The sequence below is a fragment of the Psittacula echo genome, assembly GCF_963264785.1.
Source record: "Psittacula echo genome assembly, chromosome: 8".
NCBI classification, from domain to species: Eukaryota; Metazoa; Chordata; class Aves; order Psittaciformes; family Psittacidae; genus Psittacula; species Psittacula echo.
The window spans coordinates 13,475,928-13,548,016 of record NC_137744.1 but is presented as its reverse complement, the minus strand read 5'-3'; the positions used below and the strand labels follow the sequence as shown (position 1 = coordinate 13,548,016).

The 72,089-nt window shown below is 43.1% G+C and overlaps 1 protein-coding gene across 1 annotated transcript; it reads right to left on the bottom strand.

The window, feature by feature from the left end:
• Positions 1–36,630: 36,630 nt before the first annotated feature.
• GPR50 (G protein-coupled receptor 50) lies at positions 36,631–67,845 on the bottom strand (the record flags this gene model as incomplete). Its single annotated transcript, XM_080624909.1, has 2 exons — positions 36,631–37,496; positions 67,671–67,845. The coding sequence occupies 2 exons, from the start codon at positions 67,843–67,845 to the stop codon at positions 36,631–36,633; spliced, it is 1,041 nt and encodes a 346-aa protein (XP_080481035.1).
• Between the last annotated feature and the right edge of the window lie 4,244 nt (positions 67,846–72,089).

The following is a 72,089-nucleotide window of genomic DNA, read 5'->3' as shown; positions in this document are numbered from 1 at the left end:
TAATATAGCTCACCTCCACAGCAGCATGCTGGCATTGCCCAGGCGACAGGGAACTTGCTGAAAGAAGCAGCCATAGCCAGATCCCAGAAATTCAGACTTTTCAGGGCTTTTAGGACTTGCGTGGGGGAGCCAGGTAACCCAGGTGACCGTTAGCATCTGATGCCGTTCCTCAGGGCTTGCTGTGGAGGCAACAGTGTCATCAGTTATCTCGTTATTCTTACTCCTGCAGCCCCTTTTCATCCCCAGGGTTTCTGCAGGGAACAGCTCTCCCACACCTGCTTAACCACATCCTCAGCCAACTTTCATCTGTTCTGTGACTGACAGAGGGGAGCAAACATTACCTTTCAGCAGACTTTGGTTCACACTGCAGAAATTAAATTGGACCTAAGCTTCTCCCAGATCCATCAGCCTTTGGAGCAGAGAGTGCAGGAGCAGAAACAGATCTGTATCCGTCCATTACTTTCAGGATGTCTTTCTAATGAGCAGTCTATCACAGAGTCAATAGGAGAGTACTCCATCCTAAAGGGAAGATCTGAAAGGCAGAGAAAAGCAGCTTTGAAGTCAAGGTTTGCTTGGAAAAAGAGTCATTTTTTATTTAAAAAAAAAAAAAAAGAAAAAAAAAACAAACCACCAACAGAAAACCCCACCACATTTCAGCCATCAGATTCAAACCCAGAAAGATAAAATAATTCTCATGTTACAGTCAGGAAGCACGTACAAGAGCTGAAAGGCAATGAGTGCTCACCACTGTGAGCAACAAATCACTAGAATCCAATCTTGATCTGTACTCAGGCTTTAAATATATTTTAATTAAAGAAAATGTAGAAACAGTGAGTATTTAGTGTTTCTGCAATGCCAATATGGAACATCATTTATGGATGTGCAGGGACATTCAAGAAAATATATCTGGAGATTAAATTTACTGCTGATATATATCAGCCACTGGCCTGAAACCCACTGTTTGGAGGTGCTGTTTTCTTACCCTTCATACACAGAGGTCCCAGGGCCAGTGGCTGGTGTCCCTGCCTCACACATGCACAAGGTGCAGTCTGCTCCATCTCTATCAAATACCTGCAGGGAAGTGAAGGAGGAACACAGCTAAGTGAAGGAAACCTCCTTCTCACAGGAGGAACCACAGAGTTGTTGAAGCCTAGATGTTCTCATGCCTGTAGAGGTGAGTGACATCCCTGCCCATGTGCAATAGATCTTTCTTAATCCACTGTAAATGGCAGAGAGCACTTGCAGATTTCCACACCCCTTGGACAGCAATGAATTTTGGATTTGTCCAAATCCTTTTCACCACTTCTTTGCAGTGAAAATAAGCTATTGCTGGAGGTTGGTTGCTTGGTTTTCGATTCTGTCTGATCTGTGTAATTCCCAAGAAGCCTAAAAAGCAGTGGGAGTGCAAAGCAAAACATAACCTGCTTGGAAAGAGCAATACTCAGCTGGTAGCAAAGGAGATGGGCTGCACAACATCGGCCTGGAGCTGCACTTCTCTTTTCCAGCCAGGGATGCTCCCCAGGGCAGGCTGCTTCATGCTGCTGCACTGTCCCTGCCGCATCTCATGGCTGTTGTGCTCTGATGCCATGGTGTTGTGTGCCCCACACAACCCATCTCCCGCTGCCTTTGTTCTTGCAACAGCAGAAACAAAATACTTCAAATATATTGCCGTCAGGACAGGCTGTAGCCTGTTTTAAAGGGTATTGGAGGTAGAGCTGAGGCTGGGGTTACCACAGGGAGGCAGAGGAGAAACCATGTTGTGCTTGATGCTTTCCCATTGCATCTTGCTGCAGAAAGAAACCCATATTTGCCATTCTGTGTATATGTGTATCCCTCTCTGTGGAACTGCCAGGAGGATTAAACCTACATATTAAAAGTGGTAACCTTTAGCAAGGGGCAAGTCAAATCTGCACAGGACTCAAGTGTGATTTGTTTACTCTCTCCATAAGGAAGTATGGCTAGTGCCATGGCACCTGATAAAGTAGATGTGGGCTCTGAGGTAGCTGCTTTGGGGAGGAATTGCTATCTGTATTCTTCCCTTTGTGCCCATGAATATTGGTGGAGGAGAGACATGGTCCCATCAGGTCCCTTCAGGAAAAGTCAGACTGGACTGAGGTACCTATCGCTTAGCTCAAATACTCTGTGATAAAATAAAAGAGCAGCATGTTCATAGTTGACTGTGGAGTCTGATCAGTGAGGGCATTGCTGAAAATCGGACTGGAAAAGGAAACTTTTATGGAAATCTAATATATAGATGGGAATGCATTATGATTTTTATCTCCAAACACAGGGAGCTTCTGACTAAACCAAGATGGGTGTAAACCCGGTCATTCTAGGAAGTATCCATGACTTTTTAATCAACCCAGCATCTGTGCCAAACAGAAGGGGAAAAAGCAAAGCTAAAAAAACGTGTCACACTGTTACTGCTGGTGGGTGACACAGATGCTAGATTTATTTAAAGCCTGGGACTAATAGCTACACTGAATGATATGCAGCTGATTTGGGTGATGTATGAACACAACTCAAGTTGGAAGATTTCACAAGACAGTTTTCAAGGCGGAAATTGTTAAGAAGTGCCCTTTACACATCACCAGCTAAGTGGTGTGTATTTGCTGCTCAGAGCTTCGGTGCCAGTTGGGTGCCTGCCAAGCTTGTAATGCTGCTTTAAAAGGGATCACTTGCCATGAGGAGCTTTTGCATTTTCTGTTATCCAAACAGACTCACTTGAATGTTAATTTATTCCGGGCTGCCAACGACCCAACTCTTCAAAGAGCCAAAACAAGCCCAGCCCCATGCCTGCCGGAGGGGTGTTCCCAATGCCTGCTCCCACAGAGATGCTGGCTTGCTGCAGTCAGGGAACAATCTGTCATTGGGATATTGAGCACCCAGCCACAAAGGTATTTCCTTCTTTCAAAATGCAGTGCTGGGGCCTTGGCAAAAAAAAAAAAAAAAAAAGACAGTGGCTTTTCTAGGTGGATAGGGCATGGGTAGGTATTTGGAAAGGAAAAAAGCCTCTTGAGTTTTTTGACCTGGGCTACAGCAAAGCACCCTGGTCCTTGACAAGAGCTTGCCGGAGACAGCAGATTGGCATTGTCAGCTTGGGCAGGTCAATGTGGGTGATCTCTTGTGGGGTCAAAGCTAAAGCCATCAGGAACTTCCCTGTGCCGTCAGCTCGCTGTTCCCACAGTGCCTGGGCACAGGGTCCTTCAGAAGCAGGGTGGGGATCCCTCTGAGTAGGAGTGACCCTGTTGTACCAGGACCTTATGATGGGGCCTTCTGACCTTCCTGCCACCCCTCTGACTTTTGCCTTGTCCTTCTGAATGTGGCAAAATAGCAGCTGATGGCCTTGCCTGGCTTCAAACAGGATTGTAACATCTTCTGATGGCAATATATAGGTTATTCTGTGTGCATGTGGGCAGAAGGGAAGCCACCTCTCTGTGTGGCTGCTGTTCATGGCAATGCAAACTGCAAAGCTCCCGAACCCCAGGAAAAGCAAGGGATGCTCAGGGGCTGGAGATGAGAAGGGAGAGAAATGCTGAGTGAGTCTAAAGCAGATGGGAGAGGGCAGCGACACAGAAGGTGTAGTGGGAAGCATAGGAGTCCCTGCTTGGTGGGGTTAGTGCACAGGTGGTGGGATGCAGGACTTCTGGTGTGTCCTGTTGCTAGCCTCACACTAAGGCTGACACCCTTTCTCTGGGTAAGAGCTGGTGAGGGGTTACCAGGCTGTGGCCATGTTGCCAACCTGACACTTGGTACAAGGCATCAGAGTGATGGGGATTCATGGGAAAGACCCTCCCATGTCCACTCGTAGGTGCATAACCCATTGGAAGGTCAAAAGGCACTGACTAATCTCATAGTTGATTTTACAGGGTGTTGGGATCTGCATTGAAACATCACTGCTTTGACTAGAAGGCACCCAAACAGGTTCAAATTTAAGATCTTCATCCTTCTGCTTAATTTCTGTATCAAGCATTTTGGATACTTGAAGAAAAATGCAATTTTTTGGCATCTGTCTTTAGCCAAGGAAAAAAGGAGAGATTGTTCGAAGTCTGATTAAATATTTAAAGCATAGTTTCTATTTAGAAACTGGCACTTTATCACGTTAAACAACCCATTAAGCTCATCATCACGCTCATCTTTTCAGGCACAATGCCTTTTGCATCTCTAAAATGAGTATTTGTGTCATCACTCAGCATGCTCTGAGGTGAAATTAATCTTCCATTGTATTGTTTCATTCTACTGCTGACTGAAATAATATAAACACTGCAAAAGACACTGAAAATTTGTGTTCTTTTCATGACACACGGCTTATGGTGGAAATTTGAAAACAAGTCACAAAATTGAGATCCCTGATAATCTTCTAAAACTCAGATATTCTGCTCAAATATTCTGCCATTAATGTGCTTTGTGTAATTGCTTTTCTTTACCTCTAGCAGGTACAGCAGTCAATGTGGCTTTGAGAACTGCTGTGCTCTTAAGGCCCTTTTAGTGTTAGGTGATAAAATACTTCAAGATGTGGGGTCTGCAAAACAGTGGTAATCAGTTCTGGGGGATGGAGCCCACAGAAAGTCCTGCAAACACCAGAGAAAGAATTAAGTCATAGACTTCTGTAAGAACCAGAGGTGTCTGAGCACTTCTCAACACTTGTCAGCAGATAGGGGATTGCTGGCAGACACAATGCCTGTTGCAGTGGTAGCATCCCAGGGGTAGGAACCAAGGTAAATAGGTAGTAAATATAAATATAACTGTTATTAGTGTGAAAAATGTCACCACAGCAAATCTTACACTGTTGTAGGATGATCTTAAGTATTAAAACAATAGAGGCAAGGTGAAGTGTTACCACTGCACTCGTATAGATGGAAAAACCAAATGAGCACCATGTGAGAAAGTAAGTCAGCAGGTACTTATTTACTCTATCAAAAGACTGCAATGCTTGCTAGCAGGATCAGATGAGAAGGGACTGTCTAGAGCAGCCAGGTATGACCCCAGGTGATGACTGGGGGTATAAATAAATAAAATCAATAAATAAGCAGAGTTCTGGCACTTGTTCCCAACACCAAATATGCTGTGAATTGGGTAATAATGCAGGAGATCTGTGTGCCTGTGAAGCAAGTCCAGGTACTAAGAGCACTGTTTGCAGAGATGTTTTCGCAGCCGTGATCCAGCTGTGCACAGAGGGATTTTGCGAAGCCTCCCCCACACTCTTACCTCCTGGCTACCTGTGGTTGTCTTCCAAGTAGACTTACTGCCTAAATGAAAAAATATTGGACAGTAAATATAACTTGCTGTAATGAAGTAATTGACTCCTGCTGTGTTTTACTACAGACCTTGGATAAAAATAGATGTACATATGGAAAGCCTTGACTGCCTTCTAAATTGAGATAACAACTAATTTTATTGGATGATATATTTTGCAGATTAATATAGCACTTCTTGTAATTATTCAACAATTTCAGACCGGTCATTTTTTCCTTTGTTTTCACTGGTACCAAAGTATGGCACATCTATAGAACAATAACCTTGGCACTTGCTCTGTCAGGGTTGGAAAACACCCAGAGACTTTCCTTTCTATTTGACTCTTAAACCCAGATCTACATCATTCTAACACAGCAGATACAACTTTCTTCTCCTTTTGCGGAGGAAGGGACAACATATCAGATCTTTCTTATCCAACAGGGTGATTCAAGGACCAATTGCACTGCACCTGGATATGGTGAAAGGCTTCATTGCTTCAGCAGCCCTGAGTTGCAGTCTTGCTTCCTAGCATGATGTCTGCTTCCAAGGGAAAAAAAAAATGCAATCAGGGTACATAACTGATCATTTCTTAATCTACCCCAGTGGTGTCCTGTGTGAAGGTATGCTGCTATTTTAAACCCTTGTCACTGCAACGATGAGGATGTGTTATAATCACCTGCTTTTTTTCTCATGTGTCTGTCACCAGATGGCTGTTGTTGGTGATTTATAGGATTATATTTCAGACCTCATTAACCAACATATAAGTGTCTATGTGCTAATTTCATCCTGTCAAGTATTATTTGTAATAAACCTCCCAGTTAGTTTCACCCAGTGGGGTTTATTGACTAAAACAGCAATGAAGCACTGCCCACAGGCTGATCTGATGAGTCTGTCGTTAGCAAACAGGCTGGGTGGATACTTCCCCTGTCAGCCACTGTGTGCTCCTATAACCATACTTGCTCAGCATCTGTCAGATGAGAGAGCCCCATTCAGGAATCCCTGCTACCATCAAGGACACAGTTCCATTTACAACCCTTCGTTTCCCTGATAATCTGCAGCATCTTTAAAAATGTACTCAAACACAGCCTCATATGTAGGTATTTTCTCCTTATCTGAAGAGCTCACACCAGCATTCTCACCTTAGGCAACAAAATGTTATTTAATTCAAGAGCCTGTTAGCAAAGCAAGGCGAATAGCAGTGTCTGAGGGCACAGCCGGCCTCACTGCTCCTGGCTTCGGATGCGGGGATCCAAATTTCCTTTCATCAATGCCCAAGCTATCTGATGTTCTTGTGTCACCAAAGCCCAGGTCCAGTGTGTGGTTTCTAGACAAAATCGGGGAAAAAGGCAAGGTTTTAGCAAGGTTGTAAATTCCACATCCATCTCCAGGGAGTCCAGAATCAGTGAGTAGAAAGCCCAGCGTGCAACAAGACCCCTGGACAGGCCCAGCGCTGCTTGCTGGCTGGCCAATGAGGCTGAATGCAGAGAGGATCCCAGCTAGTTTAGAATGGGCCTTTGTTTTTTCTCTACTCCAAAATAGCTACAGTCCATATGGCATCTACTGACATCTGGAAAACCAGAAAACAATATAACTTTATTGCAATGGGAGCTGGGGTCAAACACAGAAACTGGTGCTGGAGAAGGATGTGCAATGCAGGGCTGAAGATACACGATATGCCTGTGAGAGAGCCTGTGCCTGTAAAGCCATAGGGGAAAGCTTCTGGAGAGGTCTTTCTCCTCTCCAGGCTGCTACTGGTGATGCTCCTGGCAGCAGTAGCTCCATCACATCTCATGGTCCCACTTACCCTGAGTGCAGAGCAAGGTGTGGGAAGCTGAGCACTAAGGATTTATTACAGGACTCAATGCTGTCATACAAGCTGTAATCAGCATCATCAGTATGATGCTCATTACCAAAGGCAGGCTGTCAGTGCAACATAAATAACAATAAATCCTTCTGGAATAGCTATCCTGTGGTTAGGCTGATTCCTAGTGTTTAAAAAACCTGAATAATATGTATTTGTTAAAGGCTACAACTGCTGTGGATTGGTACCACTGGTACCCTTCTAGATGAACAGATGGTGCTTCTCCTATGTTTTGTTACTGTTGTCACAGATGGATTGAGCTCCTGGTTAAAGAAAGCCCTGTTTGGAAAGAGTTACCTGCTGGGGCTTGGAATAAGGAAAGCAGCCTCAGTGTCAGGTCCCTACATCTCTATCCAAGAACCACATTACTGACATGGAACTGTTATTGACTGGAAGCATTGCCAGTAGACAGAGCAAAGCTAGGAAGAGAGAAGGGTGTCACAAGCCTTCTGTGCAAATCTAGCCTTCTCTGATGACATCTGAAGCCACTACAGCCTGGGCAGAATTACAGAGGGAGGGAGCAGCAGCTTCTATGTTGCCTCCTCATCATGGGGCAGATCACATGGCTCCAATGGCCACTCCAGCAAAGACAGCCTCACGCTGCTCTTGCTGCTCCTCAACTCACACCCAGTGGGGTTCAGCATTCTCCCATGAGACCTGGCTGCAGCACCTTGGTTTGCCCTGATGTTAACACTTAGTGCACATCCACCCTGAAGAAGAGTATGCTCCTGGGCCCTTGTCTTGCAAACCCAGGTAAGCTAAGCTTTTGTACTGCATGTGGCTTTTATCAGAACAGCCTATTACTAGTGTAGCCAAAGCTGCTGTGAAGTGTCAAGCAGGAAGATTTTTTGATTGCTTTTAGGGCCCTTTCTGTCTTGCTCCTCAGGCTACTCTTAAAGCTTTGTCTTGGCACATAATTAGAGCCCTTGGGTGGTTTGGCAACCAGATGAGTAACTAGTCCTAATAACCCTGCCTCCCATTACCATCCTATCTTAAGCAGCTTTGCTGGCTGGGAGCATCTCCTGACCCTCACTGAGGCAGTCATGTTCCCAAGTGTTCCAGCAGCACGATCTGACTCCAATTGCTCTTAAAATCCAATTTACAGGATTTTTTTTCTCTTCTGGCAAGTGAAACGTGGCAGGAAAAGAGCAGGATGGCCTGCTATCCTAAAATGGTCTTACTCCTTTGTGCTTGCCATTGATTCTGCCACTCAATTTCTCAGCAATACTAAGCCTAAATAATTTATAAGCAGGGATCTTTCCTGCTTTGAAAAGCTTCTTAATAGAACTGACTCTTGAAGGAACATCTTAAATACATTTTTTATCATAGAAAAAGTTTCTGGAGATGATCATCAATATTAGCACTTTTCTAAAGGTCACAAGCCTAAAATTATTCATGATTTTTATATATAAAACCCCAAACAATGAGAATGAAACTAAAAAGAATTGAAGCAAATGGACTTCATTTCCACAGGTGCCTGTTAACGAGCAGGGTACTGGTATTCAGTTTATGAATGGACTCTTTAATTTGGGAAATTGAATTTCTCTTCTTTTTCAGCTCTCCTGCCTTAAAGCTTAATTTACCCCTGCAGCATCCTTAGCTTTCAGTTGAACAAGCAGTAAAGCAGTCACCCCTGGCTGACAATTTCTTTAGGCTATTTTGCATGGTGGCAGAAGGGGATGCAGGCTCCTTGAGGGAATGCTTTGGTGTCCCAAAACCGCTGGGTGCCCTGCTCTGATCTGGACATGCGGGTGCTCAGTGATGCTCAGCTGGCTGAGTTACAGCCTGCCAGCTCCGTATCACCTCACCACCTTACAAGTATTTTCTTCATACAGCCCAGTAAAAGCAAGGTGCTTTTAAAGGGTTTTGATGGGGTCAGGAAGGTGTGATGTGACGCAATGCCCATTGCTTCTCACAGCAGGCAGTGGCCAGAGGGACAAGTGTCCTTCCGCAGACTGTCTCAAGCATAGACAGCACCCACTCTTGCCTATTTGTGCTTCCCAAGCTTCCCTGTCTCTTAAACATCACAATTTGAAGAATAACAGTCAGATGATTCTCAGCACCATCTGTCTAAACATTGCTTTTGCTAGGAAATCAATTAAACTATATTTTTTCTTTGCAGAGAATGATAGCTGCAGTCTGATGAGAAACGCACTTGATAATTTAATAGGCATTTTGTCTTTTTTCTAACAAGCTGTGTTGATTTCTGACTAGTCTGCTATTCACTGAGGGAGGAAAATGAATGAACTGAAGTAAAACATTAGAAGATCCATTAATGTGAAGGATCTCTGCAAACTAAAAATAAAGCTTGTGAGCGGTTTGGATTATTAACATTTGAATTATAACGAAATTTAGGAAATGCCAAGACTGTGCTGGGAAAAATGACAGCTTTTTAAATTATAAAGAATTGTTTTGAAATAATGGAAATAACCAAATTTTGACTTTTAAAGTAAGAGAATCGTTTCCTTGCCATATTTCTGCGTAGTGGAATAGTTTCAAGGTCAAAATCAAAATGTTCAATAGTTTTTCCAGGGGTCCAGTTTGAATGAGTCAGTCTCAGGCTGTGAGAGACTTTTTGACATGTTCAGTCCACAGAAGTGTTTTACTGTCTTCTCTCCCAGAATATGCAAAGTCTTCAAAGTCTCAAATGCAATTTGACTGGAAAGCCTTTTTCTCACTCAACCCTGGTGCTTTAACTGACTGTCTTTGGCAGAATCGTGGGGCTGGTTATAACAGCCGCATGGTGCTTTAGCTGAGGGCAGTGACTTCTCAGCCTGGTAATAACCTTGAAGATGGTTTTGGCTGAATGTTTTCCATCACTGGCCCCCATATAGCTTGGATTTTATGGAAAACCAGGAGCCAATTCTGAAAACGAGTTAGTTTGGTAGTTAGAAAACAAATGGGATTTTATTTTTATTTATCTTAGAACAGCACTTGCACATCTGTGCACTGGCACAGTGAGGTTTGTTGGCAGATGGTGAGTTTGAGGCTGCAAACTGCCCCCGGGAGAGTCTTGTGCTGTTGGAGAGCCATGGTGTTTGGCTGAGCTGGCAGCCCTGGCACCAGTGACTGCATGTTTTCATAACAGAACTAAATATTGCAAGTAACAAGTTACCCATATAGAATCATGTCATAGAATCATAGAATAGTTAGAGTTGGAAAAGACCTTAATATATAGGGGCATATTTTTGTATATACTGTAAATCCACATACGTAGCCAGGCAGTCTGTCCCAGCATGGCTGCAGGGCTGGAGCTACCTCAGTTTGGTGCCTGATACTTGCCAGAACTGAAAAGAAATCCTGCAAAATACAAGTAGCCTGTCATTCCTCTGTCACAGTACCCTCTTATCCTGTAATGCATGCAGGTTTGTAGGTTTGTGACTGATAGAGTGTTTTTATAAGCAATTTAAAACCACTGGTTATACCATAGCTGCAGTGTGTTAGCAGAAGAGATGCACATCCCTGCTATGTTGTAGTGAGCACTTAAACAAATCCCACAGATAATCTGTGAAAATGAGCTTCCACCTCAGCAGGAGGTACCATAAACTGGTATACTCCTTTGGGAGCTGCACTGGTTTTGGTCCAGGATGACCCTGACACAACAGAAGTCCCTCATGGGCACAATCATAGGCAGCAGCACGGCACCAGTCTAAAGCCCTTCTTGGGGAGCCCTGTCATCCAGATATAAGGGACATTGAGCACAGCCTCCATGGTGGTCTGCTCCCTGTTTTGTGAGCATGTTTTTCTCATGGTTCCTTGAATCTTCTTTATTACAGTTTAAGCCTAATCTGCACTAGAAATCTGTTAAAGATCCTAAAGCAAGAAATGCTTCACAAGATGCTGCATAGTGAACCTATCCCCCTTGGACTGAGTACATGCAGAGAAAAGCAAGATACAAATCACTCACAACTGTTCTGTAGAAATGGGCTTACTTTTGCCTTTTTTTTCCCTCCCATGAAGATGGGGGAATCTGACATTTTATGGACTGGACTAATGACTTGCCTGTAGATTACTCTCCAGCCTGGAAACTCACCTCTCTACAGCTGAAAAGGTGTTTGGAAAGATCAGTCTCAGCTCACAGGGAATGTGAGGCTGACAGCTGAGTTCAAGGTGTCCTAGGAGGTGTGAAGGAAGCCTGCTGGTCCCTGGACTGCTCTTGGATCTCTTCTGTCATGCTGCTGAATATCCTCATTGCTTTGCTTTCTCCTTGCCAGGAGAAGCTGCCCAGGGAGAGGGCTGGGAAGGCCCAATATCTGCAGGTTTTAGGATGCTTTCAGTTAACCTGGGGGCAGTCTGAGGTTTATGTAGCAGTTAATAACACTGTAAATGCTCCTTACAGATTTACAGGTTTCTATATTCTTGAAGCTATGGTTGTTTCTACTGAGTTGAAAGCTCTGAATATAACATCCTGACTGTATTCTGATGCTTTTAAGAGTGAGTGTATGTAAATGCTAGAGTGAAGAACAGAGATTAAAACTGCTGCTTCATTACTACAATATTCTGAAAACAATAATTTTCCTTTGATAAAGAAGCATGTTCCCAACATAAACTTACTTCATTATCGAAATAATGCTCTAAGTTAATGAAAAATGTACAAGTTCTCCAGAACAATTCCCTGCAGAACAACAGAGCCTCTCCCACGCTTAACATTGATATACCACGTCTGGGATAGCTCATTTGAAACCACCTACGGTACCAAACAATGCCAGAGCTTGAGACAGGAGCAGAAAGGTCATGGAAGGGAAGACTTTGGAGCACTCTTCAAGGTGAACCAAGACAACTCAGGTGGTGTGAGACGGAGAAGACTTCAGCACTGTCTTAAGAGGCACATATCAAGGCACAAAACACGTTCTTTTAGGAAAACATGTCAACCCCTCCTCGGCCATACTGTACAGGAAACTCAAGGACATGAGATGTTTCAGCACAGAGATCTCTGTTCTTTACTTTCCAAATTGGGAAGGACCTTGAAAGATCTGTTTAAATTTAATTTACAGGCAAAAAACCAAAGTTTGTTAAAACAGCACATCAATAAACTAGCATCACATTTGGTGGCCTTGTCAAGGATTAGCACTTTTAATCCATTTCAGGCATGAATTGGGAATTAGAAAACAGTGCTGAAATATTGAAAAAATAGTTCAATGTGGGCCCTTAATTTGCCTAAAGTTAAATGTTAGTAGGAACTTCTATGCAGAGCGGAGAAAGACCTGAGGAGATGGAATAAAAATATCTTAATGCATTATGTACCTACAGCTTTCACTCTAAAGCTCTAGATACACTCTTGTGTATCAAGAGTATATCTCTTTTATATCAAGAGTAATTAATTTTCTATCATTTGAATGAGCAGGACTGACTTCTGTGGACAGTAGTACACAACAGGGCTTCAGCAGCAGATTGAACCTTTAAATGAAAGCATCTTAGCTTAATCCACCAACAGATTTCCCAGCTTGACTACAAGGACCTTGCTTTTATAACTTGATCCTTTACCCCCACAGGCTACAAAGCCCAGCTTTCCAGAAGATGATGGATATGGTCTTTCTCTCTAGCATGGGATCCAAGTTAAATTGGAAGGTGTATAGTAAACAGATAGCCTGTTATAATGTGAAAAAAATTGTTTGCCTCCATGCACCTTGTTTTGTGGAATTGTGCAGTTAAACTTGGACTGTAAGCAGTAGTGAATCATGCACGTTAATGCTGTTAATGCAGAATGAGTCTGCATTACTTATGACATACACTATGATGAAGAAGTGAAATCCTATAGATACATTTTTATGTAGATAGGTATCAACTCAAAGCAAAAGAGACAGGCTCATGGTTAAGGGATTAGCCTTTGGTTTTCAGCTGCAAGGGTCACATCTCTTTTCGGTAGCTGAACATGCTCACAGATGAGTCCTGCATGCTCCATGCAACCTGTTTCTCCCGCAGTAAAATGGGGTTATAGAAATACAATACCCAGTCCAGGGGTTGTTGCAAGGGCAAGCACTTCCCAAAATGGGAAAAAATCAGCTATGATGATTGAAGAAAGTGATGAAAAAAATCTTAATTTCATATGTAAATTATTTTTTATAGAAACATTGTCATGGGGCAATGTTCAGATTAATTTTCTGCTAACTTCAGCAGACTTCATCCTCATCAGCTTGATCGCTCTGTTTACATTTCACAGATTAGGAATCTACACAAAAGCCTTTGTGAAAATTCCTAAGACATAGTTTTCTCCCATCCGTGTCAAAGGAGACACTTCTTCTGTCCCTCTAAAATCTGCATACAAATTCAAGTTAAATTTCAATAAAGTGCTGCAACACTGTGAAATAGGAACTGCGCTATATGTGCATGTAACAAAGGTACTAGAAAACTCTAAACATCCACGAGCTGCAGTGAGCCAGCCCTGCGTGCCCAGCAGAAGCAGTTTCCTCTTGGTCCTCCTTGCATAGCTGATTCCTGCCTTCCCACCCCCAAGCATTAAGGAGGCCATGCTGAGATGTGTAGCAAACGTGACGTTGTCACTCCTCAAGTAAATAAAAACAACCCCAAACCCAAATGTTTTCATCCTGATGGGTCAAGACCAAAAGGTCCGCCTGAGATTTTCCGCTAACCCTATCCCTTTGTCACTGATGACTGCTCTCTCAAACCAATCTCCTCATCTTTCCGACTACCAACTGGGAGGGCAACTGGAGCAGTGCTTGAAAAATAAAATATTGCCTATGAGACCCCATGAGTCTCAAGTCACGCCACATAGAAGATACTCAGACACCCTTTATGCACTCTCATCCTCTCTATAGACATGGTACCAGTGCAGGTAGGATCTTCCAGCCAAGGTGCTGTGCTTCTAGAAGGTGGGAACAGAGGATGCAAGATACATCAAAGGGCTTTTAAACTGATTATCAGCACTTCAGGGAGAAAATTAACATACCTCCAGTTGTCTGGAGAGCATCCATAAGCCTGCTCCCTAGCACAAGCCTATATATCACCAATTTAATGGGTGTTAATGGACTGGTGCCTTCAAAGCTTTTCAGTCAGCACAGATGTTTGCCCTTTGACAAATCACTTTGATAATTTACACTACTAGCTATTTTTAATTCAGAAAATGTCATCTGAACTGTTAAAAATGTGCTGTACAACAGAGCATTTGATTGATTAGTTCCCTTAAACTTCTGCAAAAAACCATGCAGAAGTTTAGTCCTAGCATGTGAAAATGAAATGCAATTCTCATGGCCCTTGCCATCACACAGGAAGATGCAGAGATGCTCCAAACCCAAGAACGTATTGCAGAGCCAAAGTGGAAAGCAAAGACCATACTCATCAATAGTTTCCAGCAGCAGAAAACAGTCTTTTTTTTTTCCTAAACAGAATGACAGCAAGAGAAATCCCATCCTGTCACCTAGTCACTATATATTACATCAATAATTCAGTTTTCCCAAAATGTTTCAATAGCTCAGTACATCTTCTACTTTACAAAAAACTGCTGTAATTTACCTGGAGCAAAACAAGTAGGTTGACAAAAACCAAAGGTAAACCCTAAACCAAATGGCTGCCTCACATGCTCCATCAGTACTCCATCATGGTGGTCAGGAGATGAACTCCTGCCATGGGATGACAGAACTGCTCCCAAACGCCATGAAATGGTTAGGAAATTGCTTTTAAAAATGAAAAAAATAAGTATTTTTCTTTTGTCCTTAAATAAAATTTTTCTGATAATTTCAAATATTTTTTCTGCTGAAACTAAAGCTATATAGAAATATTTTCAATCAGCCACCCCATATCAGTTTTTCTAACATAGCTTTGGCTAAGACAAAGGAAATCACAAACATAATAGGAATTATGGAAATAAACTGATTAAGATTATGTTTCTCTCCATTTTCACTTTATTTTGGAATGGGCTGCAACAAATAGATGTCTCTTCCCTGTCTAGTGGTGAAGTAGTTGTCAGAGACAGAGTGTCCACTCCGAGTCTATATGTTGAGTGTACAAGCAAGATTCCCTTCACACCTCTTCCTAGATAACTGGTTTGAGCTCCTTTGCTTTCTTTGACAGACATCTTCAGGACCTTGATCTTTCATTCTTTTTCTTGAATTGCTACCTAATGGCAGATATCTTTCCTCAGCTGTTTCCCATGTGGAAGTCACAGTCCTGCAGGAACCCTCACCATGGAGAGGTGCTGGGAAAGAGCCTGCTTAATAACACTCACAATCCCGTTTTATGGTGTTCACAATCTTATTTTATGGAGCTAAGAAATAGTTGAAACTTTAAATGCAGCAATGAAAATGAGAATGTCAACAGTTCTGTCTCTTGGATGATTTCCAGACCAGATCTGTTTATTAAATAAGAAATCTTGACATGGCCACCCCAAGCTTCTTGCTAACCTTTGCATTTCATTTTGCTTAAACTGTTTATATGCACAGGAGGGCTAAATCCTAACCAAAGCCTCAGGGATTTCTGGTAATTTTAATAAAAAGGTCAAATTGGAAATGGAATGATCGTGTATTGAGGCAGGTGGAAAACTCACAAGAACAGTGTTCCTGCATGGGCAGCAGCACAGAGCAATGCCTTCAAACAAGTTTTAGACATTTTGTTCTTGTTGCTCAGTTTGGTCATGTTATAACACCAGGGAATTTGTGAAGCAGATACTCTGGTACTGGAGGGGGATGTTTGGGTTTATGGGTTGGATAAAATAAATACAGGTGAAACGGCATGGACCAGCAGATCTCTGTAAGAGCCTCCCATGAGGCTGGATGCCCACTTCCCAGATTCTGAATGGAAAGATGGCTTTCAGGAAAGAGCATAATCCCTTCCCACTTTGACTTGTGCTTCTCAGACACAGCCCTTCCCCTCTCTAGCCAGAAGAACCCAGAATAGCTATAGGCAAAGTTGCAACAGCTTCAAAGGCTTCACTGAAAGACAAACATAGCCTTGAGTGCAGTTTGCTTCTAAGTTACGATCTGTGCCTCTTTCAGAAGATTTTAGTGAGGTTACAAAGACAGAAGAGTAACTGAGGTCTCTTCATGCGCTATTTGCTGTGAGAAGTATTACAAATTCAGAGACGCGATTTCAACAGTCAGACTGTCATTGCAGACCAGGAACAAGCAAGCACTACTGATCCCTTAAAGACGGAGGATAATCTGCACCCACCTGTCCCCTCCATCCAAGCATGGCATGCCTAGGAAGACACTGTAGGATCGCTGGTGGTCCTGTCTCCAGGACAGAGAAGGAAACCACAAAGCAAAGGCTGGACACCCTTCAAAGACTTCGGCTATCACAAAAACAGTTGTTAAATTTCTTCTAGTGAGATGTAAAGAAAATGCCAGCATTTCCTTTTCTCATCCACTGCACATGCGTGGCACTCTGGAAATTTCAGAAAGCTAGAGCTGTTCTCTGCAGGAAGGGCTGAGGACGCTCATTGCGACTCTGCAGATCACCAAGGCCCTCCACAGTAGTGACTACAGGAAGAAATGGGCAGAGTGCCGCTTCCCATCTACTTTTGTGAAGCAGATGTGGCAGGGCTGATCTGGTCTTGGAGAGACTGCTGTTTCAGCTCTGCTGACATCATCTTCAGATTAGGGGCTTTCCTTAGGACACCTGGTTTCAGGCTGTCCACATGCCATATCAACCTCCAGGTCCTCCTGGAACATTCCTATAGCTCCCTGAGAGTGAAAAGTTAAGGATTGGTTTGGGAGCATGAAAGGGCTGTTATTACTTTCATGCAGGTGTTGGGAAAGTTATTCCACACTCTGAAAGAGATGCTGTTCAAAAGCCCTTAGTCTTCCTCACACAACATAAAGTTAGCCATAAACCCATTTGGAACATCCTATTGGGTCAGCAGAGCTGAACCAGCAGTTTCTCCAAGCCCAGATCAGCCCTGACACATCTGCTTCACAAAAGTGGATGGGAATCAGCACTCTGCCCATTTCTTCCTGTAGTTACTACTCTCTTTTTCAGCACACCTTCATATGCAGTTGTGATTCATTTCACCATGTTGTCATCTCAGGTCTAGTGGTCCCAACCTACACATTCCAGCTTTTCCTGCTCTAGGACTCCCATTTTCCCTCTCTGCAAACCCCATCAGTGAGGAGGGACCTGGGACCAGCTCTGGGTTGTATTTACTAACTCACCAACCAGCTCCTGTGGTTGCTTCATATGGGTTGATGTAAGGTTAAATTTAGGGCATGAAATCTCTTTCTTACCTCCAATAAACACTTTAAATGGACCATCATAGGGAAATTAGCTGCCTTACACAACCATGAAAACAGAGAGAAGAATACTCTGAGGAAAAAGACTAACACCTTTTTCTCCAATAGGATTTTTAATTGGAACCAACATTTGTGTTCATACTCTTCCACCTCAACACCAGTATTTGAACGTGAGAAGGCATAGAAAGAGTACAGATGAGGCATGACTGTGAAAGCTATATGGGAAAGTGCTGATCCCTTCTCGCTCTGATATAACCCTGTATTTATTACAGTGTCTGTTTGCAACTCAAGGTTTATATAAACTCAAAGACAGTATTTGCAGTCAGCTAGGAGCACTCAGGTGGTCAGCTACTACATCTCAGGCAATGGGCAGTAACACAATTACATTCTGGTGCTTTAATTTGGAATATGGCAGAACAGTAGCCCTCCCAATAGGCTTACATCAGGGAGATAAGGCAGGAACCTGAGCTGATGGTCTCAGACATCACTACACACTGGCTCCTGAGGCTTTCCTTCTTGATGCAGCATGGGAGACTCTGCATACCCCTGTAACATTAATCTTGCTAACCAATTTAGTAAGATTGGAATCTAATTCTGCAGCTTTACTGCAATACTGATGCCACACAAAGGCTGCTGTCACTACAGTATGCAGATCTCTGCATGGACCCAGATGGGTCAACACCGAACAAAACTCAGCAGCAGCCTGGCACCATGAAAGCAGGTACTCTAGTGAGCCAGAGATGCATGGCTGCTGGAGTCCATGGGCACCACCAGTACAGGATACACTGGCTGATATGGGGCAAGTAGGCAGCACTGATAAAGAAGAAAGAAATATTTCTTTTCCTAAAAATATTAATTTTCCTCTCAGGTAATATTTCCTGCTAATTCCTAATATCAGGATAATTTCCCTAACTGTAAGAGACTGTCTAGGTCCCATACAAGCACGCTACAATCTCAGTTAGAAAAGCTTTAGTATCCTTGAATATCTAAATGCGCCACAGATATATTATTTGAAGCATGCTGTGCTCTTTTATCACCTTCTCAGCTACCTTGTCCTGCACTAACAGTGTTAGTGCACTAAAGCTGCAATCACTTATGGGAATGACTCTACTATTATCTGTTATGATCCATGCTTGTGCTGACACTTTGGAAAGCAGCAGCTCAGGAGACTGGAACTTTTTCAGCCCCTTACAATTACCTCCCTAATATTGCTGATAGTAGTAAGTGGGCACAGATATTAGCAGCCTCAGAAAAGATTTGTGGTTTCATTCATTCCTTATGGAATAAGAGCCCCACAGTAGGAAAGTCCCTCAGAAACAACTGAGGCAATTTGGATTTGGATGTTTCCCAGTGTGCAGAAATTACAAAAGTAATACTGCTGTAAATCAGGCTGTTACAAGAGCTCCTACAGCCCTTCGGTCATGTCAATTATCTGGTTGCCTTCAGTAAGAGTGTTTCCATGTGTGAGGACTTTTGGCAGGAGTAAAGTCTGAAAGATGAAGCAGTGGCACATAATGACAGATTAATGGAATAATATGGCTTGGGAGAACTAAGCTTCCAATTATTTATGCGCTATGTTGAGGCATGCCATTTCTCTTGTCTACATTCACCTGGACAGCTTTGCGGCTTGCAGAAGCAGTCAACACATACTCAACCATGCTTTGCTCTGGTTTGTATCAGCTCTGATTCAATGCCACAGTTTCCTCAGAACAATGCCAAGGCGAATTTCACCCCAATGTTATCTCAAGGACCATAGCAGCACACTTCCCTCACTGCAGGCTTTAATAGCTGGACCTCTTCTACGGACAGCTCTGCTTCCCCTTTGCTTCTGCATGAATCCAGAGGGTTTCTTGCAGGAAGTCATTTTTTTCCCCCACATTGACATCCTGAGAGGACTCACAGAGGCTGAGGAACCAGAGACAGATCTTGAAAGAACTGTATTATTTCTAGAGAACTGTCCACAAGCCAAACACACTCCCCCTTTTTGGTACCAAAGCAATATTCTCAAGAGAGTGGGGTCAGCTGCAGGGTGCTTAGGAGTCAAGCCTCCTGTGCCTGCTTGCTACGATGTGCTGCAGGAAAAGAAAATATTTGGCTGTTGTTACTTCTCTTTACCAACACCGGCATCAGGAGTGAATCCACAAAATCCAGCATGAAGCAGAAGAGTAGAAACGTTGCAGGGGAAAACTGTGAGACATATTGTAGGGTAAGGTACGTGAACAGGCACACAAGGAAAAGGTGTGCAAGCCCTACGCTATTTCAACACCTTTGTAAGAGTCTCACCCAGAACATTGACAGGTGCTTGCTAAAGAATGGGAACATCTTCATATGGGTTTTGGAAAGACACAAAGAACAAGTTCTGTAAGGCCTCACAAAGAGCTGGCTCTAGAGGTTGGTGGAGTGCTCCATGAGCTCGCCTCCAGTCACTGAGTTAGCATCCCTCCATCTACAAAGGCAGAGAACTTCTAGCCCAAACCACCACACATGCAGAGCAGGGCTCCAGGCAGTTTCATGCTGCCTTGACCAATCTCATCTGACTGCAGTTGTTTTGCTGCTTTTCCTCATTTTTGCCATTCCCTGAACTCACCCATGCCCTTCTGATGCCATTACAACTCCCCAGGCACCTCACACCTGTGTGTGCCCACTAAGGCAAGGGGCTGCCCTAGGCCGCTCATCTCCTCTCTCTCTCTGCCCTTTTATTCATTCCACAAAGAACACATTCCAGTGAGAGCTGGGTTTATGTCCTTGGGATTTTGCAAATCGGAAAGGTAAGCTCTAATGAGGGAGAAGTGGGAATATTTTTGCATCAAACAGCAATTGCTGAACACGCTGAAGATTAAAAGGGTTTATAAAACATAATGAATACACCTGGGCTTGTGCATTCAGTTGACTCTTAAAACTCAAAGAATCTGAATTAGTCTCATTTCCTTAGGGAATACAGGGTTTTTTATAAGTGCAATTTATACGTTCTGGAGACTTAATCTATCACCTGCAGTGCTGTGAACCAATTCCAGCAACTTGCAAATGAAAGGCTGGTGAGGGAAAAGGAAATATTTAAAAGAAACGTCCTTTCAAAAAACTCATTTCTGAGTGGCTGGCCTGGAAATACAGACAGTAAAGAGGAAAGAAATCAGGAAAAATCTTCATATGTCCACTCTTCCTAGTAGTACACATCAGCATTTCCTCACCTGTACAGCCTTCTTTCGCATTTTAGTTTTGTGTGTTTAATTCCCAATCAGTGAAGCATAGAACTCCTTAGCATCCTGATCATCATAAATGTTAACCCTATGTTTATGAGAACATAAGTATTGAACAATAAACTCACCTACCAGCATTGCAATATAACCTGCAGAGACTTTATCTTATGCAGAATCAAAAGAACAAACTCCCCTTAAAGACAGAGAGACACCCTGTGCTGTGCACATGCAGTGCTCCCACACATCTTATCCTTTGGCCTTGAATGGTCACTTCTTAAGGAGATGTGCATGCTGCAGGTCACCCTGTGCCACTAACATCACATCCTCCCTGCCTGTCCTCTGCTCCTGTGCCAGCTGGGTAACACAAATTGCAAAACAAGGACATTGCTATCTGCTTTTATGTTCTTTCTACATTTTGGTTCCCCTTTTTCTACTTAACTTTTCCTCCAGGACACTTTCCTGTGTCACAAGTACACAGCTGTCACTGCCATCTGCACTTTGAGCTTCAAGTAATCTTAAGTATAGTGGGGTCAGGCCAAAAAGTATTTGGAATGTAAAAGCCACAGACCCTAGAAAGTTCCCTCAACCCATGCAAAAAAGTCCAGTCCTACGCTTATCTTTTAAACTTTCTATCAGGAGACTGTTTATTAGCTCCAACTTGAAAAGTGGTAGAGAAAAACAAGTCCTTGCTTTCTGTCCAACCTCTCCCATTTCCTTCCTCAGTTTTCAACTAAATCCAAGCCATTGATGTAATTCTGGCATTCGAAGGGCAAAACAAAAACCCTCCCTTGATCTTCATATAGAGATCTTTAAAAAAAACAACCTGAAGTCAAGCTGTTAGGGTGTGGAAGGCACAGCCAAACAGCTCAGGAGAGAAGTACTGCTTGTTAGACTTCTGCTATAGTACTGGGGCCTCAGAAGCTGCCAACACAGGTTGCTAAAGAAGCTTTCTCAGTCTAACGTAGCAAAGTGAGATTTCACTTGTGTGCAACAGGAACTGGCACTAGCTCTGCTAGATTTTTGTGCCTGGACTTCTGTGGTGTGAGCAGACTGTGTTTTATAAATGAGGAATGAAGGCCAGATGTGGGGCACATTGCTGCAGTAATACTCTTAAAAGTCTCATCTATCAAAACAGAATATACAAGCCTGCTTCCCTACAGCGTGTCATGGAGCTTCTCTTAAGTGTTTCATGCTCTGAATGGCTTGTTTACAAGTGTTTTACTTTTAGCTAAGTATGAATTCTGTTACCAGAGTTACTCAGCTATTAGTATGAAGTTCATTCACAAGACACAGACAGCCAATCTGCTTCAGCCACCAAAATAAGCTACAAGAGTTCAGGGATTTTTATTTCTATTTAAAGCCATAATAAAAATTTAAATAAAATAAAAGCCCAAAGGAAAGCAATGTGTTTGTTCATGCCAATCAGACAACCAGACTTGATTTGGAGAAAGTAAAAACAATGGCTTTTTAAAAGACCACATGGTCTTTTAAGACATGATCAGAGCATACCTAATATGATTGATTGATGGCTTGGCTTCACGAATGAAGATTTGGGAAGGGCATTACCCACACTCACTACAAGCACAATGACTAAGGGCAAGTGGAATAGGCAAAACTGAATGAAGAAAAGCTGCATAAGCAATCAGGAAGATTCCGCACGAGACTTTCATCTCCTGGATCAAGCTCGAGCAACCAAAGGCCTGAACCTAATATACCCTCATATTTATAAAGGTAGATGCATGTCGAGGGTTGCACTGAACGCAAGATGTCTGTCCACATAGGAAATAATATTCTTTGCATCTACATGTCCTACCATAATGTAAGCACACCTCATCAAATAAGTGTTTACTTCTTATTGGACCATTCGACAGAACACCGGCAGCACAATACCAGGATGTACTGGAAACAGTGCAGTGCTCTCATGGAAGAAAACCAGATCCAAACTGAAAAACACTTTAGGCCTTTATAATAATCAGGTGTTTGCTCCACCTTCAGCCTCTCAGGAAGGGAAAGAAATGATTATCATCCATCCAAACCCCAGCTACATCGGGAAAGCTTGAACACTCCTGTCAGCTATGCCAGCAGCTAGTACTCTGTGGGTAGTGCCTGTTTTATCCACCAGCCAAACAGCAACTGAAAGAAGCTGGATTCACTTCTCTCCCTGCACTGGCATGGGAAATGCAGACTACAGACTGTGAGGCTCAAACAAGGAGCTCCTCCTGAGCAATCCCCAGAGCACTTTGGTGACACACAGCTGATGACTACCGCTTTCAATACTTACATGTGCAATCTGTAGAGATTACCTTGTGGGATCAAGCCTAGTCAAAGATGGTCTGCCAGCAGACACCTCCAAGCCAAGTACAGCACAGAAGCTTTGAAAGCATGCTTGAAGAGTGGGCTTGCTGTCTTTTCCTTATAGACAGCAGATCTGCTCTCTGAAGTGATGGAAAGACTACCACCTACCTCCAGAAACTGAAAAAGCAAAACAAGGGTCTTCACTTTGTGCCATAGAGCTCAATGATCAAGTTTCAGTCAACTTCAACAAGGGCAGAACGTATTTTTCTTAGTCAGCTTTTTTATTTCTGTATGAAATAGGTGACATCAATTTGACTTGTTAGTTTTAATTAGCATTTGCATTCTGTTCTGCTTTGCAGAAATTGTTCTGTTGTGACAAACTAGGGGAAAAATTTCCAATACATACCTCAAGCCTAGAATTTAGGATGTCAACATGAAAGGCAAAACTAATTGAGATATTTCACAGGAGATCCTGGTGTTTCCCACAGGCCCCAGTGACATGGTGCTTTAGACAGGCACTCAGTACTTTTGTATATATATGAACACATCCAAATAGTCAGAGATTCACAAAATGAAAACTGACATCACTTAGTACCAGCAATGGAACAGAGCCCAAGACTCAGCTAAGTTCAAGCCTAATAATACTGGATATTGTTGCAAGAACACAGCAAGAACCAATCCTTCTTTCAAGTAACAGAATGTAGTGACTTGGTTATACAAAGAAAGTGTTATTAGCAGCTAATGAAAGGAAAACTTATACAAAAGTATAGATTCTCTAGAGAATATTTGGTTCATCTCAATAATACTATGTCAGTATTACATACATATATCTCCACAGTACAAATACAAGCATAAATTTATATATATTTTTATATATATAAAATTTTATATATATATATTTATGTTTAATACATATATTCTTAGATATCTCTATTGACTGACATCAGTTTTTCTCCTTTTTTTAAAGCACTTAACTTGACCAAACTTACAGGCAAGGTATGCAGCCAGGTACACAGGCAAATTTCCATTTTGATTGGAAACTAAAAAAGGCACTAAAACAACCTTTTAGGAGCTAGAAAGGGAACTACTTACTTTCTGGCTTTAAAATAGAGGTTTTCTGCTTATGATGTTTTATGTGACATAGCTGCCTGCCATTATAAGTGGTGGGGACACAGGCAGGATGAGGGTGGCCTCTTGTAGGTTCTTCCTGCCAAGATGAATTCTGTTTGCTTGCAGTATGCATAAGCTGTTGAAGGAGTGTTGAGGGAGGGCTTGGCAGGACAGGGCAAGAAAGAGGGAGGTGAAGGTATGAATATTTTCAAGACAATTCCTTAGTGTAACAAGACAACCGCCATTTACTTGTTTTACAGGCAAGTTACAAGATTCTTGGGAATCAAGGCTTATATTGAAGTATCAACCAGCTTTTGGTTACATGGGGCTTCTTATTCTGTTACATCCTTTCCACTCAACATCCCAGTAAAACCAGGGCATGCCAGAGGGAAGCCACACTCAGTGGGCTTTGCAGGTTCTCTTGCTTCAGAGAACACTTTCTGCCTACCCCAATGGACCTTGCACTTGTAGGAATCACCAGGTTTTGTGCCTCCTGCCTTCTCTAAAAGGTTCTTTCCATTTAGGTTATGGTGCTCATCAACAGATGACTTCAGGCTAGTCCAGGAATTTACATGTCTCCTCCCCAGAGCTAGAATAATCTACTCAAATTCAAATACGGGTTTATAAATTTGAGCACAGTAGAACCAAGATTTGGACCATTAAGCATCTTTTGCACAAAACAAACACCTCCATTTCATTTGTCAGATGAGATCATGGGACCCTCCAAAATTAGACCCCAGAAATTCAGAAGGTAAGGCCTCTAAATAACACTGCTGGGCTCTGTGACCTGTATTTCAATGCAGCTTCACTCTGGGCACCTACATTATTTGTACCTGTGTACAAATACATCAAAACTGAGGTGCTGAGTTAAACATCATCCATGATGGGATCTGCTCCAGCTTCCTGCTAAGTTAACCACAAAACTTCCCATCATGTCTCAAGAGCTCCACATCCCATGTCGTATTTACAAGAGGAATCCACACCATGATAAGGATCAAGCACAGCATGGGCTCATCATTTTGCTTTAAAGCTCTGAATGTGCAGAACAACTTCACATAAATCAAGTCCATGCTGTCAGTCTGTAGGTCTGCTTCCAGAGTTAAAGTCTTTCCTTAAATCAACACAAAATAAATGAGACCTAAAAATCCCACCAGGCTTTCATAAAATATTGCTTCTTTATCATGAAAAACAATACAGAGCAGGAATAATTGGTCTTCTGATCTCTTTGAGGAGCCTAGCCTTACTGAATGTTACAGGACATAGAATTTCTGTTATTTAGATAGTAAAGGAAACAACAAATGGTTTCATTTCTTAACCCTGCCTAATAGGCAGCCTTAAGAACTCCAAAGTACGGTAGTTGCTACAATGGCAGTTTGCCCAAGCCTGAACAATGGTATAATTAAAAGAGTCTTTTTTTTTTTTTTTTTTTCCTCTTCTTTTTAAGATTGATTCACCCTGAAAAGTAGTCCATAAATGCAATTTTTCAGTACAAATACCTGCTTGGTATGTCATAATTTTTCTCACACTCAGCTTTGTTAGAGTCCTATGACAATGAACCACCAGGTCACTCATGCTCAGGCATCCCTTCAATCTGGAACTGGCCAGATGCAGCCAGTGGGACAGAAGTGGAGACAAGACTGGAGAAGTAATCCTGGTACTTTTCAGTCTTCCTCCAGATTCCTTAATCCCCATTTCCTATCACTAGATTCCCAAGCATATTTTTCCTGACAAGAAAAGATCTAAAAATAAACATGACCACTGACCAGGGTTTGGCTGGCTATCAAAGCCTCTTCCACAGATTTTCCCAAGCAGTACTATGCACTGTTGTCCTGGGTTCAGCTGTAACAGTTATTTTTCTCCTACTTAGTAGCTGGTGTAGTGCTGTGGTTTTGACTTATTCTGAGAAAAGTGCTGGTTTTAGTTGTTGCCAAGTAATGCTTACTCCAAGCAAGCACTTTTCAGTCTCATGCTCTGCCAGTGAGTTTGGGCTTAAACCACAGCTGTGAAGGACTCTGTGGTAGAAGTCACCCCCCAGGCCAAGCCATCAGTCCCAAGCCAGGGAGATGGTGCTCCTGGCATACATGACTGCAGAGCTCTGGACTGACCAAGGACATGGATCCCATAACAAGGGAGCCCTCAGAGCAATCACTGGTCAGCTTTGCAGACTTTCTTTGTGTTACTTCCCCTTTGAATTATACCCTCCACTGTTAACAGATTAGAGGGCATAAGATAGAATACCTTCATTTCACCTGATTGTTATCAAAAGTAAGTCAAATGAAGAAGTGATTGCATTACCCTTTGCAGAAAGGAATATCATCATGTTAGTTATTCTTTACCAGTATAATAGCAATATTCTTCCCTGAAAGGGTTATCAAGCACTGGAACAGGCTGCTCAGGGAAGTGGTGGAGTAATCATCTCTGGAGGTATTTAAAAGCTGCGTAGATGTGGCCCTTAGGACATGGTTTAGTGGTGGACTTGGTTAACAGTTGGACTTGTTTATCTTAAACTTTTTTCCCCAACCTAAATGATTCTATTCTAAAGTGATTAAACATTCTTGTCGAGAGCACAAGTTATGCCTCACTTTTGACAGGCTTTCATTCTAGCTTAAGATACACATTTCCCACATGAATGCATCACTCAGTTCACACAACAACCTGCTACATTTCTTCTAACTGAAAGACTCCAGCAGTAACAATATACCTGTGTTTTTATATACGTATTAATGCAGTGTCTCAGATTTCTCTCTCCAGTCATTAGTTTTAAGACTATTCAATTCAGACTAAACATAGTTTCATCGAAGACAGAAATGAATTTTTAATACCAGAAGGAATCAGTATAGTGGGAAAGACTGACCTCCAGCATCACAGAGGCTGTAACTTCCTTAAAAGGGCTGCTGTTTCTACATGCCAACTCTAGCTAAATCCTTAGCCCCCATCCCAGCTGAACATTAATGTCTTAGAAAAACTCCAAGAGCTTTAATTTCTGATTAAAAAAAAACCCCAACCATATCATATTGTGTTGTGCCCAGTTCTCTTCCTATGCTAGTATCACATTGATAGAGATCTCAGTGAAATTAGTCTTGTTCACCCTACTGGAAACTAATAAAAAAGGTCAGACCTACTGTTTTCTCCCTGTTACACTTACCGTAGGAGTTTAATCCACAAATAGGTGTGCATAACCCAGGCTCTGGAGGGAGAGCTACTCAGTACGGTCAAACAGTATTGCGTAAAATCCAGTAATGTTTCATTACTGCTAATAATTTTCACAAAGAAAACTGGCTCATTTGAGGTATCACAATGGCTACAATACACAACAGTTAGACAGTACCCGTTAGTATGTACACCAAGTGAGCAAAGTCAGTCCTATGTCTGCATTAAAACAACTCAACAAATATCACAAGGGAAATTATGAATTAGCTTGCCTGGTTACCATTAGTGTTACTGATAATTACACATTTAAACAAATTAAACATGGCAGGCAGGTCCTGTTTGTCTTTTTCCCACTGCTTTTGACCATTCTCACAACACTTCCTGTGTTATGGACAAAAGGATCCTACTCTTTTCAAGGCTGAGCACATCACAGCCACATTGGGGTACCTGGGGATGTTTCTGAGCACAGTGTTTGACATCCAAGGGTCTTGCTAAGGTAACATCTTCCTGTTACCACACCTGCTGTTGATAAGTTATTATCCTCTCAAGCAAACACTTACCCAACCTAGACATGAAGCATCAATAGCAAAGTACACATATTCCTGCTTTTCATACACCATGTTCAGGGGGTAATCATGAGCTAGAACACCAGATCAAAACTCAGCAGGCTTTGTTTCTTTATATTTTTCTGTTATCAGTGTTTTTCTACCACATGGTATTTGGGGTTTCCCCCCACCCTCCATCCCTATACACAGAGAAGCACATCCAAGCCACAAAACCAAGCAACCAAAAACCCACAACCAAAACCACAAAACAGGAGACTGCAATAGTGTAAGAACTGTTACCCAGCACCCAAGTCCTGGATTTTGTCCCAGGCCAATATATAACAAAGGGGTCTGCAAAGCATTGTTGCAGCTCGCTTATTCAGTCCTCTACACTTCCAAGAATGATGTTGAACTCTGATTTTCATTTCAAAGGTCCTGATTCAGCAGGGTTAATGAGAAAGAAATCACATGGCAAATTAAAGCATTGTGCAATTTCCTTAGATAAATGTTACTTGTCAATTCCCCAGTGCTTTGCATTGTAATTAACTACACCTATGTAGCAAAGGTAAAAAATATAGCATGATTCATTTCAAGGTCACAAAACAAGTGAGAAAGAGGCAAAAATAGATGCAAGATATCCTAAATTGTCACCTCTCCTCAGTCCCCTGCTTCAACCACTAGGCAACATCCACTCTTCAAGTTGACACAAAACAGAAAAAGTCAATGCCAGCTACTAACCGAAAAGCTACAGATAGAACAGCTATGGTAAAAAGGAGCCTTTCTGAATTGACTGTATAAAGAAATTGCTGTTTAAATCAGTATTTGATATGCAATAAATTTGACAAATAGAGTTGTGTACAAAGTTATCTAGCTCTTTTTACATATTCTTCTAATAACTGCAGTGATTGGGGACTTAAAGATCTAAGCACCACCTCTGAGCTCAGCTCAGTAAAACTCTGCTGAGCTATTTATCATCCTAATACCCCTGTCAAAGCAAAAATAAATTCTACTAGACATATCATTGAAGTACTTAGTAATCAGTGCAAGATAACGTACAAGCACTAAACCCAGAAACCCCAAAATGCTAGCTGCTGCTATCCCTTTACAGCTGCTAAAGTGCCTTAATGAAATTCTGTCTGGCTGCAAAATGAAAATATGAATTTATTTACACACAACATAGTCCATTTAATTAGCAGCTGAGAGGCTTAAAGGCTAGTATTTCTTTCTGTTATACAGTGAGCCATACCCCTCTCAGCTGAAAACTCTGAATTCAGACAGCTGTTGGGGATTCATTTTTCTTAAAAGGTGAATTTCAGATGCAACTGTGCAGTGAAGTCATCAGAGTTATGACCCAAACAAGGGACAAGCATTCGGAACTGAAAAGAGCTATACAAATTGCTGCAAGAAGGCCATCCCATGTCCATCCCAGTCTGCAAGTTCTCTATGCTGCAGCCCCAGAAGACAGTGCAGTTTGAGAGGTGCAATTCATTCCTAATCCAAAACCCTGATTACCACAAAAGCATGAAGATTTAGACATTGTGCAATTACCATCCCAGACTATGCTGCTCCAACCCAGCGCAGTGCTGCCTGAGGTCACTTGTATGTAACAGTAGCTCCTCAATCAACAATACCCATGAGCATGCTCCGAAACAAGCAACCAGCTACAAACACAAGATGCTGCCTCTTAGGGCAGGAGCAGTAAAAATGTTCTTCGCTTTCCAAAATTTCAGCATCAGAGAACACAGAAGGGGAAATGTCTGGCAACTGGAACAACACAATCTGTCAGCCCAAGGACCCACAGTTACAGTCAAATTCTTTATTTCCTCCTTAGAATAGAGCTTGCCCAAATCTCTCCAGTCTAGGATCCTAGATAGACTCAGCAGGGGAGAAGCACCCCTATTATTGAGCTCTTACAGAGCCAGGCACTCAACAGCACAGAGCAGTACCTATTCCTGTTGGACTCATGCAGACCAGCCAGCAGGATTTGCCTTTTATCTTCTACAAACCTCACTTTTTAAAACTGCTGAGCACATGAATCCTTCAGCATCCATGCGACCAGCTCTCAAATTACTTTTCTATGCAGTCCTAAGAACATGCCAAAAATAAACAGGTTTCCATCACCTATTGAAAAAGTAAAGGAAAAGCATATACATGGCAGCTAAAGCAAAGCTCATTTTATACTCTTCAATCACTAATATACAAAGTGCAAACCCCTGCATTTCCTGATATTTCCTCAGTAAAAATAAAAACACAAGCCTTCCTCCACATACACAAAACAGACATTTTTCTTTGTTGCTTGGGGCTTATTGATTTTCAGTTGTTCAAGTATAAGTGAATCTGTAAGACTTCACCTCTAACCACCCTGCATGCTACAGAGCAGACTCAGGCAGTAAAATGTCAAAATAAACACGATAAACAGGTTACTGTGACAAGTTTTCCCAAGGGCAGAAAAACATAATCAGCACCTGCTGCATTTTCCATCTGCTTTGAAATACCCAAGAGAAAAATCAGAACTTTTATATAGTCAATACTTTGTAACTTATGATTGGTATTGATTCCTTTAGGAAAATCCAGGCTCTGTGTGTGTATATGTATATATGTTTCTTTCTATACAATGAGAAAAGCAATATAAGTAAGATCTATTCCAGAATCCAGAAAGCTTCAGGCCAAAGCACAGCTCTTTTTCCTTCACCTGTCTGATCCTTTGTTACAGCATTGGCCTGCAGACAAGGACCTGTTGACCATGACTCCTTTGGATGAGTCCTCAGTGTTGCAGAGCCAAACACCTATGGGTTGGAGGCTGCAAAGTGGGCACTGCCAGTACAGGGTAGCAACAGAGACAGGTTTTGCTAGCGAAAAATTCCTTATTTGTCTTAATTCCTGCATGACCACCAGCAGCACAGGGAAAGCCATAAACTACCAGAACATAGCAGCTCTGTTTCTCTACAGGAGACATTTGCTTTCCCAAAAGTGTTTTGACTTCCCAGCAAAAAGAACATCATACCAAGAAAGCAAACCTCACCTCTCAGCACATGGGGTGATACAGGTGGCCATACCACAGCACCTTCTGCCTCTTCTAGCCACTGTCTACCAGGGAAAAAAGAATCTCTACCCAATGCAATTTAAGCTGATGGAGTTGAGTGTGACATGGCCCTGCTCAGGGGCAGCTCATCAGCCCATCAACCACATCCTAGCTGTGCCCAGGTTGCAACCCCTGCAGCTTGGATCCCTCCAAAGCAACCAGCAAACCAAACCAAAACAAACCAGTCCAGTCCTTCAAGAGTGTAACGAGTTGTTTAATTTACAATTAAATCACAGCTGGGGGAAAGAGGGAAAATACTTGCTTCAAGCTCTAGCTGTGAATTACTGGCAAAGTCCCCATCTTCTCAAGGCACGGGTTCCTCAGGTGATGCTGCTAAGGAGCTCTTGTGATGGTAGCTGCCTCACCTGCTATGTGAAAAGCAGCACAACCACAGTGTGCACCTGACCTCTAGTGCAAATGATGTGGTGCTGTGCATGCCCTGGCCTCCTGAAACTCTTTTTGTGACCCATTTCCTCTTGCAGGAGAAGCTTGGAAGAAGTTATTTGTCCCCAGTCATGCCAGGCTGATGTCATAAGGAGCTGCAGTGCTGCAGTGGGGACAGGACAAATATCTGTGAAAAGAGCATTCAGGTTGACTGACTATAGTGTTCTATTTCAGAAGCATTAGGAAGGGAAATGTTTGGTTTTCATTAAAACAAACCAAACCAACCAAAAAACAACCAAACCCACAAAAAACCCCCAAAAAGCAAAATCTCGCTCAACTTCTAACTACCAGCACCTTTGTGCATGTAGTATTTTCAGAAGTATACTCTGTTTTTTCTCTAGGTTTCGCCAGCTTTACCTACTGTATTGCCTCTGTCTCTGCTTTGCGGCAGGGACTCCCACAGCCAGACACCTGGGTCACCACTGGCTCTGTGCCCCAGCACCATAAGAATCCCTGAGTCACTTTTTGTATTAATAGGTTCATTAACTTCATTGTCCTGGCCAAGTTCCAGTTTGAGTAAGAACAATCCCTCCAAACATTCCTCTTCTATTTCAACCGCAAATGGAATTTGCAATTTCTTTCCTGCAAATGGTTTTCACTTTTTCCATGGTTGTTTTCTTCCATAGCAAAACATCTGTCACTTTTCACCCAGGAGATGGTTGTATTTTGATGTCACATCAATACCTCTACCTTTTTTTTTTATGAAACTGTTTGATGGGTCAGTCTCTTTAAATAGTAATCTAAGCAAGCCGTGACTGCACAGCCATTATCCACTAATCTAAAAGACATTAAAGTTGCTCTGGCTTCTTAGAAACTACTATTTGAATTAAAAACCTTATCAGGAGACCATGCCTTGGAGAAAACAGAGAAGCATATTTCAGCTAATGGTTCAGACCCACCTTGTTTGCTCTGGAAACTCTGGACCCCATACTGTAAATTCTATCTCTGCAATACAAATTTTATGGTTCTTATCACCAATCCCATCACAGAGTTCTTGCACGAACCTGTTCTGCATTTCTTATCTCAGGGCTTTTATGGTAGGAAATATTGCATTAGGGCCAGTAATTTACTTTTTTCCAATAAAATTCTGAATACATATGCAGCAGCTCTTTACTGACTGGATTGATATTATAAATTATAAGCTTGGAAGTAAATACATTAGGACAAATATTGGTTTCTAAATAGTTACCATGAGTGAGATTTTATCCTGGTGTTGGATTGTCGCACCTCTTATCTTTTATAGCTGTATCTTATCTCCCAGCTACTATACTTTGTGGCAAGAAAGTAAATAAATAACACCACCTCACTTCTGACATTTCAATTCATTCAGTTCCACATTTTGGAAACAGCAGGTATGAGTCCGTGCCACGATCTTCCAGCAGCTCTATTCAGACGTTTTGGGATCTGCAACTATCATAAACAGGTTTCTTTCGCATGTCACATCACTGAGCATTGCAGTGGAAGCAGCAGATAAAGTCCAGTGCCTGCTGGAAAAGATTAACAAAAAAACCCAGTAATTCTGCTTTGGGATGTTCATTCAACACATCTGCTCCATGGTGGTTCAGCCTTTTTTTGTTTTACTGGATAAGCTCAGCCTTTACTACATTAACACCAAGATTACACACGGCATCTTGTCAGGAAACAGGAACAAGGCACTTGGTCTGTAAGAGTTCAAGTTGCAGTTACACATGGATCACTCTCCCCACTTCAGAAGCAGCAGTAAGGCTCCCAGAAAAAGCAGATCCAGTCAAGATGGCATGGAAATATAATTGCTGCAACCTATGGCCAGAATCTGTTGTCTGAAGAACTGCACGAGCACAGCAAAATCTGCACTAAAGCTGTTGTTCCAAGTATTTATTAAAAAGTAACTGCAAGTGGAAAAAAATAATGTGTTCCAGTGGCAGATTTACTACAGTTTAAACAGGGAAATCTAGGAACAAAAGTAGCAATAGGAAAGGATTCTTTATCAAACGATAAAATGGAAACAGAATATGCAATATATATTTTTATATAAATATAATAGTTAACATTCTTCTTAAACAGAATAAACAACATTCATCAGCAACATCCAAAACCACTTCTTTGTAGTAACAAATTCCTCTTCCTGCAGAGCATTAGTGCCTCTCCGTAAGTTTATGGCCACTCGGACCAGGTTAGATTTTGGGGCTACAACAGGTATTCAACACCACCAGGTCATATCCACAGCAAGTGATTTAAAATCAGTTTATAAGAGATCTCAATGTTATTTCTGAGACTTAAGGCAAGGTATGCAACAGGTGGGGTTGGCAGAGCATGATTTAACATGTGGGATCTCCTTAAAAGCCAAATTTGGATTAAAGCTAGATTCCCATAGGGAAACTGACACAGCTTAGGATTCCCAGTTTAAGACACACTTCCCTTTTTCTGTAAACAAAATAAACTGTATCCTGTTAACCATTTTTAACATAAAAATAAAGAGCTGCTTGGGTAGTTTTAAAATAAATCAGTATAAAAATCTATCCTATCCACTGTCTCTGTATCAAAGTGCTAGCAAATGGCACAGTGTTTTCTGTCTGAAGCCATGTTTTGTATCACAAACTTTAGCTCCAGCAGGACTGAGCTCAGGATTCCAACTGTGGCTGAATCAGCCAGCCTCTGGGCTAAGTCTTGGACAGCCCTCGCTTACACTGGGACACCCAAAGCACATCTGAACAGGTTGTGCTAGGGCAAGTTGTTTGTGCTGTGAGATGGACAGTGCCCATCGCAGACCCATTCCCATCCTGTGAGGTGGCAGCAGGGTCTGCGTATGTATGGTGAGGCTCAGGTCCCACCCCAGCACAGCAGGTACTTAGCTTTTCCCCTGCAAAGACCAGGGCAAGAGTTGGGCTCGGACCCTACAGCAGAAAACAAGCTATCATTTTGCATAGTTTAGTTCAGCAGTGACTCTCTGAGTTCTGGGGAGATGCCCTATGGTGCTCCAGCTGCTCCCCTCCCTACCAGGTGCTAGCAGAGCAGCTTGCCTGTTCAGGACCTCTTTGGCTTACATTGTTTGGTTCAAATGCTTGCTGGCTGTTACTTTGGAGCCTGAATGAGAAATAGTGCAAATACAAGCTTAAAGAGAAAACCAAACCAAACCAAACCAAACAAACCACACTGCATTTGCTGAACATTCAGTTAAAAAGGCAACGATTAATAAGAAGAAACGCCAGTTTTGCAGTATTTGAGATAACTGGCAAACCTGTAAAAGACTGTTCATAACTGTCTTAAAGGAGTCTATTTGGCTTGGCACTAGATGCTTGAAGTTATTTGCTAATGTGATTCTAACACTTGTAGCTAATTGCAAATGACTGAAGACTAGTCCCAGAACATGGGACATCTCCTTGGTGTGATAGGACAAACAGTCCCTGCAGTTATGGATTCCTCAGTGCATTTCTTATCCAAGTTTGACTCAAAATGATTTTGCTTGCATGGAATGGTGTGAATTCATCCAGACTGGTTTTGCTGGAAGGCAAACAGACCACATTACTTCTGAAGGCGAAGATACCTTTATTTGGCCATGCTCAGGCAGATTAAGAGGCCAAAACAGAACTCAGTTTGATTCCTATTATGGGAGGCTGGCTGCAGTGCATTTTAAAACAATAAACATCTGAAGTGGCTGAGATGTTCAAGTTTGAAACTTCACAAAGTGCCAGGGTGCCCTATGAATGCAGAACCCTGCTTTGCACTGCAGCAACCTTCACCATGTGGCGGCACGCAAACTGCAGTCCTCACTGAATCAATGCACCATGCAATGTTTCTTGGCCCCACTTCATAAAGTGGCTTAATGCTGCTCAACTCCTCTTCCCCCAAAAGATCAGCAGAAGGGACATTCAGCAACAAGTTGCTCTTAGCAAGCAATGCACAAATGACTTGTTAACTCACTAAGGATTAGGCACTTAGCCTGCTCAGGGTTTTGCAAATCCTATGTACCTCCACTGCTAGGCATAGTGCAAATCCTGGTTCTCAGTGTTTCGGGGTTCAGCTCTGGGAACTAGTCCTGGTCCTGCTTTGACCATAATCAAAAAGACTGCACTCTTTGGTCTGGCACAGGGCTGACTGCTACCCACCTTCTATTCACAGGGCTCAGACCTGCTCCTCTCCATTACACAGCTCCTGCTGTGCCTCTCAGTACCCCAGCATCAAGCCTTACTAGCTTAAGGTACAGTTGCAATGGGGAAGCTTTATTTGTTGATTTTATGGGACTGTTTCAAAGCAGGATCCACATGTTTTAAACCATAAAGAGATGAATTCACATTGAAGCTAAGGGAAGAAGATGTAGTCATATTTACAGACAGCTGCCATCATCCCCCACACATACTCTGTTAAAGAAATAGCCTTATCTTTGCCCATGTGCTTGTTTCTAACATGATATTGGCCTTCTCAGCACTTCAGGACATTGTTTCCAATGACATAGATAACAGAGTTCAGGCTTTAACTGAGAACTGATGCATGAATATGCATAAGCAGCTTTCCCAGCTCCTTGAATTACAGCTTTGTACATGAATAAAATGGAAAAAAATTCTCCACTGCTTTTCTACCCCTGTCAAATTCATGTTCTGTGGTTAGGAAAAGGAGAAGTGTTTGGAAGAAACTCTTCTTTTCCTTTTTCCCTTTGTCTGCAAGTGTAAATATTACTGGAACTTAAATGCCATCATCTGCATTAAACAGGTGGGACTCTGCTATGCTCATCTTTTGTATGATGCTCATGTAGCAGGGGCTTCTGAAAGACATTTGAAATGAATGCTGGCCATGACAGGATACTGCCTAAATTAGAATCAGGCTCCAAGTATCTTCCTGCAATTAGATTATGTCATATATTATACTCTTACTCGTGGCCTGAGAAGGAGAGTGCAAGGGTACTTAATACCTGTAGATATGCAATTAAAATGAGTGTATCAGACATTCACTAGGTCTGGCTTTTGCCTGCCTTACATCTGGCGCAGGCTAGCTTCTAAACCTTATAAGAAAAGAAAAAGGAAAACTAATACACATACAATGGACATTATCATGCCCATATGTATGCCTGCTGGCTACTACTGGTGCCTAACTGAAAAGGTGAAAAGCCACACAGTTTCCACTTTGTTTGCTATAGTTTGGGTCATGATAATGCTAAAAAAATAGAATTCAGAAGGAAGGGAGAAAGGTTTGTTTGTAATACACAGCAATTTTGCCAGCTCTTGAAGATTGCATTTCAAGCATAACTGCATTTCTCCATGCATACTGAATGCTTGTGACAAAAGCAACCAAACCTATTAAATAGGCACATGGTGAAAGATGGTCTATTAAACAAAATAAATAAAGATCAGTCATTTTCATTCTGAAAACTATTCAAAGCCTTGATGTCGCAGCAATAAGCTAAACGTGAAAGGTAGCAGACCCCTTCCTCATATGAGAAGCAGACTCCTTCCTCACACGAGGGGCCCAGCAACACCAGCTGTGAAATGCACACATAGAAAGGCTCTTCTATATTATATATACAACTGTAATCCAGAATAAATAGTACTGTTCTGACTCATAAATGCATTTCAGCTTGGTTGTTGTTTGTTACAGCTGGAGATGGCTTGCTTTTCATCCCTTCTGTCCCACCCTTGGACACATCAATGAACAGAAACCTGGGAGTCCAAAGTGTCAGCAGTATCCTTTTGTATTCCCTCCGGAAATTCTGGTTAAGAAGCCCATAGATCACAGCATTAAGGCAGCTGTTAAAATAGGCCATAAAATAGCTCAGGACGAAAAGCCATTCTGGAATGTGTGGCTGCACATGTGAAGGATTAATTGAAACAGCAAGGCCAATAAAGTTTAATGGTCCCCAGCACACAGCAAAAAGGACAAAAACTACAAACATAGTCAAGAAATTCCGGATGTCAGCTGCTCTGAGCTTCTGCTTGCAATCTTGTCTCACCCGGTGTTTGACGTGAATCACCAAAATCCAGATACGCAGGTAGCAAAATGTCACAATGGACAGTGGGACGATGAAGTGAATCACCACCACTGCGATGGTGTATGATGTACTCACTGTCTGTGCAAAGGTGCAGGAGTAAATCCGGGGGTCATACTGCAAAGAGCCAACAAAGAAGTTTGGCACAATTGCCACCACTGTGAGTATCCAGGTCAAGCAGAGATAGCAGAAGGTGTTCTTCATGTTGAAGAGCTTATCATACCGAAGGCTATGACAGATGTAGCAGTAGCGGTTGATTGCGATTGCTGTGATGTTGAAAATGGACCCAATGACACTCAAACCCATCAGGAACCCGCTTATCTGGCAGTGGACATTTCCCATGGTCCATCCATTGTGGAAAATCGCACTCAAGATCAGAGGGTATGGATAAACTGCAACTACAAGGTCTGCAACTGACAAACTGACGACAAAGATGTTGCCTACAGAAAAAGAAAGATGGTGAGAGGTTAGCATAGGTTCAGGTAGACAACTTGACACTAAAGAACTCCTCTTGATGAGCTCTTCTCATGGGCTTCAGTCTACCATCCAATTGGAATTTGAAGGCCTAAAAAATAAGACTTAGTTCTACTAGTGACAGCAATGGAGAGTAGCTACGCATGATTAACCTGCATATTCCTTCTCAGGAAAATTCTAAACTTGAAGTGTTGCCCTTAATTCAGCTATAGCTGTGGGTCAGGGTCCTGTGTTCCATCAAGTTGTGTAGGAAAGAACAATTTTCTCTCCTTGTTAATCAGCCAGCATGCTACCGCTCATTTTGAGCGTGGTGTATTTCTAGCTAGGCAAAAAGCCTTTCTGTTCAGTTTGCAAGTCAGAGTAGGGGAGGGAATTAAGAAAGGGACCTTGATACCTTTTGGGAACTGGTGTAACTACAGGGTCAGCTATGTTGAAAAGATATCTGTCAATATTCAGCTTTTCGATGACCAGAAAAATCATCATTTCAAGAGGAGCTCAACACTGCAGTCAGAGGGCAGCACACTGAAAAAGTGGCTGTTTTTTCTAACTCTACTACCTTCAGGTATATCTACAGTGGCAGGAAAGTAAATATCACTAGAGTACCAGGAGAGGCTATGTTTAACACATTTAAGGTGTTAATATCTACGCCCCTACGTGTTACAATGCAACATCCCAGGTGACTGATCACACCTGAGCCTTCTCATCAAACCCTCATATCCTGATGTCTACAAGATTATATGAAAAAACACTAAAAGTGTATTTTTTTCTGTAGTTCCCATGAAAGGATTCCCTGAAACCTCGGTTCAGCCGGGTCACTGGCTTCAGTATTTGGAAAGTACACCCAAGGGCTGGCAGAAATCACAGCCACATTGCCACTGTAGTTGTTTACTGCCAACAAAAACTATCAGGACAAGTCAACCATTCATATCAGGCAGCAGAGTCCACTTCACACTGACTGGAAGACAGTCCAGACTTGAGAATAGCCCACGGCAGCGTGGAGCTGAGGCAGCTGACACAAGCATCCTTTAAAAATAAGTATTAGCAGATGTGATGCAAAGTGTTGAAATCTTTTTAGAGAGAGATTTCACATACACAGGTTTACCACAGCACACAACTTCCGTGGCTGCTGTACCTCAGTGCTGCTGATCTAATATCTCACTTAGAGCTTTTTAAATTGCAGTCACTGAACCTGGTGCTCATATAATTACCTCTATTTGTGCCCACTCTCAAGGGCAGAACCACGTCTGATCCGGCTCAGTGCTCATGCAGGCACTCTGGAGAAGGAATACTCTTGTGCAGCAAATCTTTTATTCATTTGATCAAAAATACACACAAAATGTGTCCCTAGCACCAGGATTTCCTTTTGAAAAGGCTTTCCAAACCAGTTTTCAAGACAGCAAAACAGAGACAGAGGGATCAGCAGCCCAATTTAGGAGACTTACAGAGAATGCTGGAGACAGACTCCGCTGATGGAGCCACAACCCTCCCTTTTCACTGGACCTGTCTCACTTAGATATACATTCACATACACAGGAGGTTGGAGAGCAATCCTCTGCATTTGCTGGGGATTGAAGACAGCCACATTCAACACCCAGGCCTGACTCAGGCAAAGCAGAACAGAGCTGGATATTCCCTACTTAAGACAGCACATCAGTGGATTTAATCCAAAGTTTAGCAAAATCATAGGGAAAATTATCAGCCTCACATCACTGCCAGCTGCTGGGAGTAATGAGCAGTCTCTGTCAGTCTTTCTTCACTAACTTGAACAGTTGAATTAGAAATATTGGGGGGGGTGGGGGAATCTGTGAATATAATATTCCTAGGATAGATTTAGTAATTTGGATTTAATCCAGGAGCACAATATTGTGCATATTATTTTGACACCACTTCATTGTATGTTGCTCCAGCATGAAAAGAAATTAGATGGGTTTATCAAGACAAGGATAATCTCCAGTTCTACCTGGAGAGCAAACTTGCCATCCCCTGCGCTGTGCTTTCACCTTGCAGTCTTGGCTGTCCTACCAAATAGAAGAACTATCGCCCTGGCAGGGTAATGAATACCTGAAAATAAGATCAGAAAGGTTCACTCAGTACTATTTCACAGAAACAAATCCATCTTCCATTTTTATTTGGCAATGTGGTCAACTTCATATTTTTCTTCTGGCAAGATGAACATGAAGGTCAGAGCCATAGAAAAGCCACTTGCCAGTCAGTCCTGAAAATCAGTGCATGCAGAGAAGGGGCACACTGCATGCCTCTGAAGCAGAACATACCCTTCAAAGTATGGGAACTGGCTGTTGGCTAATTATTAAAATGAGTCACTTGACTTAAACACTGCTTCAGCCTGCAGTCCCTAGTTTGCTATGAGACCACCGTGTGCTGCACCCTGTGGCCAAAGACTTGTGTCTTTGTCCTCTGATTGGACCCTCACTCCCAAAACCACTGCAGAATGGGAAGCCATCTGATGTGTGGCTTTAGGAAAGGTAAAGAGCAGTCTCCTGCCAATGGTCTCCACTACTGTAGGGGTTTTTTCCATTTTTCCACTATAAACCAAAGGAGTCCTGCCCATAAAAGTACCAGCTGGACTTTATCTCAAATTTAAAATTATCTGCTTCCGTGACACTATTTTCCGATGTATCTTTTTCTCTTTGTTGGCATGTGAGTATATTTCCTCAGGAGCTTTCACATTTTCCGTCCTGTTTTTATTACCCAGTTGCTGGCTCTGTTACCCAGTTATAGAGTCATACATGAAGAAGCATGGTTAGTGGAGGAAAGCAAGATTGTCACAAGCACACTGTTAACACTGACCTGGCCACCTTTTCAGAGCAACTATAAAACCTCTCACACAAAGCTATAGATTACCAGGGTATGATACACTGCTCACAGTGTAAGCCACAAATTGGTTGGGAAAGCAAATCAAAACATGGAACAGCCTGAAGCCCAGCAGCAGAGCAGGATCTAAGCATGTATGAGCAAGTAATACAAAATGGAATTTATCCCAGAATACCTTCTGCCCTAAGACTTGTGCCTTTGAGCTCCTTGCCTCCCTCCCAGACTCCAATAATCCTGTTTTGGCTCACTTCAAAAGCCTGCTCCTGTGCTCCAGCAGTTCCCTGGCCCTGCTTCTCATTTCACCTGGATTATCCAACATCACAGTTTATCTGAGGATTTACTGTCAAGTCCTGGTGCTAGGAAATGTGGAAATACCATAATGAGTTCTGAAAATTGATAAACCACATATATGAAGGTCTTCAACAGCAGGCTGCCTGAACAGCACCTGACTTTCATACAAAAGGACATAATTCTCCTACAGAGATTAACTGGGCATCACTGCACAAACACAAGGGTCACTGGCTCTGCTGCCTCAAGAGGCTGTTGGAAATCCCTCGGTGCACAAGCTGCAGTTGCAGAGATCGAGCCTCTCCCTGCTGTTCCCACACAGGGACAGCTGTGGGCTGTCCTTGGGTACACACAGGCTGTGTTTTAGGTATCCTAAACCTAGAAGCGGGGTTAAATGGTAGCAGGGATGTGTAAAAAAAATTTCTGAAAATTGGCTATTTTTCTGCATCTCAAAATGTCCAAAGCAAGCACTCAAAACTCCTGTTCTGCTGTCCATATAAAGCTCTCTTATGCTCACAATCCCTGCTGAAATACTACAGAACTGTTTGCTTCAGGTTAACAAGATACAGATGCTCAATGCAGCCTTAAGTTAACACTTATCTGTAAACCCAGTGCTGAAACTGGAACGCCCTGAGCGACAGGAGATGCACCAAAGCAAAAAGCCAGTTTTGCAGATCAACTTCTGCTCCATCTGAGGAGGAAAGAGGGCTTTGCTGTCCAGATTGCCCCTTCCTGCCAGCCACTTTGCAGGCGGCCAAGTTGCTCCCAAATAGCCAGTGCCCAACATAGCATTTTGAGGCAAACAAATCACATACAACAGCCTCAAGGTCAGCAGACCCATAAGCATGATGGACATGAGTGCCATGGGGGCTCACTGCATGACCAGACCACTACTGTCTCAACCTCTTCCCAGAAGGGAGCAGATCCTGGCATCTGTTCTGATGCAGCCAGAATGACTGACAGTTGTAGAACAGCAGATATAAAACGCTCTGTTGATAAAACTTGCCAAGATACACAATGACATAATGACTGGTATTTTTGTGGTGACACCTTACTATTTGTGGCTTGTAATAAAAAGCACCTTAAACTTTATGTTCATCCTTTCAAGTTTTATGAAAAACTCAACAGACTCATGTTTAAAGTGAGATAAACCAGAATTAAGACTCACATCAGCCACAGAGATACAAAATAAGGTTCAGTAAACAATTTAACAGGCCATGACTGTAAAGCAAGCCTCTGATGATCACTTACCATAACCTAATACTCTCTGTTTAACCTTCCAAAGCTTATGCTCACTGCAGAACAGAAACAAAATGTACTGTTTGCCCCGAGCAAAAAGATAAAGTCATAAAAGCTTTATTCAGTGTGCAACAGGACTCTTTATTAGGTTTGATAGCCTCCTTTTCTTGTTTGTTTTTACCTGCCATTTGCTGTGCGTTTGCTTGTATTGCACCAACCTCCAGTCTGCAGACATGAAGTGCATGCTCGGTTCTGCAAACTGAGCGGCAGTTTATAGAAAACAATTCCAAACCAGTTTTTTTCTTTTTATAATACAAAGATGCCAATCATATTGATCATAAACTGCTGTAATTCAAACAGGTAATAGTAGTACGGTGTTGGGGGATCCTGATCCTGCAGCCCTCACTCTGACAAGCATTTCTTACATCACAAACTCTGAAGGAACACTCCAGCAAAGATGGTGTTTACCCCATCGCAGAGCATGAAGAACCATCCTTCTATAGGGGACTATGACCCATGACACTGCTCCATGCAAGCAACAAAACAGCACATGAGAAACCCCAGACTATTAAATTGCTGTTTCTTTCCAGCATTCTAAAAAGCACTGATGCATCTGATGTGCCTGTACAACAGCCCAGCGTGTACTTACCCGTTTTGACAGCTGAAAATGTTTGACAGGGGAGCACAAGTGAAAAGCAGAGAAACTCTCTATGATATTGCGGCAACAGGAAAAGAGAAAGATCTGTTGTTCTATGCATTAATCCACAAATTTTAATTAAGGATTTTATTTGCGTATCTGGGGAGTCTGTTCAAAGAGAGGAATAAACAAAAGAAAGGAAAAAGCATTCAATCAATTATCTGTCATCATTACTCCATCAGGATTCAGAGGGGGATAAAGGATGGTTTCCTGCAGTGAAACAGACAATGCAGTTGGCCTGCCAGCTGGTCTCAAATGTTGACTGTGATGCATAAAGTGATCCAGAGGGTAATGGACAGGACAGGAGGTATTGCCAGCCCACAGCACCCTTAGGATGTAAGATTAGAGAACATGGAAATATCCAATTTAAGGACACCAGGAAGGCCCTAGACCAAAGGATAAAACTCCAGAACAATTTAACCTTTTCCTGGCAAAAATCCTTTGAGATCTCAGCACACTCGTGAAGCCAGAGAACAGCAGCATGCTCTGGGCTACCAACCATTACCTGGTTTACTGGCATCATTCCCTACGGGAAAACTGTGGGTGCTCAGTGCTGCGCTAGCCCTGTGTTCACACAGGAGCAACACCAAGGCAGAGCAGAAGGCAACCAGCAACACAAACTTTCAGCCTCCTCCTGTGCCTTTCCATGACCAGCCATTCAGGCATCACTTTGGCATCACAACTGCAAACTCCATTATTAGCCATCTCATCAGTGTATCACCACAGTTGCATGAAGCTGCCTTTTCCTCTGGACCTGTGAGAAACACTTGCTTCCAGGAGGAGACGAAAAACCCTCACAGTATTAAATGAAGTAGAAAAGACCAGCTCCTCAGCACTTCAGTTACCTTTGTTATGCATCATGTATTATTTTGGCTGATGGTTAAAGAAAGGAATTGCTTACAGTGCCAGGTGAAGGTCTGGATTACTGGATTTTAGACTCACTTTTAAGTCATGACCTTCTAATTGTATTGCTGTCAAAACCATATTTGAGACGTGCCTTCAGCTGCTGCAGTTGAGCACAGCAATCATTTACAATGTTTACACCCCAGAGATTCATAACTTTCATTTGGCTAAGGCCAGCCAGATTCAAATTTGTATCTGAGCTCAGGAGTCTGTGGAATAGGCTAAAAATTAGAGACCAGCCGTGCGCACATGATTCCATAGCATTCTTTATATCACTTATCATTACATTGGGAAAAAGTTGAAGGAGGTGATTTTTCCCTTGGTGTGACACAGATGGCAGCTGGACATTCACTCTTTGCTGAATAAAAATCATTTTAATTACATCTTCTTCTGGACCTTTATTAAGGGGCGGCTGTGTTTTGGTATCAGTGCAGAACAACTTCTCATTTTCAGAGTTTTAGATACTTTAAAAGCAAACAGAAGTTAGCAACAAAGCAGAAACTCTCATGCCAGCACTGGTTTCTGATACCAACTGTCCTTTTATCATTTATTCAGGAAGAAAACTCTAATAAGGAAGATTTATATCAAATGACAAATAACAGCTGTGGGGAAAAGAAAAAAAGTGTTGCACTTCATTAGAACTCTGTAAGACTCTGACAGCCAAAACGACACTGCCAAAGTGGCAAATGCAGCCGAAAAGACAAGACAGAAATCACAGCAGCTGTTAAACCAAATGGGAACTTGTTAAAATTAAGGGCCATTTTCCCTTTTTCATATTTAGTCTCAAAACACTATGTAAAGAAATTCAACCTCTTATGAAGACAGGCCAAGTCATTAGCACAGAAGTGACACGAGACCCTTGCAAAGATTTCAAATTAAAAGGTAACTGTTAATACTCAAGCAGTTCCTAAAATCCTATGAATATGTTAATCTGTTATCAGCTGGAACCCTCCAGTATTGAAGTAATAAATCTTACCAGACTGAATTTTACCATTATTCACTTGATGCTACAATATTCCTTAAAAATACGCAAGCATTCAACGCAGAGAAAGCTGATGGCTTTGTAGCAACAATACCAATGCCATCCTGGGCCAGACCACGCGTTTCCTTCTTCCCAGATAGGTCAAGGCCATACCTGTCCCAAAGCATCAGCACTCCCAAATTCTCTATACCAACAGGCAGTGGTTTCACCTAGGAAGGCTGCTGCGATTGCCAGGAGGGAACAGGAGAGCATGAGGCTTACACGAGCCACACCTGAAGTCAATTTTGTAGCAGTACCACAACAGCTACCAAGAAATGCTCAAGACCGAAAAGTATCCTGCAAGCCAAGTTATACATTTTGCCTGAAGGATGCTGATTTCCAGAGGGACAGGATGATTATGCTTCAAACAAGCCCAAAATAAACACTGAAAAAATAACCGAATGAAGTGCATAACCAGCCAGCCCACCCCAGATTATCCCACAGGAGGAGGGTGCAGTGCTGACAAGTTTTGTTCTGTATTTCTTTAGAGGGCAGGAGGTGATCACATTGCATAATTCTGCATTTAATTAGGCAGACCTAGCCTCATACTAGAGCACTGACTGTAAGGACAAACAAGAGACCCATTCTTTTTATGAGCCAGGACTTCTCCCAGTTAATTGCCATGTAGCATGAGCAAACCACTGCTTCTATATATTTTGGTTTCCTACTCTGACAGCACAAGTTTGGCCTTCCTTGCCTCCACTGATGTTTAAAAATACAAGGGTGTTGTGTAGAGGAAGGCAGAATAGAAACAGAAATTAAAACAATTCTGATGTGCTCACCTTTTGGCTCTTGGGCAGTTCTCCCAAACTGAACACTTTCTTTTGAGCAGCCCTGTGCAGAGCATGCTCAGGAGCCTGTGATATGCAAGAACAACCAAAAGAAGAAGGATAAAACTGGCAGAAGCATGGCTCTATTTACCTATCCTGGTGTTTCCCCCAGTCTCCCAAGCCATAAGGGGTTTAGATATGAAATGCTTAACTGCAGCGCATGCAACTGTAAAATTCAGTAGGCAACACTCTTCATGCAACACGATGGAGTCACTACCCCACTGTAGTGCCAGAAGCACATTTTGCTGCTAAAGGTGTCTGGAGCTGCTGGCCCTGGAAAAGGATAGAAATAACTGGGTTAACATCACTGGGGATTCATAGCAGTGATGGTCTGAGTAAGAACAGCCCTTGACTAATTCCTAAATTGGATTGCTGCATCCAGCAGTTAGCCTTCAGCTTCCACTTGAGTTGGAACTCTTTTATGCTTTAAGCTGGATGCAATTGAATGTGATCATGGTCCATTCCCAAACTTTCAACACTTCCATGCTTGCAGCCTGGGCCAGTTTGCAAAGCACCTGAAGATATCTTCCAGAGAAAACTCCCCAGCTGATTTCTAGGAGATAATCAGAAAGGTCCATTGTAAATCACACTGCATGAGAACAAACATGCTGTTGTCCTCCTGGCACAGGTAGAAGCTCCCTATGGACTCATAGGTCAGCATCTGAGAAAGCAGTGATGTGGCTTATGGGTAAACTGTGAGTGTTGCTTGTTTGATTCATGCCTATTTTGGAACAGAGGTGGTCACACAGAGCCTGCAGACAATTCTCTCTTTGTAACTGGAGCCCAAAGCTAATTCCTTGCTCCCAGAGACCATGGCCTCGGGAACTGAGGTCAAGGCTTGGTTTCCCCTTTAGGCTCCTGTTGCTTGCACATCTCCCAGTGGGTCTCACTTCACAAAAAGCTCACACACAACCTCTTAGCTTCCCAAAACTGAACACTTGCTCACGTGAGCAAAAGAGTTTTGCTGTCTATGTACAACAGTGTGGCTTTGTAACCCTAGCCATGACAATAGCAGTATGTAACAGCAAACAAGAGTGAAGCCACTAAAACTACCAGAAACTGTACAAGACATTGCTATATATAACTGTAATACCTACTCAGGAAAGGAACAAGCAAAGAACATTGAAGTACTAAGAGCAAAAGCAATCAAATTTTCATCAAAAGATCAAAACGCCCCCTGTGCTCATGATACGCATGCATATCACAACACACTGCTGGATCCTGTTCCCTGCACTTGGCATGGGAACATTTAAGCCTGTGTGGCAGAGACTCAAAAGGGATGTGGCTCGACAGAAGCAATACCTACTGAAGCATCTGCAAAGAAGGAACAGCTACAGCTGCACTACAGACCTTGGAGTGTTCTTTGATAGGAACACACCTATTCTCTTTACTTCACTTTGTTATTTGTGCTTTTTAAATCAGAAATTTCTGCGCAATCCTCGTATGATCTGGCAATTATGGAAGACAGGGCACTGCGAATCACTGTTATGGTAAATGCTACAAGTTTCTCAGACTGCCTGAAAGACAGGCATGGGCTAAAGCACATGCAGAGGCTGCTTTGGGATAATGGCAGCATTTACAGCAATATCAGCTTCCAGCAAGTCAATTCCAGTAATCACATAAAACAGGTCCTGTCACCATCCTCCTCAAGAGACAGGAAAATATCAAGAACAAAGATGCATGGTTGGAGACTCCAGATATGAACAAGCTGTTAGATATAGAGCTGCTGCTATATCTTTACTAGTAAACAAAAAATTACAGATATTCCGAACACATGAAGGTGGTGTTCACAGTAAAAGAACCTACCAACTCTAGCTGGACACCAATACACTCTTCCCTCATAGGTATAAATCTCAGAGTATCAGTGCTGCTCATCTCTCTTGTTTTCACCCTGGTTTCCTAGAGAAACAAAGTGTGTCTGATCACGCTGCCTGCCTTTCCCCAGGAATTTTTGTTCCTGAAGGCCAACTTTTTACACATTTTATAGGAAATGGGATGATTCATTAAAATAAATAAATAAATGAGTTTCTACACAATGGAAACTGGTCCCCAGCAGAGCAGGGGCATTGTGAGCGATTGCACTCATTAGAAAACGTATAGGGTGTCCTCCAGTTTTTCATGAAACTGGGTAATTCAGCTATTATAAAATGCCAGACGAGGGTGAGTTTCAGTCTAGTTCAGGCTAGTTCATACTCCCATGACACAGCAGCAGCTGATGAGAAAACTGGCTTCATTTTGATGCTCAATGTTTAATGCATCTTCTGTATGAATGACACTAAAGACCAAGAAAATCAGATGTAACATCACAATACTGTTGAGAGGTTGTTGCTCATGTCACACATGTTTCTTGATAGGACTTGCAAAATCCAAGACTAGGAAATTAGCAAAGAATCCACAAAAGACAGACATATTATAAATAAGCCAAAGGCAGAAAAAGTGTCCGTCAGAGGTTGACTTCAACTGACACCATAACCACTGCTCACAAGGCTCCATTCCTCTAATCAGTAGGAAACTAAAATGAGGAAAAACAAAGACTGGTGAGACAACTACAGGAAGGCCAACTACGAAGACTAGGAACAGAGCTTCTGAAAGAAAGGTCAGAGCTGACACTGAATCATAATGGACATGTATACTTGGGCAATTAAGGGGCAACTTCATTGCAGGCATGTTCTGCAGTAGCCTACAACAATCAGGATTGCATATTCCCAGAAACAACGTCACATGAGTTTTCAAAGAACTGGTACATTCACAGAAGAAGAAAAAGTTGCCATGAAAAAGATAAAACTAAATTAGATCTGCTTAAAAAATATTCAGAGAGCAGTAAGCCTAGTTTTAAGCACAGCAACCACTATGTAATGCAAGATTGTGAATTACTTAAATTACCACCCAAGAGAGAAAAAAAGGCAAGACAAAGAGGCTGAAATGGTGTTGGCCAAAGTAGATAAATCAATTCGCTAATGGATTTGATGCTGACTTAATCTTCTTACTTGGCAATGCCCCAAAAAGCCTGTTCCTTTTGCCTTGCCTTACCTAAATGAAATTAACCTATTCCAGAAAATGAAGAACAATTTATCAGTGCACTGAAGGCAGACTGCTCGTTGGATCTGGATCTGTGTTATTCCATCCAAGAAACAAGGGAAACTTTGTAATTTAAAAAACCTGAAAATGGAAGGGTTGGCAATGAGTTGAACTCCTCTTTTCTCACATGCTTTCTAATTGCTTAGCACACTCCAGTACACAGGTTACACAAACAACCTTTTGTTTGGAACAAGAGCACTTGGCTTTGTTCTTCAGCAGTTCAGAAAACTAACTTCCAGTGCACCAACCAAGGAGGAATTTATGAATGAAGAAAACGGGAGCCGAATATTTCACTGAGATCTCAAGCTCTTTTATACTTTCTTGAAGAAACTGAAGTGTTTCTGTTTCCAAGAAAGTTTTAAAGGGAAACCTTTTCTGAAGATGTCAAAACCACTATTTTATTCTTCCTTATAACACAAAAGAATTGGGTTTTTACAAAACTAACTTAGGAAATGAATGACTTCACTTTTCACCAGCAAGGATTTCTACTGTAACACATGACCATCTTGTGCTCATTTGAGGACATGCAGTCCAACCACTGCCTGATCCCTGGAAGGAAACATAAACACAAGCATCTCAACACTTCAGAAGTCTCACAAGTTTGAGAGGCAATAGGGGACGACCTAAGAGTAAGAACATGAGGCTGTATTTTCTTCCAGTATTATATGGTCATATTCTGAAATGAAAGCTGGGAAAGAATATTTAGGGAAAGAATTGGCTGGAGCCAGAATGCCCTCTCAGGTGGAACTGCAGCTTGGTGCATCTTTCCTCTCAACCTTTGAGCACCTTTCCTCTCAAACTCTTCCTGCAGGAAGTAATAAAAATAAGCAGTTATCTGCAAAACCCTTCCTGTCAATTTTTAACTTTTTCATTCTTGGGACACAAAGTAGGGCAGGAGGAAACACATTCAAGAATAACAAGAAGATGACATAAGGGTTTTAAGTGAGAAAAAGCCTGAGACAAACACTACTGCTAGGATGAACAAAGCACCTACAGCAACACAACTAGGTGGATTTCCTACTCTCTTGCAGTACTCACAGATGTGACTGCAAAGACTGGCATCACAGATGAAAGCAGTGGGAACTGACGAGTAAAGTATCCTTTCCTACTGCACTGCCTTCCTGCTGCAAAGCCGGCAAGACAATACCCTCTCTAACATGAGGTTGAATTTAACAAATAGAGAAAACACAGCAGCAAGAGTAGGACATTCAGGAAGATGCTTAGAACTGCTGCTAGTTCATTTCAAATTCAGAAGCCACCCTCAAATTCATGCCATGATGGATATGACAGCAGGCATATGGTGCTCCTATCCTACTGGGATAGCTCTAGACTGCAGAGATGGAAGAAGGAAAACAATACCAGCTCCCACTTCTCTCCCTGTTGTCTGCATATACTGTTGGGCTGAAGGAATAGAAAAACAAGGAGACAGTGAGGAAGGGAACAAAGACCCAGGGGAACGCTGGGGAAGCCATAGGGATGAGGCACTGCACACTTCCTCTAGGGACCCAAAAGTGCAACTTGCTTTCAACTTGACACTCAAAGAAAAAGGTAAGACCCATGGCAGCAGCAGAAGGCTCAGCCCTGCCTCTGTGAACACTGGGGCAAGGCAAAATGACACATCTGTATTTCACATTAGCCATTTAAGCCAGGCTTCATAATGGCTTTTTCCCCTTCAGATTGTTGTGAAGCCAAAGTCAGTTCTCACTGAATCGCTGTAACTTCTGCAAGGAGAAGTAGCATACACTCCTTCACTTCTCCATAGGCAAAGCTGGTGTTTAAAATGCCCAGTTCACAACATGCGGCCCTGAGCCAGGGTAACATGTCAGAGACTGCCTGGAACAAGCCCTCTGAAAACAAACCCAAGCTTACCATTTCTTTCAAGTGTCAGGCTGAGAGCCTCTGGGCACATGATGAGAAAGATGGTTTGTTCCTTACATCACCATAGTGCATCCTACAGCATGTTCGTGGGTGATGTGTCCATATCACACACCCATTAGCTTCCAGCTTTTTTCTTCTCTAAGTATTTACCCTCCCTCACTTAGACATTCTCCTGCAATAAGCAAATGCTTTAAAAAGATGATATTGGGATTTAGTGGGATTAGTATCCATGCACAGGGTTTTGTTGTAAAGGAAGGCAAAGCTGATTCTTCTCTGTATTATGTAAAAAAGTGAAAACACGTTGGAATGTAACAGTTCTGCTGATGCTATTTAAAATCCAGGGAAGAAAAGCTCTACTTAAGGGTGATCTCTTGATCATTTACACATTTCTTTCCACAGGTATGGTCTTGTGTGCACATGAGCATTTGCAGCTGCTGCAACAGTTACACATTGAGAGGACATAAATTCAAAAGCTCAAAAAATGACATTATAATAATTATGATTAAACATCCAGGAACTCTTCCAATCCCTACCACAGAGCAAAACAGAATCCAGAATTTACCAGTACTCTGGAGATCATTCTGGCAACTTGAATGATATAATGTGAATTACCCACAGGATAACCAAGACAAAACTAGACATTAAAGTCCAGGTTAGAAGCCACAAAATTCTTCAATTTTGTAGCTAATGGGGTATGCAGCAGTCTTTTAGAGAATTATACAGATTTCAACTCTGGCACACTGTGTCATGTGAATGATTACTTATTTGCACTCATTTCCCAGAGATACACAGCCACAGATGCCTTAATAGAGGACACCACACAACCTCATCTGGAAAAAAATGAACAAACACACTTTATCATCACAAGAGATTGTTGAGGTACTGAAAGGATGTGGAAACTTGGAAACTGAGAGCATAAATGATTCTTCTCTTAAAGAGAATAGAATTGGACAATTGCTTCTCACTAGGAAAAGCAGAAAAACATTTGCAAACATGAGTCCTATTATGGGACCCATAAATTTACATCCAGGGAACCCTTCACATCCTTACCACTCCTCTCTTCTCATTTCTATCCCTCTCTCTTGCTGCTTTCTTCTGTTTTCCAGCAAAGGAAAAGGAAAATCAAGTGTGGTGACAAACCTGATATTGCTGTAGGCAAACCCACCCGCTTGGTACTTCCCTTCTCCGAACTGACAAGTCTCAAGGGTAAATGCTGTATTTCACCTTTTTTTTTTTCCCTACTTGTGACATTCCCAACAGGGCTGATCCTGGGGTACTAAAAGCAAGCATGAGAGCTCTGAATGCTGCTGGAGCATCGCTTTAAAAATTGTTTTGAAGGATGTATTTAACAAGGGGTTGTAGGTAACATAGTAAGTTAAGCTATTTCTAGTGCTTTTCTATTCTTCAAACTCTGCCTCATCTCATTCTGAGGCATGACCTGTCTGGTTTTCAAGTTTTAGGGGGATTAAGTGCATTAAGCACCACGAAAATAAAAAAATAATAAAAAAAAAAAACCAACCCAAAACACAAACCTGCAGAAAAATACTTACTCCTAAAGTAACTTTAAATTCTCCCTCCTGATTTGGAACATACTTGTATAAATCTACAATGGATGAATTCAAATAGTTATTTTCAATATAATAAATAACAGACTTCCCCAGGAATGACACAGAGCACTAAAGCAAAGGGTCACAATATATGGTGTCTTGGACAAGCTGTAGAAAGCTTACATTTTGACTGTTTTTCCTTTGGTTCAGCACCCTGTGTTTTCAGCTCTCTATATAAATAATGGCTTGGACTTTCCAAGTGCCACTGGAAGGAAGAAGTGTTCATAAAGTCAGGTAAATAAGATCACTATTTACCACACTGAATTACGCCAGACATGTCTGTTGAGGTAATGCTCTCTCATACCTCATGGAGATCAAGGGGTGGATGCACACACTCAACATGAGAACAGCCACATTGAAAGCAGACCTGAGATTCATCTGGTTTCGTACTCCATTGCCAACAGCTGCCAGAAGGACCTGCCTCACTGAAAAGTTCAAGAAAACATGTATTGGGCAACAGGGAGATAATGTGCCTTAAGGGAGCACTCCTCCCTGACACACAGCCAAGCACGCCAGAGTCCTATATAGCACTAATAAAACACAGCAGCTTTTCTAATAGGAGAGTTCATTTTCAAACACTACTACAGTGAATCTGTAAGAAAAATCTCCCAAGACAGTTGATGCATAAAGCTTTCACTTAACAAGTTATCTAACTGGAGGAGAAAATATGCCAGAAAGCAGTGGCTGAAGTGAGGCAAGGAGGGAAGATGCTGTGCCTGGCATGAGCTGATGCTTTAGGAACCCACCCTTGAAATGTGGCCAGGAAATATTTAGGATGTGCTCACAGCAAATACATGCTTGCAAAGCTGACAGATCTCTACAAGTATCCTCCAAGATAATCCTGCATCATTTAAGCCTAGATTAGCTCAGTGATCTCTGAGAAAGCCATAACCGTGCTGCCTGAGCGAGAGTTGCACCAGGCACGAGGCTCCCACGAGGGAAAAATAGCACAAATAACTGGTGGATGAAGCCACCCATACTTGAAGACAACCTGGTTACCCAGATGTGATGTACTTCTTGTCTAAAGCAAAACCTCCACAATTTATAGAATGATTTGTTGTACAAGACGTAACGTAAGACAAAAAAGATCACCTCTGTGTTTCCTGCCAAATCCCAGCTGGATGCTCCTCCCATGGGTGAGCTCTGTATCCCCAAGGCACAGCTGCCTACAGGCTGAAGAAGCTGTGACCCCATGATCAGAACTGAGAGATGAACACTCAGATGCCCAGGTCCTCATCCCAACTGTGTGAGGCAGTTAGGAACACGTGTTTTCACAGTTGTTCTCTACCAAGTAAAGAAAATATTGCAGCATCAAAATCCAAAACCTTCATGGGAAACTTTGTGTGATATTTGGACAGTTTTCAGCCCCAAATTACTAAATGAATTAGCTTGATAGGTAAATGTAATTCCGCTTACTTCATCTCAACTTACCTGTGTGCAGATATTCAATTTTACCTTATATGCACATTTACATGTTTTCCTGTTTCAGCAATAACAAAGTGTTTTGAGAATCTGGAATCAACCTTCTTCAGTCTTCAGGGAATTTTGACTTTTTGTTACAATTCCAAACACCAAGACCCAAATCTGGACATGGTAATTCCTTATATAAGAGAAACTAAGAGTCAAAGCATTCTCTTCCTAAAAAAAAAGAGCCCAGCTTGTAATCTTTCTTTAACTTTCCCAGTCAAGCAGAGGGGAAAATTATGTACAACTTTACATTTCCGATATGACTGCTATGGAGAAATTAGAGAGTTGCATCTAGACAAGTAGAAATCCTGCATTGCTAAGGTTTCTTTGGCTGCAAGGGAGAAGAATCATTGCCTCCTGGTGATTAAGAATTTAATTATTATTATTATTAGTTCTGAAACACTTTGAATTACATGATACATTTTCTTTAAATGGGCACTATCGTTACGGCAAGATGATTTGAACCAATGATTTATTTATGGCTTAATAACCTTGCTTGTTTCATATGCTCAGCACATTTTGCTTCAGTATGTTGTATTACTGGGTGGTTACTATAAACAGTCCATTTAAATTTAGACAGAAGCTTTTGGAAAAGTTCTATTCAGAACAGATATGTGAATTAAAACACTAACTACATCAATCAGTAGCTACTGGTTTCTTCCAAACTAATATTTAAGTGTGTCCATTAGGATCTAAAGAAATTTCACAGGCAATCTCTAGTTGATGTTCACATTTTAACAAAGCTTTCTACTCAGATTGATCCTAATATCCAGTCATCTGAAAACCAAGAGGAAGCCTGCCAGGCAGCACCGCCAAACTGTGAAATTTCTGCAGATAAATCAGAATCAGGCTTCCCCCACAGTGATGTTAACAAAATACCTCCAGCCTTGATGATAAATCTGCAGGATCTTCCTTCACTTTCTGAAGTAAAATAGCCTGGCTTTATCGGCTTTGCTTGCAAAGTGGGTCTTAAACAAAACTAGCCATGGAAGGAGAGAAAAAAGCCTTTACAATTTGGCCAGATGTGCTTCTGACAGGAAATTACACTTTTTTTAACAGCTGTGCTATTACAATGTATTTTTCTTACTAAAACTGTCCCAAAGTTTTGGCTTGAAGGTGTTGGATGCTGAGCAAAACCAGACTGCACCACTGATAATGTACACAGCTGTACAACCAACTCCTCTGAGGTTACTTCACATTTGAATTCTTACATACATCCCCAGGAAGTTAGTCCGGTGTTTTGTTCTCCACAGTTGCTACAGTCCTTTAAGGAACACATGCTGTTCCCTCTCCTAATATTTCCATGTTGCGGTTTCTTAACTGGGCATCGTTTTCGGGATGGCAGTTCTGATTTGGCTCTTTGGAGAAGGAAACATTCCCAAGAGAAGCATCATAGCCAAGAATGTGTAAAGTTGACTTGAGTAATACCTGCTCCCTGTTATACTCCTTTTATCTACTCAGAGCAGGAAATGAAGCCACATGTAAGTAAAGAGGCATTGCTTGATTTACAACCTGCTCTGTTAAAACTTGCACAGATGGGTTGCATCTATGATTTTATATTAAATGTTACCCTCTAGTTATCTTGCTTTGCTAATTAGATGAGGAATAAGATTGTAGAAGACTGGGCTGCCACAGTCAACAAGTGCTCAGCTTCCCACAGTCTTTCCTGACCCTTGTTCAGGGAAGTTTTCTGAATGGTGCGAAAGATTACAATTTAAATCAAAAGCTTAATTAGATAAAGACATGAGTTAGGATGATGTACTGGTATCCTACAGATGTAATAATTCTTTCTTTCTTTAACTGGCACATTTCAATAAAGCATCTGGATAAAGTCAGCATGTAAGAACTCTGCTCTTCAGCCCAAACATCTTAGTTGGCTGTGTCTGCCAGCAAAAGCCAGCTTTGAAGGCTCATCTCCACTCACTCAGAGCAACACTGTAAAACATGCATCCCTTTAGTCTTTAAGGAAGCTATTTATACAAATACATGGGCTGCCAGAGTCACTTTTAATAGAAATTGCAAATTTGGTAAGAATGCAAAGCATGCAGTGGTCACTTGTGTTGGTATAGGAGTGCACAGGCAAAGCAATACCCATGCACAGCCCCTGCCCACAGGCTGAGCAGATGAGACTGGTAAAGGGGCACGGGGAGGATGCAATGCACAGTCCCTCATGTTATACCTTTACAGCCACCTAAACCTCCCCAGGTAGAGTTCTGCAAAGCAGACATCCAGAGCTGGACTGCAAAGTAGACATGCACACACACTCCACACCGCCCCAGATCTTTCCCTTCCACAACTACCTAAAGAGGTTGTGTAGTTCTCAGTTAAAACTCCACAAGTTTCACCCTTTAAATATGATTACTATTAAATACTTGGGAAGACTTGAACTTGGCTGTGATTGGGATTTGGTTTTTTCCCCATACAGAAAAAGGGTTGGGTTTGTCTGGTTTTCTAAAGCACACTACATTCTTGACTTTGAACAGAGGCAAATAAAAATCCATTTTTTAATCTAAGTAAGAGAGAATGAAAACCATATAAATGAATAAATATTAATTAATAAAGTTACTAAGCACTATACTCCTATGTGGTTGTAATTATAGGTGAGATTATGCATGGAAGTGTTCGGAGATTAAGGAAAAGGAAGGAGAAGACTGGCAGAAGAGAACAAATATTTTCCATATTTTCCAGGGTCACAAAACCCTGCTCATTGGCTTTAGATGGCTTCCCAGGGTGAAACTGTCCTGGCCCACTTCCAAGAAAGCATCACTGGAAAGGGTGGACTGAGAGGATGACAGGAAAGGTGACACCAGATGAAAATGTCCTTATCACAAAGCAAATCCAAGCAACCAAGCACTAGACTTCATGTCACCCTTTCATTTTAAAGCCTATCCTAATCCGTTCACATGGACAAAGGTTTTTTTTCTGCACAATGATTCAGAACACAGATCTGAAGTTATGAGGCTCCAAGCTGCTTCACAAAGTAATTCTGGACTCATTTTGTTCTATTTCTTTCTTTTTGCTGCTTGTGTATAGACATGTTTTGTTGCTCACCTAAACTGTTTAATGCAGGTCATTTACTACCTGGAGGGAAGAGAAAAGGTCAGAGCAGCTTTTGAAACAGAAGTGCTTGATCAGGCATAGGTATAATTTTGCAGCACTTTTATATTCCATATCAAAATTGCATTGCACTGCTTTGTATTTTAGCTATCTTCTTACTTCCCAAGATATTCCCAACACAATTGTAGGCAGACATTGTTAATTACTGAAGTAATTAATACAGCATGGTTGTGACGAAGACAGGGAAACACAAGAGGCATGAGGAACAGAACTGATGCATTAGCAGACATGTATGCTCTGAATTTATAGAGTTAATACATTTAAACAATCCACAAATGTTTGAAAACGTAGGTGTTACTGAAATAATGAATTATGAAACAGTTGTTGATAGAGAATGCAGAAGAATTGTGTTCACTGTGGTGGAACTTGAGAATTTCTGAATGCCAGTATCTTCCCACAGCTTGGAGAAGCACTTAAAAGCAAAACCAATTTTAAATGGGGAGAGAATAAATGCAGCAGAGAAACTAATACAATGCGAGGTCAAAGTATAGCTCCAGACAGCTGATCTATTGGTCTCACATCCTACCACCGGCAGTACTCAAGAGGAAGAAGCATTATCCCAGATGCATCTGTTACAATGCAAACCAGTCATCTCTGTGAGAAATAAAGAAAACCAGATGATGGGATGGTGTTGTTGCTTAACCTGACAGGCAGCTACACACCACACAGCGGCTTGCTCACTTTCCCTGCCTCAGTGGGAGCTGTTATCAGCACTGTTCTCTGCACAAATCACACAGCACTATACCAGCTACTAGGAAGAAAATTAACTCTATTCCAGCCAAAACTAGGACAGATGGACACAAACACAGCTTCTTCCAGGTACCACAGCTCTAAATCTCCTTGTCTCAGACAGAGAAAGCACATAGTGGGTCTGCAATGTATTTGCCCATCTGCACTCCCCTGGAAAGAATGCTCCTGTTACAGTGCACAGCTCATCACCACACTAAAGAAATCACATCTTCTGCCTTACTTTTCCAAGTGTGAAGAATAAGAGCTGCCAGACCCAGTTTTATGGCAGGGATATCAATGGCATTGGGTTTTATTCCCAGCTGCCCAGAAAGCCAGCGAAAGAGCTTACTAACTATTCACACCCCCCACATCAGGAAATTGAAAACCATTTCTGACAAATACATAGCCACAGAGATCATAGGTGGAGGTATAAGAAAGGGGCTGTATTCAAGGGAAAGCTACTTTCATCTCCTTTGCAACTGAATGACATTTCAGCTTCAGGATGTTCTTTCACCAACTTTGCAGGGAACTTTCACTCCATTTTCCCCTGCTGCTATTTCTGTTCCATTTCAAGGCCACTTCAGCAGATATCTCACCTCCTTTGAAGTCAGCACCAGTCAGCAGGACAAAAGATGCCACATCAGAAGTCGTCTCTATATTAGCTTTTCAGCATGATTGAAAAGTATTTATCTTCCCATTACAGCACAGACATTCAAGTCATGCAGGAGCATCTCCTCCCTGCAAGACCAGTGCAAGTGATAACAGCAGGGATGGTCATGTCCTGGGACCAGCATCCAATCTAACTGCATTACTATTAGAATTATTATGATTAAAACACCAATGCTCAAGCTCAAGACAGCTATCTGTTCCTCTAATGCAAAGGGAAACACATTCATGCTCTGCTAAAGGTATTGCAGCCAGGATGCTACAACAAATGCAGCTGTGCCAACAGTTACTTACAATGTTTAGTGGGCTGCCAAGTCGAATCCCTCTCAGTAACTTTCAGAAGGATACAGCACACATTGAGAACCCTACTTTGACAAAAGTCTAAGAGTTAAAACAGACTCATTGGAACAACAAGTGCCGCTCACTTTCCAAAGATAGAAGTGCAGTACACTGCCAGGTGCCCATCCACGCTGGCACTTTCAACACCCAGTCAGCAATCAAACGCATTTAGATGCCCCATACACAGCACCTTTCCCCTCCCTCCCTGTTTTCCTCAGTGAAAGAACAGCTTCAGCAGAATTAGAGAATCAAGGGTGCATGGAAGGACATGCACAAAATGAATGTTTTGCAGGAATTGGCTTCTCTGTCTCGTCTTTACACAACAAAGTGCTATTCTTGGGTGACACAGTACAGAATAACTCACCAGCTATCTATTTCAAAATGAACTTGTCTTGAATGTCCACGGCAGAAAACTAAGCAAGACAAAGGGCTGCTCAGTAATTCCTCTTCATTGATGTGCTGTATCCCTCCCCTCAGTTTGGGGGGGTGGATTTTAGCACAGCTGAGAACAGCTTATGGCTAAGGACTTGGCCCAGCAACTCACCAGCATTGCAGTTAAGGACCCTGACAATACAGGGGTTTCTTCCAAGTCCTGCAGCCATATAGGCAACAAGCATAGACCACAGTGCACAATTCTGCAGCACAACCACTCTCCCCTTAACATCAAAACTACCTTCACAGTAGCCACTGCTCTGCCAACTTTCATATTCTGTGAGTGCAAGCCATTAAAACCTTCACAAGCAAACCTCATCAGTGAGATACACACATGGGTGCACACCCGTTTGCTGAGTAAACTACATGCGTATTAAACCGTAGGGTAAAATCTACTCAGGGGTCCATTACAAAGTCTCATCTACCATAAATCAGTGAGAGCAGAGGCCTGACGAGCTTGTGCCACCTCTGTGGGAGCCAGGACACTGGTGGCATGCTCTTCAGCAGCACTCAAATGAAAGAAGCTTCTGCCCACATGCTTATGAACACAATAGGAGCTGGAAAAGGGGGATCACAACTTGTCATGTGAGTCATCTCTTCATAGCACAGTTTTGTTGATTGCTAGGAATTGAAGGAAAATGGAATGGTTGGTTATAAACAAGGATCATATTCCAGGAAAAAAGTACCAGAGTTTGATCGCTTGTCTTAACATGGGAGGAAAAGTGGGTATCTTTCCACATTTGTTGCAAATGGGCAAAAGAATCACTTTCAAAGATAAGAAAAAGCTGTGAAAGGCTGGTTTGTCAAAGCAACAGGAACAGTTTCCAGCAGCAGCAATTGGTTTTGTAAAGCTAATGATCAATCAGAAGAAATCCAGACTCTCCTGGGAGAAATTTGTCTCAAAAAAGAAATAACAAATGAGAAAACTGCAATCAAAATACCAGTAAGGAAGAACAGATCCTGCCACAGGAAGGCTGACAGAGTCTAGTGCCTTGCAAGCCTTGTTTGTTGCTTGCATGCTGCTGTGTCCATATCTGTATAATTTATTCAAAAGTACATTTATTATTTTAAAGGCTCCATGGAGAAGGCTGTGGGTCTGCCAAGGGACACAATGCTGGAGTTCATGCAGTGGTTATTTCTTGCCCCCACACTAATCTCAAAGACTTTGTCTAGCTTGGAATTTAGCACAACTTTTAATTAATCGCTTCTGATAGCATGTCCACACTGGGAAGGCTTCTCCCATTAGCTAATTAGTCCACTGGCCTAATTAGGCAGGGCAAGCCAGTTTTAATCCCTCATTGCCTTGCACAATAAACCCTAGTTTTCCCACCTAGGTCCTTCCTCAAGTCAGTTCCTAGCTCCTCTGTCCGGACTTGCCTTTTAGAAGTCCTTGGCTGGGTGGTGGCAGAGAGCATCACCTCACCTTTCAGTGCTAATCTAGATCAGGCCAGGAACACTTTGTTCACTGCAGTTGTCCTCTGGAAAACAGAGCCCGCTGAAGTCCCCAGCAAGGTCCTGGGTCATTAAGAATTGGCTGGTCAGCGTTTGTCAGGAACAGCATTGCCCGAGAACTTACGTTTTCCTCTAAGGATAAAGCTGGTGTGTTTCTGAAGGACCAGAAGACCACTGCACATCCTTAGGTGTTCAGTCCACTCCTAACCTGGGTGAGAAGTGCCCTGAAACAGAGCACCTTGCAATAGGCTGAGTTTGCTGAACCCTTAAAACACAGCGTGCTGCGCAGGGGCATTGCTGGCACGTGCAGGAATGCTCTGCTCTGTGCCCTGGTCACACAGATGCACCACAGCAAGAAATGCAAGCAGATACTTGTGGGAGCTGCAAGCTTGCATCTTGTCTAGAACAGCACAGAGCTGTGAGTCCTGCTGCTCCTCTTTGCACTAACCCTGTCCATAATAGCTTTCTGCAGGAAGGCCTGCTGGTTTGAAGGCAGAGATCAGCGTGACAGCCTCCCACTGAACAAGTCCTTGCTTCTGCCACTGCACAGTCCTTTTTCTGCAAGTCCTCGCAGCACACTTCTGTCTTCCCTACAGAAACTCCCATGGATGAGCATGGGAGAAGCAGCCTTCTCTTCAAAGATCACGGGGCCAAAGCTACCTTCTGTTTAAAAGAGCAATGACTTGCGTGGACGTTGTCTTTTGAGTACGTGATTAGCAATGCAAGCAGATAAACTGAAAGCACTGCCATGAAGTGCCATCAGGTTCTGAAAGAAATACATTTAAGTTATTTTTGCAATGTTATTAAATCCAGGAGTGAATATTTTGAATGTAGTATAATCCATTTTCCTAGGAAGCAGCCAAGAACAACACTAGGTTTTACTTGGAAATCCACAGCAGCGTGGGGGAAGTGCCACTACTCCTCCTTCTGTGGCCAGATTCTCACCACTCTATCAGCATTCCCACTCATCCGCTTTCTCCCTCACCTTCTGTGCATCCTCCTGCCCTGGGCCTTGCTGAACCCTTCTCTACCTGAATCTTTTTATGCTGGCCTGGGATCCATTGCTGTGGTGCTTTCAATCCCCAGCAGCTCTCGCATTCAGCTCAGCTGTGCCCAAAATTCATCCATGCCCATGAGTGTTGCACCTAAGTCAAAGGACAATTAGGAAATCAGGGCAGGTTGGCCCCTGGACCTCAGTCCCCCACAGCCATGACAGTGTTTGTCAACATAACTTCTGAAGGTGATGCTGGGGATTGTTCAACAAGGCAAGATCTAAGGTCTCTTGAAAATGTCAAGCGGGTGGTCTCAGAAGTCAAGAACTCGCTGACCCTCACTCCGGCTTCTGGGAATGAGAATAGTTAAACATGAGAAAGCAATGCCATGGGTTTTGTTCTATATCTTTCACAAAGAACAATCCCGTCAGAGCAAGGACATTACTCTGCCCTGGTGAGACCGCATCTGGAATATTGTGTCCAGTTCTGGGCCCCTCAGTTCAAGAAGGACAGGGACCTGCTGGAGAGAGTCCAGTGCAGGGCAACTAAGATGATTAAGGGAGTGGAGCATCTCCCTTATGAGGAAAGGCTGAGGGAGCTGGGTCTCTATAGTTTGGAGAAGAGGAGACTGCGGGGGGACCTTATTAGTGTATATAAATATATAAAGGGGGAGTGTCACGAGGATGGAGCCAGGCTCTTCTCAATGGCAAACAATGATAGGACAAGGGGTAATGGGTACAAACTGGAACACAAGAGGTTCCACTTAAACTTGAGAAGAAACTTCTTCTCAGTGAGGGTGACGGAACACTGGAACAGGCTGCCCAGGGAGGTTGTGGAGTCTCCTTCTCTGGAGACATTCAAAACCCGCCTGGACACATTCCTGTGTAACCTTATCTAGGTGTTCCTGCTCCAGCAGGGGGATTGGACTAGATGATCTTTTGAGGTCCCTTCCAATCTCTAACATACTGTGATACTGTGATACTGTGATACTGTGACAGGAGTATCCTGGGACTGTGGCACAGCTTTTCCCATGCCAACCAGCCCAAAGGATGGTCCCATCCTCCTCCACCCCTGCTCTCTGCTGTGAGATGGACTTGGAAGGGATTAAACATCCACAATTTACGGTGCTGTGTTCCACACAGAGGGTGGCCTAAAAACCAAGGTGTGGGAGCAGGGGAGTAGAGATTTCTGCTGAAAGTTCCACAGCTTCACAAAGGGGCTCCTGAGAGCCAAAACTCCTAAAATAATTCCCATCTACATGAACTGTAAGAAAGGGTTCTTTTGGTTTTTTTCCTGGGAGAAAAAATATAGAAAGCAGCCCCCAAAATTGGTGGCTTTGACTTGACACAGTTGATGAGATGGAATCCCCTTGATATCTCCTGTGGAACTGCATGAGGAATATTTCTGAAGCTACTGCACTCCAAAATAAACTTACGAGCTGCTCACGCCCAAATGAGCTGCTGCTTCCTCCAGAGCTCCCAGAGCACAGCATGGGAACAGCATCACACGGGGCCACGAATTCTGTTCTGAGCAGGACGGCAGCTCTGAGAACCTCCTCAGCACTCTGAGCACCCAGGAAGAGACCAGCACAGCACTACTGGGAGCAGATGCAAAAGGGTCTGGATGGGAACCCATCCTGAATCTCTGCCAAAGCTGGAGCACATGGAGGTGATGCTGTCAGAGACCTCTCCAAATCAGCTCAGCCATGGGGCTGCACCCTGAGGCTATGACATGGACCAAGCAAAATGCCATTCCTGTGTGCCTCATTACTCAAATTGCCTTCTAGAAGAAAACAGTTTAAGACTGTCCTTCACTTTACACTGCTATTACACTTAAAGCTTACACTTTACCTTCATCCAAATGAATTTTCTCACAGGTTTTACCCCACTGTCACTCCTGCTTCTCCCTCCTCCTGCAGCCGGTGGCCTCGCTACAGCATTCACCTGCAAAGTCACAGGGGTAGGGGGAGGGTGCAGGGATGAGGGAGAGACTGACACATCCCCACCTGCAGCCCTGCTCCTTCACTCCCCAAGCCCATGGGGTGCACTCGGGCACACCCCTGCTGCTATCCCAACAGACAACTTCCAATGGTTTCTCTGCAGCAACCACATATACAGCCCATGCAATAGCCACATCAGCTTCTCTGGTGCAGCCCTATTTGCTGTAGTTGATTTTCCCATGGTTGATGGCAGAGGGAGCCTCATTGGCAGCCAGCTTGATACGGCAAATTCATCACTGTCCACATGAGTGAGTCAGTAACGGAGCTAAAAGCAAACACTGTCAAGGATTATTCCCCACCAACAGCAGAGATGCAACAGCAAGACAGTTTGTCAGCAACTCACCCATATGATGTCACAGGCATCTATCCCCATGGAAGAGCAAGCAGTTGCCAAGTGTCACCCTTCTACATTACAGGACCAGGCAGCAGGGAAGGGGGTGCAGCTCCTGCATCCCTCAGAATCCCACAACCTTCAAACCATTTCATCAACAACCACCATGTTTCCCACAACTGAGCCTACCAGAAACCAAGATACCTGCTGCAGAGTCCCTGACATTCAGAGAGTCAGAGGCTGAGTAAATCAAAAGCACTGGTGGGAGTTTGCTATAGATAAATGAATCAGCAGAACAGATGAACAGTTCCTGAAGCATCTACCTGCAACGTACAGAAATAAAAGATGTAAATTTCAGGGTTGTGGCAGATGCTACAACGTTTGTGGTGCTAAAAAAAAGTAAAATTAAAATAATCTCAACACACCTACATACAACAGAAAGCTTTCTAGGATGATGAAATTCTGCAGTAGCTGGAAGAAAACCAATCACAGCTTTCAACTGCATTTGAGATAATGAAACAGAACATGGTCCAACACAACACCTCTAAAAGGTCAGTTTCCCAAAACTAGAAACAATCAGACAGAAAAATAAAACACCTAAATACAAGGAAATGTGATGATGCTTACTGGGAGATGTTTAAAGATGCCTTAGTAGAGCCCTCCTTTCCACCCCAAAAAGCAATACTGTATAAAAAAAGGCTTACTTCGTCTAAAATTTTTTTTTCAAGACAAGAGCCGAATTAAAAAAAAATAACACATATAGCAAGTAGAAAAGCCACTATAAAATTAGTAGCTGGAAATCAACACATTTAATAAACAAAGCTAAAGATACATATATATATAAAATAAAGGCAATAGGTATATCAGGAAAAAAGCAACAGTACATTAATAGGCTTGATGCTAAAAAAGTGCAGTGAAATTACCCTGATACAGAAGATGCATAAAGTATAAGTATTACTATTTATCTTTGCAGTAAGGAAGACATATCTCAGCTATAACCAAGTTCTCTGAGCAGCAAGTGGGCAAGATACCAAACACCGTCTGCTAAGCATTTTTTACACCTGCAACTATGAAACCTGCACGACAGAGTGTGAAGGAGCTCATCAGAGCCCTAACGCTGACTTTAAAAAGAACTTAAAAGGAAAATGAACAGAAATACATCCCAGCCAGGAAGTTCCAGAGGTCTTGGAAAAATATATAAAAAAATCCCACTCAAGCAAACAAAAACTCAGTGTTGTGCCAATATTTTCTGAGGGGAAATGGTCTGACCTGGGAAGTGCAGGCTGTGCTCCCTGCCTGTGCTCCCAGCAGAGCCAGGGAACGGACAGTATTCATAGATGGAAACGCAATCAGTGCTAGTCAACACAGTTTTCTGGCTTGAGGGCATGTCAAACCAATCCAGTATTTCTTCTAAGAGCATGCATTTGGCTGACAAAGGTAACTGTGTTGACATAATCCAGGCAGACTTGTGTGTGAAGCTTGACTTTGAGCAGTGTGACAGTCTAAGAACAAAATCCCCAGCGCTCTGCAAGCATCCGTGTATAGTGTATACCAAGAGGATTAAAAGCCAGTTGAGCTGGTGACCTCATTAGAGTTATACCTGTGCTGCCTGCCCTCACAGAGGCTTTGGATCCCCAGAGAGATGTTTCTATGAGGAAAAGGGCCCACGGAGCAGCAGAAGAGCAGGAAGCTCCAGGCAGCACAGGTGGGAAATTCAGTTTTTCAGGGAATGCAGGTTTGGGATGTATGCCTAAGATTGGAGCAAGCTTAGGAGAGCTACAGAAGGGTATTTCCAGAGCGTCTGTCCAAACAGCAGGCTAACTCCTTGAAACATGAGGGTTTAGTACAGATTCTCACACTTGTAAAGCTAGCAGGACCTACAAATGGAAAGCTGTGGACTCAGTCATCCCAGCAGCTTTTGGTTGGTCATGATCCTTGCTTTCAAACTCCACCAGTGCAGGAATAGCAGCATGCCCAGGCTTGTGAAGGCTTTTAACTGCCAGAAAAGTTCACCCCTTCTCACCTGCCTCCCACAAAGACATACAGAAAACTCTCCTGCCAGAGAAGCAGAGTCATTCCCCACACCCTTCACCCACAACCATCTAAATGTCCTGCACTGTGGACATATAGACCAAAGGGAGCAATGTTTGGAGCTTCTGGACCATATGAGCAGCTCTGAGTGTCCAGACAGCAGGGTGTTACTGTAGGAAAGCTTAACACCAGCAGTTCTCCAGCATGACTGACTGAACAATCAGCTGTGGATGTGAATTGTCCACCATGGAGAAAGCCTGGGGCTTTCGGTGACCCTGGATTTCCCTGCCCATAGCATCACTCAGCTCCAGGCAACTGCCTATGCTCTCCAGGCAGCTGACCACCCCGGTGAAGGCACCCCTTGTGAGACTCTGCCTGTAAGCCACGCTGACACATTCTGCTCGTTGCAGCTACAGCCTGTGCAGAGGTGCTGAAGCATACCAAGTACTGCAGAGATGGACCAACAACCCCATCCCATCTGGTTGATTGGGCAGCAAGCAGATTTGAAACACAGGACTTGAGTGTTCTGTGTGCAGTGAGAGCCACCTCCCCTCAATCAGGGAGATTCACAAACATTTCGCTTTTGTTGGGTTTACACATACATCCCAACAGCTTCCATGTGGAGCAGACAACAGGCTACTGACATGGACTAAGAATGGCAAAACACCTCCACGGTCTCTTCAAGGGAAAGCTGTTCTTTTTCCACTTTTGCAGGAACTTTAGCTCAACTCACAGTGGAAGCACGCATAAAGTGTGAAATGCATTTAAGTGATTAACAATTTGAAAGGTGATAAAAACTGTTAAATAGTTTCAAATCTGCTTGCTGCCCAACCAACCAGATAATACAAACCACAAACTATCCTGGGGAGAAGGGAAGGGTATTTTTTTCTTTCCTAGAACACTGATGACAAGCTCACAGCATGCACATTTTAAAGCAAAGCTGAACAGAATGGAAAATACCTTTCCCAGTTACATTAAAGTTCTCATAAATCCAGTACAGCACATTTGCGTATTGTGAATACTACCGCATTTCGTATGCCAGATAAGGACAACCTCACTGGTCGAGATTGCTATATCCAGCACGTGTCCAAGCCAATGGCCATTTCTGTGCTATCATTAATAAGTCAATCAAATCTTACAGGCACAGAGGGGAAATTGTCCCTTCAGTCTTACCCATCAGCTACATTTGCTGCACTCTGTTGAATTACTTCATATTTACAGAGGATTGAAAGAGACAGAAGAAAGATCATTATCTCCAAAGCACTTACTACTTTGCCTTACACATTGTAGGTGCTGGAGATATTTCATTAAAACCCTTTTACAAGCTATAAAACTAAAGGTCGTTTTATGTCTTTCACTGTAAAAGCAGACAGCAGTGTAGTCCTTAGCAAAACATACTCTGCAGCATGTTTTAAGCAGCCCTACACAGGCTACTTGAAACTCCTTACAGAGCAATTTATATCTGGTGCTATTTCTTCGCTAAAATTTATACAAAGTGTTCTTTCTTTGCTAACATAACAAGACTTTGAAGAAGAAAAAAATCACCCTCTCAAAAAATACAGTTTTCTTAAAAATGGTCAATATTAACTTAATTTTCCTAGATTAATTAATTTGGGGGCTCAATACATATGGCTCCAAAACAGACTTTCAAATTACCCATGGAAAAACCATGGAAGATCTTCACTCTGCTTTCACTTGGTCATCGAAAGCACATCAGCTTTAAGATGAAAACGCTAAGACAGACGAGAGGCTGGGACAGAAAAGCAAGTGTTCAACATCGTAATAGGCTCGTCTTAAAAAATCTGAGACGCTCTACACCTGCCTCCGGCACCGGGGGTTTTCCTTCCTCGCTGCTAGGGAAGGAAAAGGGTTATACCTGAGTCTCGTCAGGTGTTCGGCTCCTCGATCTGCAGCTGCCTTTGGGAGACAGAAGTTCCGAGAAGTTGGAGGACAGAAGCAGCGGTGCGGGACAGGTAGCGAGACGGGAACGCGTCACCGGAGCAAGGAGACGAGCGGTGCTGCCCAGGCTCGTCGCCACCCTCCACCCGGTGCGATGCCCCTCACCGCTCCGGTGCCGAGGACAGGGGCTGGTGCCACTCGAGGCTCCCGAGAGCGCTGCCGAAAGGGGTCGGGCCGGTGGAGCCCGGGGCACGGAGCGGGACCGCTCCGCTCTGCTCCGCCCGCCGCCGCCCCCCGCCCGCCCCGCGCTCACCGGCGTTGCGGAGCTTCTTGTTCCTCAGCACCGAGAGGATGACCAGCGCGTTGCCCAGCACGTCCACCACGATGGTGAAGATGAGCACGGCCGCAAGCCCAGTGGCGGCCCGCGCCGACGGACCCCCCTCCAGCCGGCAGCCCGGGCAGCTCCCGTTGCTCCCCGGCCGCTCCATGTGCGCCTCTGCCCGCTGCCGCCAGGGCTCCTCCTCCTGGCGGCCCGACGGCAGACCCCAGAGCCGCCGCTCCGCAGGGTGGAGCAGCCCCGTCCCCGTCCCGGGGGGCTCCCACCGCCCCCTCGCCCGGCGCTGCCACCGCCCTGCCCGGGGCGGAGGGTGCCCGGTGCGCGGAGCAGGGCACCCGTCGCGCTCTCCGGTGCGATGGCGACACCGCGCGGCCGCGGCGGGGAGCACCGGGGAAGCCCTGGGTATGCGCGGAGCCGTGCGAGAAGCTCGTCCCAGTCCTGCGCTCGGCGCATCCCGCTGTAACCCGCCCCGCTCCCTCGCCGCCGGCAGCGCTGCGCGGGGAGAACCGAGCCAAGGGCAAGGATTGATTTTTCTTTCTCCAAGGAATCAGTCACAGGCAGCGGCTCCTGCTTGTACAGCCGCCGCTGAGGCGAAGCAGAGCTTTAATGAAGCTCCCGGGAGCACCTTCAGTGCCCCCAGCTGTCCCACAGCCCCTCCAGTCTGCGCAGCCACCAGGGAGACAGCTTCTGCCCTTGGAGAGGGGCACCGAGAAGGAAGAAATTCCAAGGGGAAGTTTGGCATGTTTCCCACATGGCAGAAGCACTTGCTCTGCCTTAATTTCCCCACTACAACCACTGCCACTGGTCCCCACTAGCCACTCCTGCACAAGAACTCTTCTAATCCACTTATGTTAGAACAAAACCATTCATTTTAATGCTTTTTACTGATTCTAATGTGTGCGATGCAGAAAACCCAACAATAATTTCAGCTTCAGCAGCCCACTTGCGTGATTCCCAGCCACAGAAAACCTGCACTCAGAAGGGATTTCCACCTCCCTCAGCCCATCCTCACGGCCGAGGCTTCCAAGCACCTCTTGTGCTCTACAGCACACCAGAGTGAGCAACAGACCAAGCCCCTGTGGTCAGATTGCGGCTGCAATACTGCAACCACATGAATTCTCTGCTCTGTTTAGAAAAGAAAGCCAGAAAAGGTGTTTTATGGGCTACAGAGACGAGCCATGCGTTGTTCCAGGGCAAGGCACACCGAGGCTGCTCGTACCCAGCAGCACTGCCCCTGACTTCAACCCAAAGCTGCTTCTCTGTGTGCAGGTCAAAGTGCCCACCCAAGTGATGGTAAATGCTGTCTCACAACCTGGCCTGAGAGTTTTACAACTGCCTGGTTGAGTGAATCGATGACAAAACCAAAAGCAAATGCTTTGATGCTCATTCCCATACCAGCAGCAAACAAGTAGCAGTGAGGCACAGCTGAAACAAGCAGCAGACAGGGTCTGCCCTGGCCCTGTAGCATAGCGTCAAAGCCAGCCCCACATCTGAGCTCGGGCCTTTGCTGTGCTAAGCTGCTTTAAGCAGATTTTCACCCTTTCCCCATGGAGAGCACTCACTTTTGAAACAAAGTGGGCTTTTTGAAGATAAGAATCAAAATCCTGCATTTTCAAATTGTCAGAGATTTTTGGCTTGAAGTTTGATTTCTTAGGTTTTTTGGTTGACATTCTGCACTGAATTATGGGTACTTCTGTAAATATTTTCCCCATAATAATTCTGTTCACAGCCTGCTGTCTGGTTTATGTTCAGGATCTATCTGCGGTACAGGAGCAGGGGCAGTTCACATGGACACCTCCTTTCAGCACCTTTCACCTTCATGCTGCTCTGCTCTGGTGGCTGTTTGCCCCATTTTTAATGTTCTCTCAGGTGTATTTCAGAGGTGGAGAACTGGGATGTCACTTCAGAGGACCTGAATTTTGTGTGCAGGTGTCTTGGACTTGCTAATAGAAACATGGTTTGAAACTAGTGAAGACGGTGTTTGAAGTCAAGGAAAAAGCTGCCTTTCTGAAAGCTTTGCTTAATCATAGAATGATTGAGGTTGGAGGGGACCTTAAAGATCACCTGGTTCCAACCCCCTGCCATGGGGGCAAGGACACTTTCCATTAGACCAGGTTACTCCAAGCCCCGTCCAACCTGGCCTTGAACACTGCCAGGGATGGGGCAGCCCTGCTTCTCTGGGCACCCTGTGCCAGTATCTCTCCACCCTCTCATGAGAACTTTTTTCCTAGTGTCTAATCTAAATCTCCCCTCTTTCAGCTTGAAGCCAGCTCTGGAGGCTTTCAAGAGCCACTGCAAATCTCCATGAGAACAATTATCTTCTGCTAGCACCAAACCCACTAGTGCTGTCTTCCAGCCCTTTCCATCACAAGGCTGCCAAGGTGGGATGTCCCACAGGGAGCTGGTTTTGTCTAGAGATAGCAAACAGTAATTGAGTGCTGAAGAATATAAATGCAACTCCTGCTGGACTCCACTACCTCCACCAGCTGCAGGGCAGGGTGGTTGTGCTGGTGCTGTCCTGAACAAGAGCCCTGATGTGAGCACCAAAGCTGCCAATGAAGATTTTGACTTCACTTACAAAACCCTTGCTAGCACAGCAGCTTGAGGAAGAGGGGACATCACATTTTAGGAAACTGGAGAAAACACAAAAATGGCTATTCATCTGTTAACTTTTTGGTGCACAATTTCTACCTGAAGAAAAATAAGTCTTTTTCCACTGCCTGGAGTGACTGTCCTAAGATGGGAAGGTCTGCATAGCTCTACCAGGCATGTGTGCATCTTCATAGCTATAGCAACTAATCTCTCATAAGACACTTAGACAAAACTATTATAGATGTAGTGAGCAAGTGTTTTCATCGATGGAGTGATTTAGATGAACGATATCCAGGCTATCCCACCTTCCTGCTAAATAGACTCTTCACTGCTTCAATTAAGAAAAGGCCAGCACTCTAGGAAGCAGTGGCAAGAAAAAAAGGAAGGTAGAGGTACCAATAAGACTTCCTAATTATGTTTTACCGGAACCTCTGACATAAATCATACTGAAATAAAAATATCCCCTGTGAGTTAGAAGAATTTAGGCTCATTTAATTGTGCAAGAACCATGAACGTAATCACAGAAGGCAACTGAATTCAGGCCAGAAACCAGAGCCCATCAGTACACAGACTACACCGCAGAGGGTACGTACATGTATCAAACAAGAAGAGTGAACAGAACATAATCAGTGCAAAATATCTACCCATCACAGCAGCTGTGTGCAGAGTATTGCTTGTCCCTCGCAAAGGACCCTTTCTGACCCTACCTACCAAAGCATGCAGCTTATTAAGAGTTAATCCAGGTATCCTACAATAAATAAAAGCTTGCATTATTGAAAAATAGCCGAGACATTAATCTACCTCCTCAGTACCTTGAGTCCTCTTAAAAAAAGATAATTTTGTCTTCAGAGACAGCTTTAATGCTACTTAATGAATCACTTATAAATGAAGATTTCCCCTTCTCTCCATACAGAAACAAGCTGACCACTACACTAATTTTGCCAAAGAGACAGCTAACTTCTGTTAAATACACAAAGATAATGGCTGTCCTCCACAAATACCACTACACTGAATTTAGCATATTTAAAGACAAATTGTCTTCTTGTTTTGACTGAGCCTGCTTAGCAACAGTGACATACCCGATGCCTAGCCAGACCTGAGGAACTCCTCCTCATGCTTACCAAAATAATTGGTGTTACCTTGAGCACCCCCAAGCAACAAAGTGGTTAGTGCTAGGTAAGGAATACCAGGCTGGAAAATTCAGAATCCCAACATGAGCTGCTTCAAAGGTGTTTTGATGTTCAGCTTCAAAGGAGGGAAGAGACATGAGAAGGAAGGAGAAATATAGAAAACGAGGGTACTGGGAAACCTTCTGAATGCCGCATTTGCAGACAGGGTGCAGGCAAGTTCTCTTTGAACTGTAACACCCTCCCTACAAATGCGAACACCAGCCAGGATCACGAGGCAGGTGTTTTTCCTGCTGAAATAACCCCCAGTGAGCTGCAACGGCAGTTCTATAGCATGAAGTCATTCCTAACATGGATGTCCCTAAGCAGAAATACTCTGTTGTCTCCCTTGCCTGTGTCCCACCGAGCACCTGCTCTGTTCCCGCATCCACACGTGCAGCACAAAGATGCTGAATGAAGCTGAATCCCTCCCACCGCACCAGCCTGGCTGAGGACTCATACTTATTTCCAGTGCGAACAACAGGCAATGAAGTCTCACAAGTGAGCCTTTTGACACAGGCAATGGCCTTTGGGAGACAAACATCAGCAGACACAGAAACAGGGCTAATAAGTCCTTTGTCACGTGGGCTATGACCACAGTGTTTAACCCTGGACAGGACGCAGAGGACCCCTGCAG